The following is a 72,089-nucleotide window of genomic DNA, read 5'->3' on the forward strand; positions in this document are numbered from 1 at the left end:
GGGGCGTGTTGAGTCATTAATGTGCAATCCAACTATCAGCTTATGCTTTTAGTTGAGATGGAGCACGTGCTTCAATTGTGAGTACCGAGGTGAGTATATTAGCTTTGAATTGGACCATAACTTTCTAGTCATAATCTTAGGTAGGCGTCTATTTTAATGTTGGGTTCAAACAAAGTCATCAAATCACCTCTTTTATAGGTAATTTTCATTCCGTGCATTACATGGGTGCAATACTAGTTTGGTACAAAATACAAGTGAAGTTGTGTTTGATGCCAAAAAGTGAAAATTCCACAAAAAATTGAAAATTCCACTGCTTGCAAAATATCGCAAAACCGAGAGAATATCTCTAATTTTGCGCGTTTGCCACGAGCCCGCGAGGCGAACCTGGGCCAATTGAGGCATTTCAACTTTTTAGTACAATAATGTTAATTAATATATATTCACATACACATTTTCAAAGTTAATACTTTTGTTAAAACAAGACTTGTAATATTACAAATGTAGAAAATACTTCTAATCATTTGAACTTGACTTTTTATATTACTAAATTATGTGAGATTAATTAATTTATTAACACATTATAAAAATTGATAACTTATAAATATTATAAAGTTTATTTGATTTTTAGTTACTAAAAAAATTTATAAAAGATTTAATATTTATAAAAGACATTTTGGAGCAGTGCCCGTCCCCACAAGCCAATGTTATATATTTTTATTGCATACAAATTTAGCCACACAATCTCACTTTTCCTTTGCCTTAATAAATCAAACTCTATGTGTTCCCTTCTTTTCTTAGCCGTTTACATAATCTCTTATCAAATTGCTATTCTTAATGCCATAAATTATGCAGTTAATTGAGTGCAGAATATTAAAGAGTGTTCTTGGATAACAAATATACTCCACAAGTATGACTGAACTCACAATGGTGGGATACCATCAGTATTATACACGAACCCAGAAAAAAGTATAGTTATGGCTAGCCAGAAGGAAAAGAAAAAGTTGAAATTGAACTCACAATATTTGTTTCACAATAAATACATTTATATTTTTTAAATATTTATATTTTATTTGGATAATGCACTGTTTGCATTTCACAAGAACATACTAATCAAGAAAGAAAATCAAGGAGGTTCGCCCACATACTAAATACTTTACAATCATTTAATATTTCAACCACTTTCAGATTTTTACAAGATTGTAAGATTTTAGAATTTGCACATAATGATGATGTTTTTGAGAACTAGTTTTATGTGTTCACAAAAGAATAAAATCATGCTTATCATTTATTGGCACATTTGGTTTTAAAAAAATTTAGTTGACTAATGAGTAGATTATCAATTTGATCAAAAAAGTTCTTTCAGAGATAATAATTTGTGAAAATGTGATCTTTATTTTTCCATAAATTATGTAGTTAATTGAGTGCAGCATATTAAAGAGTCTTCTTGGATATGAGATATACTCTACAAGTATGATTGAACTCACAACGGTGGGATACCAAGTATTTATGCATGAACCATGAAAAAAAAAATTCAAGAATAGCTAGCCAGAAGTAATAAAAGAAAAAGTTCAAATTAAATTGAATTGAATCAACATCCATATATGCATGAAACAATATTTGTTTCATGATAATACATTAGTGTAGTTTTTAGATATTTATATTCTTTTTATATAATGCATTGTCTGCATTTCACAAGATCATAATAATCATGAAAGAAAATTGCCTTTAATTATATGGTTTTTCGCCCATATAGTTACCCGGAGGGTAATAGTTGCAGGAGACAAACATCCAACCAGTTTTGCACGTAACCCTAGCACAGCCAATACTCGTGCTACCGCCCCAAACCGCCTGCGTATAATGGTGGCACTCCATGCCGCCGACGCAAGCATTAATTTTGTGGTCATAGTCCTTCTTCTCATCCATCCACGACTTCACGGCATCCGCCGGAGACAATTCGGCAGAGGCCAACGCAATGTTTTCCCCATACGCCTGGTTAAAAGAGTGCTGCGGCGCACAGTCAGCAGCCCTCTTGGCGGCATAGGATTCGGCGAAGTCTGCTACGGTGGAGTTCCAGTGAACAGGTGGAGAGCCAACAATTTCTCGGGCCGCGTTATGTGCAGCAACAAATCCTTTAACGCAATCAGAGTCACAGGCGGATTGTACGAAAGATGTTTGGGCAATGGCGGCAAAGGTAATTATGGCGATGGTGAGCTGCAGAAAAGAAAACTCCATTTCCTTTTTATTGTGTCTCTATCTGTAGAGATGCAATGACCATTGGCATTGTATTATAGGGTATTTATAGGATTGTTTGTATCCTAAAAGAATGGATTGCTTTTAATAATTTGTATGGCTTAGAAATACAAGAATAATGGTCACCTCAGAAATATAATATTGATCAGCGCATGGAATGCATTTAATAAGGAAACACAAATATTTTATATTATATATATTTATTTATAGGTAGAGTATCTATATATAGGATAGGAAGAAATTAAAGTTAGATACGTATAGTAGGTTGAAAAAAATTGGTTCTGGTAGTTTAGGAGGAGTGAATAAAATTTTAAATAATTTTTTATTTTACTATATATACACACACATATAGAGAGCAGACTGCAGAGGAGAAGGAGAAGAGTCCTTGACCAAGTTGGACTTTATCTTGTCCTTTACTTTGTAAGGTTCCCATTATCATGCCAAACAATTCTGCATGTCACTATGATGTTACACTTGTATGCTTTGCAAGTTTTCTGTTGTCATGCACTTCTTTTTGGATAAGGTGATATATACAAATTAAAGTGTTCATTTTATAATATTGGGTCAAAGGTGTAAACACGTATGTAAGAATAGGTCAACACCAGATATGGGAATGCCTCATCACACAGGGAGTAACCCACATAGAGAAATCATATTGAAAATGTACTAAAAAAACAGTTCTGCTAGTTATCTATGAAGTTTTTTTTTTTTTCTTTTTTACCTAGAATAACATTTGTTTTTCTCAACTTATTGGAAGGTAAAGATTCACAACCGCCTGACTTGGGAGTAATTTTCTTAAAGACTAGAAGCAAAATTGAAAAATTAAATGGGACAAAAGAAGAAGAAAATGTGTAAGCTAAGTGTCATTATTTAGCCTTTCTGCATTAATCTTTTTATCTTGATATACTTCTGCATTAATCTTGTTTACTTGTAAACTTTTTATAGAATGAAATTTTGAAGATTATTAGGTCTAACCCATCACTTTCAAACCTTGAAATTGTTTAAAAACATTTTGGACAACAACGTCATGGTCATGTATATGGTTATGGGGGTGGAGTGAAGCGAAAAAACTTTAATGACACAAAATCTATTTACATCAAAGAGCTAGAGGCTAAACTCCATGAGAATGATGAAGAAAACCGTGACCTTAAGAAGCGCATGGATATATTTGAAAGTAGGTCGATCCGAATAGAGAATAGAGATCCACCGTTAGTTACAACTATAACTAGTGATGACATCCAATAGGTACATAAAGTTAATGGAGAGAAACCTTTAATGTTGTTTATTATATAAGGAAATAACTAACTGATATTATTTTTTGAGTAGTTCCTTATACAAAATGACAAAAATTTTATTATTGCAGGGTGCTTAGAACTCAAGATATGAACATTAAATAGCGAAATTTCACAGAAATGTTGCACAAATTCAAACCCTAATTCCCCAACCCTAGCTTAAATCCAAAATTGTTTAGCATAAACACACACATTGATACAATCAGATAATTTTTGAATGAATTTGACAGCATATTACATTACAATAGAAAAGCTAAACCTCAGTTCTTCACGGCGGCGGCAGTTGGACCGACGGCGACAGAGGATGGAGGCGGCGATGGCGGCAGAGATTGGACACGGCGACGGCGTCGAAGCTTGGACGCGGCGGCGGTAGGCGGCGACCACTCTGACTGCGGAGATGGCTAGTGGCGGTCGGCGGAGAGCACTCTGACTGCGGAGATGGTTAGTGGCGGTCGGCGGAGAACACTCTCACTGACGAGAATGGCGGTCGGCGGAGATGTCTGAACGAAGGAAATTTTGTCTGAGGGAAATTTGTGCGCAATTTTGTCTTAGAGGGAAGACAAAATTAAAATTTCATTCCCAATTTTGTCTTAGAGGGAAATTTTGTATTAGCTTAGAGGGAAATTTAGTAACAAAATATTAGTTTAATTACTCGGGTCGCTACATCCGGCCAATTAAAATAGTACCGAGTATATAGGTACAGAACACGAGATTCATAGATTTCTATTATGTAGATTCATAATTTCTATACAATATATTTCTAATTTAAATACAGTTGTATAGATTAATAATTTCTATACAGTAAATTCATAGTCTACTGCAGATTCATAATTTCTGTATTATGAATGTAATTATCTTAGTTATTATTCATATTGTGAAAATTATAATATAGATGAAATACAATTAAGAATAAAAAATCAATGTAATTATGTAAATTCTCTCTATAAGTTTATTTGAATATGTACATAATTAGAGATTATATTAACCATACAAAATTTTAATTTTAATTTTAATTTTAATTGTAATTTTTTATTCTATAAAAATAATAAATACTTGAACGATGGAAGTTCAATAATATTATTATACTAAACAATTTAAAATATTTTTATTTTTTCTATTTTCTATTTATATTTATCGTGCCCACAACAACAAATCACGGATACTCCAGCAGTGCACACCATTACCGACAATTGGTACAACCCCACTTTTCAAAAAAAAAAAAAAAAACACACACACACACACACACCACACACCATGGGTTTAAATAATAATAAAAATTCGCACATTTAATGCATTTGTTCTCTTATCTTTGCTCAGAAATCCATACATCGTTAATTAAAAACCATAATACTTATGAACTTATTAACCATTTTGCCTTGGGGTTTAGTGATGTGAGCCTAATTGTGCACATTTTTAGTGTTAATTTATTTAGGGCATTTTTAGTATTAATTTACTTAGGTCATTTTTGTTTAGCCATAGCCTTCAAACCTATCCCTACATATGTTTTATCCTTTGTGTCCCGACTGTGCCTTTCGTTTGTTTAAATAAGTGCTAAGCACATATCCCCTCATTGTGATTGTTTTTTTTCTTTGATTTACCCCCGTTATTATAACCCTTAGCCCTTGGCCAAATATTTCCCTTCCACCATTTGAGAGAATTAAACTTTTATCTTTATTATTTCTGTAAGAAGAGTTTTATGGAGTTGTGCACAAAAGCAGCTGATATTACAAATGTTCAAGTGTGGGGAGTTGAAAGATTGGATTAAAATTGCCTTGTTGTATTCCAAAGAGATCAAAAGAAAAGAATCAAAGAAAAGATGAGAAAAGAAAATAAAAGAATGAAAGAAAGAAAGATTGGAAATTTTGAGTTTGGACCCCCACTTTCTAAAAAGTTGCTGAGTTCTTAAAAGAAATTTGCTCCTTGAAATTGTGATTTATCTCATCTCTTCCAAATTTTGAAAAGTGAAAAAGCACATGAGTCTTGAATGCAAGATTTAGCTTAAGAATTCAATTTTATTTCAATTATAAAGCTGGACTAGATGCAATCCTACTCTAGATATAATAAAGAACATAAAATAGATAGCCGTAAAAGAAAACATGCACCAGGAAATGTTCACGCAATTCGCAGCCTCACTCCTACGTCTGCGGGGCCACTCACATCAACCCAAATCCACTACGATAAAAAGGAGTACAAGAGGAGAGTTAATTACACACTAAAGTATAACTTATAACTACTCCAGAGCCTACTCCAGTGGATCCGATGTGCAGGCGATCTTCATTGCTTCATAATCTGATTACAGGTCTTTCTTCACACTCAACAGTACAGTATATATTTGGAATAGATGAATCAAGAATTTCAGAGTAAAACCATGTGAAAGAGTGTGTGAAAAATGCTAACCAAAGTAGCATTTTATATAGGTAGAAAAAGGATCCTCCGATCCACAAATCAAACACTCTTTCCATCCTTGATTTCGGCTGCTCCAATAGATTTAGATTTCCTCCTTGATAGGGTCTTGACTGAAATAAAAGATTTGAAGAAGTTTCATACCTCCTGGATTACTTTCTTACGCTGATCCAGTCTACTACTCCAGACGTTATAACTAATCCAGCAACTAATCCAGAACTATTTTGACAACTAATCTAAGCCAATATTAAGAGGTTTAAATGTGCAACATTTTTACACTTACAATCTCCCCCTTTGGCTATTAGTTGACATAACTACCAAAAGAATCTCAACGGCTTGTTAAAAACAAAAACAATTGCCAGATGAGTAAAAAGATACATTTTTGACAAGCGGATTAGTCACTAGTCAGGAGTAGCTAGATACATGCCCTTCTTAGACTTAACCAATGATGTGCCAGAGAATTCAATCACATTTAAAGCATACAAGCACATAGAGAAATAAAACACATATATTCCACATAGGGTAACAGCTTAGCATTTATCACAGAGTCAAGGCAAAAAACGCAAAAACTTATCAAATAACTACACATTGCTAGAAGCAGATAGCAGATAGCACACCACATTTATTCACTGGAACTCATGGTAAGTTCACAAAAAGAGCACTCCCCCTTACTACGTGCACTCCCCCTTTTTGGCAAGCTAATGGACAAAGAGCAGCATCAGGACTGGGTTGAGGAGGAGGAGGTCTCCAAGGCTTCATCATCACCAGCAAGAGCAGTAGAAGAGACATTCTCAAGAGAGGCAATGTGACGATTGGTGCAGAGCAGCTGAGCCTCGGCAGTAGATATGGAGGATTGAAGGGCAAGAGAGGCATCCTTCATGGTAGCAATATGCGAGGTGAGAAAGGTGACCTACTGTCTAAGCACAGCCAGTGTCGAAGCAGAGCTAGTAGCAGAAGCAGTCGGTGTAAAGTTTATGCCTATCGTTGGTGGATCAGCTGGAGTAAGGACATGTGGAATCGATGAGAGAGTGGCCCGATCATCATAATGCGATCTTTGGAAGATGCGAGAGTCCATAGATGTCTTGTGAGTGATATGGCAGAGCTCTTCGTTTGAATAGAGTTGTAGACCTTGTTGTTGTAAAATCCCGGTGATCAGACACGGAAACGGGAGATGAATCTTGGCTTCCTTCTTTTTGGCAAAGCTCATAGTATGATGATAAATAAGATGACCAAGATTAATGGGCAATTGATGCCTGACTTTGTACAACAGAGAAGCCATCTTCTTATTGACAGTATGCACAGAGACATTTGGAGTCTAGTTACTTGATGCTAAACGGAACAGAACAGAGTAAACAGCCATAATAACATTCGAAGGAAGACAATTTTTGGGCCAGACAGTAACTTCATTGTGGGTAAGGTGCGATGCAAGAAAATCCCCAGCAGGCTCAAACAAATCATCACAAGCATCACGCTGAAAGTAAGCATTTATAATAGAGGGACTGAAGTCATACCAAACATCCCTCAAGAAAACATCATGATAGTGCGGAGAAGCTAGGAGGAGAGAATCAGATTGAAGATTTGCATAGAATTCCAGAATTAGCCAAGCAGAGTAAGAACAACATTCTGTATAGTCTGAAGAAGATTCTGGGCACGAAGAAGAGGAATGATGTTGCAAGTGCGAATAAGATACTCAATGCTAAACTTCTTCTCAACAAGGATGTCTCGACTGGAATGTTGTTGCCATAATGCTTCCAAGGCAGGAGAGAGCAAGATTGGTCTGAATAGTGTCTCCTTGGAAACCTTAGAGGCCCTGGTCTTAGATGAAGTGGCTGGCTTTGGAGCAGGAGCAGAAGCTGGAGTAGTAGCTGGTATAGACGTGTCAGTCCTAGATCTAGTACACAGAGCAAGGCCAGTCAGACGATGTTCAGAGCATTCGCTTGGGCGAGTTTCAGACACAAATTCAATATCTTCGGTCAAATTTAATTCTCTTAACCGCTAGAGCTGGGACAGGAGCAACTGGAGGTTCATCTGGATCAGTGATTTTGGCCTTCCCTTTGGCCTTAGATGATGCAAACGGCACAGTGATCACTGGGACCGCCTTTTGTGCACGGGCAGTGTTGGGCATATTGGCAATAAGATCTGACATAATGGCTGCTTGAACGGAGGGATCCTCAGGCTCAGAGACTATGTCATGAATGGAAACCCCAACATCCTCTGGAACAGAGCCAAGAGCAGAGGCTGGATCAGCAGCTGGAGTAGCGGCTGGAGCAGAGGTTGGATTAGACGAATGCTCAGGCATTGTGGGGATGACCTCTTCAAAGAGGTGTGGTAGAGAAGCTGTGAATGCAATTGTAGACAAAGGCACAAGAGATAGACCGGCAGAGGGATCCTAAGAAAAAAATGGATAGCAACAACACATAGCAACCAAACACAGCCAAAGAGATAAAACCAAATTAGAACAAAAAAGATGGATGCATGCCTAGAAAAAAGCAACAAGTGATTGCTTCCTAAGAGGATAAAGAAATCAAACCGTAGATTGAGCCCTTAGCTGTCGAGCCCGAAGCTCTGCTTGAAGATCCCCTTCGTTGAACACCTCATCAAGAGGCCAGGGATCATCTGTGATGCCCGAAGCCCTAGTAAAGATCTCCTTTGAGTCTCTCACGGACAATTCTTCCATTAGAGATGGATGGCGAAGTAGAGTCGCAAGAACACAGTGAGAGGAGAGATCATAAATAGGAGCTGTGCCTCGAATGATTTGGCGATAAAGATCCAATCGCTCATCCTCAGTCAGGTAAAGAAGGAAAGGATTGAGATTAGAATGACCAGCCATGTGAGAGAGTAAGAGATAACAAGTAGATTTGATGGAAGATTTTGTCAAGGATTAGAATTTTAGAAGGCAAATTTGAGAAGAATTAAAGGAAGATGGGAGAGATCTTAGGGATTTGATTCTAAACAATGGGGAAGGAGACGGTGGTGTATAACAGCCAGGAGAGAGGGAAAAAATAGAATAAAAAAAAGGGCGAGACTTTTAGTGCGGTCGGATGACTCGTTAGACGGTCTGGAGAACTGACTGGAGCAGAGAGCAGATCTTGACGATTTTCTAGATTATATCTGCAAGGAAAAAAACAACACAAAACACACAAAAAAAAAAAAAACAAAAGCTTTATTTTAAAAAAAAAAAAAAATTAGATGGAAAACCTGCACACTCCAAGAGCAGCCCGGAGTAACTCAAATCTTGTGTTATCAAGAGGTTTTGTGAATAGGTTAGCTAGATTTTTCTTCGTTGAAATGTATTCCAGGTTGATCTCTTTGTCTTCTACCAATTCTCTTATGAAGTGATGTCTTATTTCAATATGTTTAGTACGTGAATGCTGAACTGGGTTCTTGGAGATATTGATAGCACTGGTATTGTCGCAATAGAGTGTCATGCACTCTTGATGTAAACCATAATCTAGAAGCATTTGTCTCATTCATAGGAGCTGCGTACAGCAGCTACCAGCTGCTATATATTCGGCTTCAGCTGTGCTGAGAGATATCGAATTTTGTTTCTTACTTAGCCAGGCAACTAAGTTTTTTCCAAAGAAGAAACACCCACCAGAGGTACTTTTGCGATCATCTGCATTTCCAGACCAGTCGGCATCACTGTATCCTACAAGATTCTGGTTAGTATCATTTGAAAACCAAATGCCGTAATTGAGAGTACCTTTGACATATTTAGTTATTCTTTTCACGGCTTTGAGATGTGATTCTTTAATTTAAGGGCAGTTTGAAATCTGGCACAAATTCCAACGACTTGCTGTTAGGTATAGTAGACTTCCGATCATGCTCCTTTATAGAGTATGATCAATTGGCTTTCCTGATTCATCTTTGTTTAATTTTGTAGTTGTAGATATTGGCGTTCGTGCTTCTTTAGCTGACTCGAGTCTAAACTTCGTTAGAAGGCCATTTGCATATTTTTCTTGAGATATAAAGATACCTTCATTTGTTTGTTGAACTTGTAAACCTAGGAAATAGGTCAGTTCACCGATCATACTCATTTTGAATTCTTGTTTCATGACTTGAACCAGTTGATCTGTAGCACCTGTTTGAGTGGAACCAAAGATAATATCGTCAACATAAACCTGGGCAATTGTAATATGTTTACCTGACCTTTTGATAAAAAAAGGTTTTGTCGACTCCCCCTCGGTTATAGCGACGTGCTGGAGAAGATACTGGGACAGTCTTTCATACCAGGCCCTTGGAGCTTGTTTTAGACCGTAGAGAGCCTTGTCCAATTTGTATACATGGTCAAGATGATGAGGGTCTTCAAAGCCTTTAGGCTGAGCGACATATATATCTTCCGATAGATATCCATTTATTAAAGCCGTTTTGACATCCATCTGAAACAATTTTATCCCTAGAGCACAAGCTATACACAACAGGATGCGAATAGATTCTAGGCGTGCTACAGGTGCAAACGTCTCTTCATAGTCAATACCTTCAATTTGAGAGTAGCTTTGTGCTACCAGTCTTGCTTTGTTGCGAGCAATGTTTCCAGCTGATTCAGTCTTGTTACGAAAGATCCACTTTGTCCCTACAACATTTACACCGTCAGGTTTAGGGACTAGGTTCCATACCTTGTTTCGTTCAAATTGTCAGAGTTCTTCCTGCATGGCTTTAATCCAGTGTTTATCAGATAGGGCTTCTTTTACCGTTTTGGGTTTGATCTTTGACGTGTAACACGTTTACCCTGCAAGCTCAAGATAATTTCGCTTAATCCCTCTAGTCCGTACTCCAGAGGATGGATCTCCTATGATGTTTTGTATAGGATGATCTTTGTGAGTTCGGAAAGCCACTTCGAGTGCTCCAGCATCTGGTTCTGGACCAGGTTCTGGACTAGTAGATGGTGGAGTCGGAGTAGGATCTGATGACGTAGTTTCAGGAGGTTCTGGATTATTTGTGTCAGATTCTGGAGTAACTTCAGAGTCAGGGACTCCTATAACCTCAATCATTTCATCCGGTTGATCATCAACAACCACATTTGACGATTCCATGATGGATTTTGTGACTTTGTTGTAGACACGGTAGGCACGACTATTCGTTGAGTAACCAAGAAAGTACCCTTCATTACTTTTAGGTTCAAATTTTCCAGTTGGGCTTCGGTCCTTCAAGATAAAACACCGTGAGCCAAAAATATGGAAGTAGTTGATATTAGGCTTCTTACCTTACCATATTTCATATGGAGTGTGATGCGTTCCAGGTCGCAGATATACTCGGTTTATTGTGTGACAGGTAGTACTTACTGCGTCAGCCCAAAATCTCTGAGGCAGGTCTTTAACATTGAGTAGTACCCGAGCCATCTCTTGAATCCCCCGATTCTTCCTTTCAACAACGCAATTTTATTGTGGCGTTTTAGGTGCAGAAAATTCATGAGAGATACCAACCGATGCACACCAATCATCAAACACTTGATTGTCAAATTCACGTCCATGATCACTTCTAATGCGTATGATTGGCTCATCTTTCTCTTTTTGGAGTTTTAGGGCGAGGGCTTTGAAGGCTTCGAAAGTTTCTGACTTTTCCCTGAGAAAACTGACCCACAAAAACCGAGAAAATTGTCAACACAAACTAAAATGTACCTATTAACTCCAATGCTTTCAGTTCTGGTAGGTCCGATAAGGTCCATGTGAATGAGTTCTAATCAGTGTGTGGTATTGATCATATTTTGAGGGGTATGAGCTGCTCTAGTTTGTTTTCCAGCTTGACAGGCACTGCATACTCTAACTGTTTCTATCTTGATGTTAGGTAGACCTCGTACACCTTCAATTTTGATTAGTTTTTCCAGGGAACGATAATTTAAGTGACCCATTTTTTGATGCCATAGTTTTGATTCTTTTATGCTGGACCTGTAACAAAAGGACTCGTTAGTAAGTATATAGCAATTATAAGAAGAGCGTTTACCTTCCATGACGCAGTTCTTTTGATAGTCTGTGACATTGCAACTGTCCTTGGTGAAGCCGACTTTCCATTCTTGGTCACATAATTGGCTTATGCTTATAAGATTTGCATGAAGGCCCTCCACCAGGAAAACTTGTTTTAGTTTGGGTAGACCTGTGACATTCAATGTACCAATTCCAGTGATCTTTCCCTTAACTCCGTCGCCGAAAGTTAATTCTCTTGTACTTCCTTTTATATTGTTTAAGAACGTAGCATCTCCCGTCATATGACGTGAACACCCACTGTCAAAGTACCATCTCTCTTTTCTGTTAGTACTTGTAGAGTGGAAGGAGACATGGCAGACAAAATCACTTTTCCTCACCCAAATTTGCTTAACAAACGGGGTGATAGACTTTTTGGTGTATTTCTCAACACGTTGGTCTTTGTAGAAGTAGAAGCACTCTGGTTGCGTATGTCCACGTACCCTGCAGTAACGACATATAGGATTATAAAATCTAATCTTGGTTGTCTTTCTACTTGGAGCAAATTTGACTTGACGTTGAACTGTACTAGCTTCTGGACTATCTTTATCTGCTTCAGTGACTGAGTTAGGGCATGAAGCTTTGACGAAAACTGTTATAGCTTTGTCCTTTCCTCCAGAATATCCTAACCCATACTTCGTGGATGTCTTTCGACCAGAATCCAAAATTTGGTCTAAAGTGGATGTGCTATCCATCATTTTTATCTTGCGTTTGAGTTGCTCCAGCTCATTTTTGAGTTTTTCCAGCTCATGTTTGAGAGTTTCTTCTTGCTTGTGGCTGTCTTCAATGATACTGTCCCTGTCAGATATTTTAGATAGATACACATTTTTGGCATTTTCTAGAATGCTAACCTGACTAGACAGAGATCTATTCACTTTTACAAGTATTTCCCATTTTGCATACAATTATCTATATTCTACTTCGAATGAAGGAGCAGGTAAATCTCGATCTTCTGACGACACATACTCTTCAATTTCAGATCCTTCACCAGTTGTTGAGTCAGGTATTGTAGTTGTGAAGGCCGTGAAGGCAACAAAGTTCCCTGAGATCTCGTCTGGATCAGATCCTGGATCAGTTTCTGGTTCATCATCATCACTCCAGGTAAGAGCGACTTTCATCGACTTCTTCCGTCTTAGGTAGGTTGGGCATTCGGCTTGCACATGACCATACCCTTCACATTCATAACACTTAATTCCTTTGCCCCCGATTTTTTCTTTGAGCTGAGAGTTTCTTGATGTACCTGATCGTTGATTGGAAGAATTTGGTTTTTGATTGTCTCGAGCACTACATGTCCCTGATCCTTTTTGACTTTGAAACTTGCCAAATTTTCCGTTTTGACGTTGTTTTACCTGTTGCAACAATTTAGAAAAACCTTTAGATAAGAAAACTATTGGATCATCACTTACCTCATCTGGATCAGATCCCGCACTAGCGTCTTCAGCAGTAAAAGCTACGGTTTTTCCTTTTGTTTCAGGGCCGCCTAAAATTTCCATCTCATAGTTTTGTAGGCTTCCCATCAATTGTTGTACTGTTTTCTTTTCCCATCCATCATGCTCCTAAATAGCAGTAACTTTCATGCAAAATCTCGGAGGGAGTGAACGAAGAATCTTTTTGACAAGTCTTTCTTGAGTGATTGGCTCGCCTAAGATGTTTGCCCTATTGGCTAGTTCTTGTACCCGAGCACGAAAATCAACTATAGTTCCATCATCTTTCATCTTTAGATCTTTAAAATCTAATTGAACCATTTGTAACTTGGATTGTTTAACCGATGCGGTTCCTTCATAGGTGGTTTCCAAGGCATCCCAAGCTTATTTAGCCGAATCACACCCTGCAACAATGGTAAACTGACTCTCATGCATTAAAGAAAAAATAGTATCTAATGCTTTATGATTGTAGCTGGCAGTGATCATCTCAGTCTCTGTCCATTCTGCCTCTGGTTTGAGGACTGGAGGATCTCCTGTATTGTCTCCATCTTTGGTAGGATGAGACTTACCAGTAAGAATAGCCCTCCAAACCCTCTCTCCTTGAGCTCGTAGATGCATTTTGGTGCGGACCTTCCAGTACGCATAGTTGTCACCTGTTAGTTCAGGAGGTGCTCTATGTCGTTCCACGCTTTAAGACTCAATGCACAGTGAGCAACAAATAAACCAGACAAACAAAATAATAGGCCGATACTGAGATCTTGAGTTCAATAAACACGTGATAGCCAGATCGGTTAGACTAGTAACTTAAGTCCCCGGGCTCTGATTCCAATTGAAAAAGCACGTGAGTCTTGAATGCAAGATTTAGCTTAAGAATTCAATTTTATTTCAATTATAAAGTTGGACTAGATGCAATCCTACTCCAGATATAATAAAGAACATAAAATAGATAGCCGTAAATGAAAGCATGCACCAGGAAATGTTCACGCACTTCGGAGCCTCACTCCTGCGCCTGCGGGACCACTCACATCAACCCAAATCCACTATGATAAAAAGGAGTACAAGAGGAGAGTTAATTACACACTAAAGTATAACCTATAACTACTCTAGAGCCTACTCCAGTGGATCCGATGTGCAGGCGATCTTCATTGCGTTTTTTTTTAAAACCATAAACTGTAACCTTTTATTAGACCAAACCAAACCATACAGTGTCTAATGAACAACAAAACTCACAACAATCAAAATCTATTGCTAAACTCGTAGTGACCGCGACTCCTCGCCCGACCTCTACCTGTCTGGCCACTCTTGCACCCCCAAGCGCCATGAATATTTCCCTCATACTCATCAACCTCATCCTCATAACCACCATCCTCCGACCACTCCTCATAATTTGAGTCCGAACCCGCACCATGAAGCTGTGAAGAAATCCTCGGACTCAATAATCCTTCCAACTCCCTCGATCCTAAAAGAGTGGTCGAGGTAGACTTCAACAATTGGATTTGATCCAATGTTCTGTCTTCCTTAGTGAAACAAAACTCCAACTCCTTGTTGGATGGGATAGAATCTGCCTTACCATTCAAGAACTGAAAGACATTCGCATTTTGATGGACAATTTTAATATAATGTCCTCGCAAGTGCAAGAATCACCGTAGCAATAGCGTGCAAAGGCAAGGGTCGATCCCACAGGGAATTGATACGATGCAATTTAATAAATTGAACTTAAATATAATTGGAAGGAATAAACTTAAAGAATTTAACATAGAAGTCTGAATTGCAAAATACTTAAATCAAAAGTATGTAGAGAACTCAATACCAAAGACCGATGAACAAAAGAAATTCGTAGACAACATTAAAATCAAACTATTTCAAACTATTCATAATGTTCCTAGAATTACAACATTAGGAAAAGCATTTTATAATCAAATATATTGATAGCAAATGTAGTAAAGCTTAGAAATTTGGCATAAAAAAACTAACAGTTAACACTACCAGCATCATTATCAATGCTAATCTCAATTAACAATCATACTTAAGCCTTCACCATTATAATTAGCAAAATACTTTGTATTAAGCACTGTGATCAAGATTTTTCATTAAATATGCAATTAAGCTCTACTGAAGCAATATTTTCACAGGTAACAAATTGGAATTGAAATTGAGGAATTAACAATTAAATAAAGTGAATTGATGAATAAAAGAATTAAACAAAGTGCATGAAGGAATAAAATAACTAAACAAAGTGCATTGAAGAATTAAAGAAGAAAAAGAACCAAAAAGCTGCCGAATGGAATTAAGGAAATTGGAGCTGCTGACGCCGAACAATCGTACAGCTAAGAACAAAAGTTTCGCCGAATCAGGTTTGCCGCTGGAATTCCTCTGCCGCGCCGCCGATGAGAACACGCCGACGCCGACCCCAAATTGGTCCGGGAAGATTTCGATGATTCCTCCTCCAATCAAACATGAACTTATAGTGCTTTAACGCAACGGCTTCTCCGAGCTCCCTGATCAACCTCGTCTCCAAGGTGTTCGGATCTCCAAGATGACCGAGTTTGTACGGGAGTTCCGGTTCTCTCGTTCGTTCGTCGAAGATGTTTAGGGAATGAGTGAATGACTAACTTATTTTATTAACCAAACTAATAATAATAATAATAATAATAATAATAATAATAATAATAATAATAATAATAATAATAATAATAAAAAACTTATTAGAGACCATATATAACTAATCTACACTAATTAAACTCCTACTGATCATGTACTACTAAAACTAATTAATAATAATAATAATAATAATAATAATAATAATAATAATAATAATATTATTATTATTATTATTATTATTATTATTATTAAATTAAGATCAATGAATTATTGGACTGACAGAATTCAAATAATAAAACAAATTTAATAATTAAAACAACCTAAAATTGAATAATATTAATAAAGCTACTAATAACAATAATAAATAAAAATAAATATAAAATTAATTAATTATTTCAAATTAACTATAAAAAGATTATTAAAAATAACACTAAAAATAATGTTTATCACATTTGGATTTAAAGCTTTAGGGTTGTTCCCTTTGTCTTGGTCCAATTCCTTTAATCCCAAACTAGCGCCCTTAGGAATTTCCAGTCTAGAGTCCACGAAATGCACATGTGCCGAACTATTTCCTTCACCCATAACCTCATCTGCTATTCTATTTAAATGCTCATCTACTGCCATGTTAATAATTGAGTCAGCTTCACGGGCTAGCTGCTCTTCAGATGGCCAAGACGCAATTCTAGCAGCCCCTTGGGCTGTTGCACTAGACGGCAGTCCAGCTTGCAATGCTATTGGCCCATCAGAAATAAATGTTGGGATGTTACCTCCTTTATTCCCTTGGGCTTTGCCTTGTGATACCAAAAAATTCCATGCATTATCCGCTATTAGCCCTTTCTTTCTCATTGATCTTGTTTGCATTCGAACGCCTTTAATAGCCCTTGTGTAATTTTTCTTTCGTCTACCTATTTTGCCGACACCCACCAGAGTGTTCCTTGGAGACGTACTGCACTATTGAATTCTTCTTGCCCAATTTCTTCATTCCTAATAATAGGCCCAATTTCAACCTCTACATGTATTGCCTCTAGCAGGCCCAATTCACCTTCCTCAAGATTTCCATCCAAATTAAGAGGATCACAGTCAAGCCTCCCTTCCTCAATTAACCCATGCATCTCTTCAACTAGGTTATGTCCATCTTCTTGGGCATCAAGCCCAATATTTCCAATTGTTCCTCCTTCCTTATTCAGCCGAGATGATCCATAGCCCACACCTCCAGCCCCATCACACCCTAACCCGGTATCCAAGCCCCCCTGACCCGACCCATCTAGCCTTCTAGATCCTTCTTCCTCCTCCACGACTGCATTCAGCCCCGCCCCAGCCACCGGAGATGTGCTCCGGCGATCCTCCACCACTACCGTGCCTCCTCCACTCTTCTCTCTCTCTGTTAGAAGCAAGCAGTATAACAGAGAAAGATATATTGGAAGAATATTATACTGCATTATTATTGAATAGCTTTTATATAAGCATTACATCAACGTAAATAAGTCCTACAATCAAGGAGAGCCTTTGCAATGTGCTACAACTGTAAATAAATGCCATAAAACTAGGACAAAAGCTGACTAATTTATTCAACATTCCCTTTGGTAAACTGAAGAACATTCAGTTTAATTATACTCACAAACTCCCAGCATCTTCCTTAGGTTCTGAAACGCAGTCACTTCAATGGCTTCGTCATTATATCAGCAAGTTGATCTTCACTCTTGCAATAGATTAGTTCAATTGTTCCATCTCTTGAAAGATCTCTAAGGAAGTGAAACCTCACATCTATGTGCTTGCTTTTCCCATGTAAAACTGGATTCTTGGATAACTTGATGGCAGACTATTATCACAATAAATTGGAGTAGCTCCTCCTTGCTTGAAATTCAATACTCCAAGAATGTTCCTTAACCAAACTGCTTGGCAAACACAACCAGCCGCAGCTACAAACTCCGCTTCTGTGGTTGACAATGTAACGATGGGTTGCTTTTTTGAAGACCACGAGATAGCTCCGGAACCAATCGTAAAAACGTATCCTGAAGTACTCTTCCTGTCATTTATGTCTCCTGCATAATCACTATCAGTAAAACCAAATAAATTTGGTTCTTCATCTTTCTTGTAGAATAAACCATAATTTTTCGTTCCTTTCAAGTAACGAAGAATCCGTTTCGCAGCCAAAAGATGAACATCCTTTGGATTTTCCATGTACCTACTTATCAGACTTACAGCATGCATAACATCTGGCCTTGTAGCTGTCAAATACATCAAACTCCCTACTAACTGCTTGTAAAGAGTGTTGTCAACCCCCTTCCCTTCTGGATTTTGAACAAGCTTAAGACCCACTTCAGTAGGTGTACTAACCGAGTTGCAATTCTCCATATGAAACCTACTCAAAATTTCTTGCACATACTTCTTCTGAGAAACAAAAATGCCATTGGTGGATTGCACTACTTCCATACCAAGATAATAATGCATCAATCCAAGATCAGTCATATCAAATTCAAGTTTCATACACTGCTTAAAGTTCTCAAATAAAGCAGGATCATTACCCGTAAAAATAAGATCATCACCATATAGGCATATGATTAACATCTTTCCATTTTCTCCAACTTTAACAAAGAGTGTATGTTCATATGGACATTTTTGAAAACCTTCTCTCAGAAAGTAAGCTTCAATACGGCTGTACCAAGCACGAGGGGCTTGCTTAAGTCCGTATAAGGCCTTTTTAAGTTTATAAACTTTATTTTCTGTACCATGTTTCACATACCCAGGAGGTTGATCAATATATACCTGTTCTTGAAGTTCACCATGCAAAAAAGCTGATTTCACGTCCAACTGATAGATAGGCCATGAGTGTTGCGCTGCTAACGCGATAACCATTCTGATTGTATCATGTCTAGCAACAGGGGCGAAGACTTCTTTATAATCAATTCCATATTCTTGCTTATAGCCTTTAGCTACTAAGCGAGCCTTATATTTGTCGATTTCCCCATTTGCCTTCACTTTAGTCTTATAGACCCACTTGACACCAACTGTTTTTTGCCCTTCCGGAAGATCAACGAGCTCCCATGTATCATTTCGTTCAATGGATGAAATCTCTTCGTCCATCGCTTTTTTCCATTTTAATTCTTTAGCTGCTTCTTTAAACGTTGTAGGATCACAATCTGAAAATAATGCAAAATGCGTCAATGGGTCTTCACCCTCATCAACATCATGTACCTCATAATCGGCCATCCATGCAGGCCTTCTTCGAACTCGTTGAGGACGCCCCATTGGGGGTGGAGTATTTGTAGAGTCACTTGGTATTTGTTGAGAATTTTCTACAGTAGTAGAGTCACTTGGTATATTTTGATCGTTTTCTTCAGGTTGATGTTGTTCCACCTCATTACTTCCATCAAGATTGATAGAAACTTTTTGTTGAGCTTGGGTATCATTCCATGACCAGAACCTGCTCTCATCAAAAACAACATCACGGCTAATAATTAATTTTTTTGGTGATAGGATTGTAAAGCTTGTATGCTTTTGATTTAACACTAACACCAAGAAATACACATTTTTCTCCTTTGTCATCAAGCTTAACTCTCCTCTGGGTTGGAATTTGGGCATAAGCAATACAACCGAAAATCCGAAAATAATCCACGTTGGGTCTTTGTTTGCCCCATGCTTCTTCAGGAGTCATATTTTGAACAGCAAATGTGGGACTTCTGTTCAAAATATGAACACTCCAGTGTACTGCTTCAGGCCAGAAAACCTTTGGAATCCCACTCCTTCTTAAGAGACATCGTACCATATTTAGAATAGTACGATTTTTCCGCTCACTAACACCATTTTGTTGTGGTGAGTAAGCTGTTGTCAATTGTCTCTTAATTCCATTATGCTCACAGTATTCCATAAACTCATGTGACACATATTCTCCACCACGATCTGTTCGCAAAACTTTGATCGGAGTTTCCTTCTCCTTCTCAACAAAGACTTTAAAATTCTTAAATGCAGCAAATGCATCTGATTTTGCTTTCAAAAAATAAACTCATATCTTTCGACTAAAATCATCAATGAACGTAATCAAATATCTATTACCTCCATTAGAAGTGGGATTAATCGGACCGCAAATATCAGAATGCACTAGTTCTAATGGCTTCTTTGCTCTCCATGATGCCTTTTGAGGAAAAACATTGCGGTGTTGTTTGCCAACAACACATTCTTCACAAACTTGAGAAGGAACAGAGAATTGAGGAATACCTGTCACCATATTCTTTTGTTGCAGAGTCTTCAAACCTCCAAAGTTTAAATGCCCATAGCGGAAGTGCCACAGCCATGCAACCTCACTTAATTGTACAGAAAAACATTCATGGGTTGTATGGTGAAGATAGAGTGGAAACATGCGATTTGCCGTCATTTTGACTTGGGCAATCAAGCCAAGGTTTGCTTCTTGAATCCGACATTCTCCATTTTTTATAGTGATCCCATACCCCTTTTCTTGTAGTTGACCAACACTGAGCAAATTGGTCTTCAATTCTGGAACTAAGAGAACGTTTGAAATGGTGAATGTAGAGTTCTCCTTGGTTTGGATTGCAACCTTTCCTTTTCCCATCACAGGTACTATAGAATTATTGTCGAGCTTAACAGTGTCTCGATAAGAAGTGTTTAATTCAGAGAACACCTTCTCATCTCCACACATATGATTGCTACAACCAGAATCTAAGTACCATAAGTTTTGATGGGTTGCTTCATCTACATGGCATGCCATCAGAAGAGAAATCTCTTCAGAAACTTCTTCCTTCTTTTCGAAAAAATTTGTTGCTTCTCCATTCTGTTTATTCAAATTCGTACGGCATTCATTTTGATAATGGCCATACTTGTGACAGCGATAACATTCAATGTTGGACTTGTCTGCTGACTTGCCCCTCCCGCTCCTTCGTCCATGAGACATATTATTCTGATATTGATTGCCACGGGCATGGCCTCCTCTTCCTCTCCCACGGCCTCTTCCTCGATTAGCACCATTAAATGATGAAGGTTGGCTTTGAGTTGAAGCTTTCAATGCTTGCTCACCCTCACTATCCTGCGAACACAACTTTCTTTCATGAACTAGAATGGAACTTTCAAGTTCATCTAGTGTCATCTTATCCATGTCATTTGCCTCTTCTATTGCACAGACAACAAAATTATATTTTGTTGTCATAGAGCGAAGTATCTTCTCGACAACAACACTATCTTCAGTCGTGTCACCGTGGATTCGCAACTTGTTGACTATTGCCATAGTCCTTGAATAGAAATCTGCGAAACTCTCGCCTTCTTTCATTCGAAGTGTTTCGAACTCCGATCGAAAGTTCTGAAGCTGCAGCCTCTTCGTCTTTTTGTTTCCATGGCATTTCTTCTTCAAAGAATCCCAAATGTCCTTAGAGGTATCCTTTTTAAGGATAGTGTCAAAACAGTCCGGTCAATTGCTTGGAAGAGATAGTTCTTAGCTTTGAGATCTTTCAATTTCAACGCCGCCTTCTGAGTTTCAGACATCGCAGCGGATGATTCTGCTACTGCAGGTTCGATCACCTCCCACAACTCTTTCGACCTCAAAAAGTTTTCCATCAACATACTCCAATGATCATAATGACCATCAAAGCGTGGAATTGCAGGCTGAACGAAGCTATCCGACATCACAGGCAACTGCTAACTCTCGGGTTTAACCTCACTTTCTCTCGTGTTTAAACTCACTTTCTCTCGTGTTTAAACTCAACTCACATGCACTCGTGTTTCTTATGCAGGATTTAACTTGGCTTTGATACCACTGTTAGAAGCAAGCAGTATAACAGAGAAAGATATATTGGAAGAATATTATACTGCATTATTATTGAATAGCTTTTATATAAGCATTACATCAACGTAAATAAGTCCTACAATCAAGGAGAGCCTTTGCATGTGCTACAACTGTAAATAAATGCCATAAAACTAGGACAAAAGCTGACTAATTTATTCAACACTCTCCGCCGCGGCATCCGCCACCACCGCCGGCCTTCCACCGCCTTTTCTCCTCCTACATTCAGCAATGGCCAAATCGCCGACAATCAGAACAGAACTTCGGCACAAATTCATAATTGATTTGTTGCCAGAATCCATCAATCTCCCCTCCTTCAATCTCAATCCATATCTTATCAATCCTTGGCTTCAACAGCTCAATCTCAATTCTCGCTCTCGCAACGCTCGGCCTCGATCTTTTGCTTGTCGCCGAATCAATCGCTAATAACTTTCCAATCAGAGCACAAATTCGTCTCAGCAACTGTGGAGCAAACAAATGGTAAGGCAGGCGAGGTAATTGAATCCAAACTGCCGCATATGGCAGGTCTCTCTTCGCAGTCCACTCCGACGCCCATCTGGAAAATTTCAACAATTTTCCGTCGATCATCACCTGACCTCTAGCTAGAATCCGATCGCATTCCTTCTCCTCCACAAATCTGATCAAGATATTTTTAGCATTCAGCAATCCGATTTGAACCTCAGAGGAAATCTCCAATTCTCCACGAAATTTTGACCTGATTAGGTCAATCGGCAACCGATCTTGTACAAATCGTCCAATCAAGGTTAATTTTCCATCATTTTCTGCTAATTTCCTCCGTTCTCCACGGTTAAATTTCACAACTGGCCTACCTTGCTTGGTTGCGATCAGTTGCTCTGTTTGTGCCTCCGTTTCACACTCTGTGTTTTGGTTTTGGTTCCCCTGATCTGGAGCTGCTGTTGTTTGCTCTTGAATCGGTTGATTTGCAATCGTATTCGATGATTGATTACCTCTATTTCCCCTCACTACATCCGCGAACGATCTCTTCTGATTAGTTTCTGGCTGATTTCCGTCACTAATCCGAACAGTTTGTGCAAATTCCCGAAACTCCTGAATTTCTGGAAAAAAAAGGTGTTGCCGGCGACCGAACGGTCTCCGGAGCACCGCCGGTCGCCGGTAACCACGCCGCCGCCGTCCCTCCACCAGAGTCAGGTCCCATGTCCAGCCGGAAACCTCATGTAAAATTAAGATTATCAGCTAAAAATTCAAAAATTGAGTGAAAATCTGAAAATAGAGTCAGATCCCATGTCTGCGTCTATAATCTGATTACGGGCCTTTCTTCACACTCAACAGTACAGTATATATTTGGAATAGATGAACCAAGAATTTTAGAGTAAAACCATGTGAAAGAGTGTGTGAAAATGCTAACCAAAGTAGCATTTTATATAGGTAGAAAAAGGATCATTCGATCCACAAATCAAGCACTCTTTCCATCCTTGATTTCGGCCAATAGATTTAGATTTCCTCCTTGATAGGGTCTTGACTGAAATAAAAGATTTGAAGAAGTTTCATACCTCTTGGATTACTTTCTTGCGCTTATCTAGTCTACTACTCCAGACGTTATGACTAATCCAGCAACTAATCCAGAACTATTTTGATAACTAATCTATGTCAATATTAAGAGGTTTAAATGTGCAACAATTTTACACTTACAAAAAGTTTAGATAATTGAGACATTCTCTCTTTTTGATTAATTTTTCCATACCACTTCTTTGTTAGCCATCACCCGTAGCTCCATTACAAGCTTAATAAAGTCCTATTTGATCTTAGCATTCATTCTTAGATTTGATCTAGGTGAGTATGAAGGGCAAGCCTATGGGATTTCATTCATGAGCCGTGTTTTGCATAATCTCAACTGAGTGTTTGTGCACATTTGATCCTCACATACTTTAAATTCTTGGTGCTTGGTTATTAGCTTGAGAATGAGTCTTATGTGCCAAGCTAATTTGATTCTTGAAACTGGTTGTCTTGTAGCAAGTTGGTTGGTGGTTTGAAAGGTTGTGCAAGAGAGAGCATGGGTAATTTGTATGTTTTGATTTGTGATTTATTCATTGGTTTTGCTTGAGGACAAACAAATGCTTAAGTGTGGGGGAATTGATTTGAGCCTAATTGTGCACATTTTTAGTATTAATTTATTTATATTTATTAAGCTTGAGTTCATGATTGTGGTAATTTAATTGCATAATTCTTTATTTTATTATTTACTTATGGTTCACACTCGTTTTGAATGTTTTACGGTGTTTGTTAGTGTTTTTGAACCCTTGTAGGTCAAAGTTATGAGCAAGGAAGTACTAAGACAAATTTGGAGTCAAATGGACCGAATGGCATGTACATAGCACTTTCGACGCGTCCAAGATTTCCCGTGGGCAATCTGTGAAATCAGCACAAGGCTCGACGCGTCGAGAAGGCTGCAGTGCCCAGGGGCGCTAATTTGCAAAACAAAAGGCGCTGCACTAAATCTTCAATTTCAAAGTGGGTGTATCATTCTCCAAATCATAAAAAGGCTGTTTTTCACTTTCCAAATAAAGAGTTAGAAATTTCCAAATCATTAGAGGCGGCAGTTTATATAATAAGAGAAGAATTCGAATTTCAGCCCATATACAATTTCAGTCTAATTTTGCACAGAATTCCTATTTCAATCAGGATTTGTTCTAGGCTTTCAACTATAAAATCTTACCTTCCTCAACCCTAATATTCATTTAGAGATTTTTGGAGACAAACAGGGAGAAATCAAGAGGCATAAGTTGTCTTGGGAAGCAAGAAGAAGACTAGTGAGATTCGAGAGAATCGTCTAGTTCATTCTTGTACTCTTTTTACTTTTATTATTATTTTCTATGTATAATTTAGCCATGCTTGGCTAAATTCTTTAGAGATTCTTGAGTAAAAGTGTTTACAAACCTATGTGTCTAAGCTCTTAGATTCTTTAATATGTTATTATTTGGGTTTAATGCTTGTGTTGCAATTGTGATTTTATTGTTTGATGCTTGTAATTAGTGGCCACAGTTACTTGTTTCGTTCGCTATCTCTGTGTCACAACGAGAGTTGGGCATAATTTAGGGCACACACAATTGCACCTAACTGCTGCACCTAGAGATAGGGCAATTTGTTAGGGAGTTTAATTATTGATTATTGCGCATCGAGAGATGGTAGTAGTTAGGAATGTATGATGTTTGATCTTGTTTTATTGGGTGTTTAAGCCATGAGAGTGGAAATTCACTAGTGTTAGTGACTACGAGAGTAGCTCTATACCACCTTGCATCCTCACACTTGTTAAACCCAGATTTTAATATTGTCCTTAAGATTTGACACTAGGTGATTAAAAATACTTGAATCCCAAGAATCTCATCTTCTCTCTAATTGTTTTCAATCATCTAAGCAATTGTTAGGATTAGCTCTAATGAATAAATTAGTAACTAGTATTTGATACAACCACTTCCCTGTGGATCAATAACTCATACTCTGAGTTTTATTTGTTTGCAAATATACTACGCATCATTTAGCCTCGTGCATTCTGATTTTATTTCTTGTGCAACACTACTCTTAGTGTTGAGCATCTTTGGAGGATAACAATATCAGTGTGCATTTCCCAAATTCACTTGGTGCATTTAATAGAACTTTGTTTGCACCATAACTGTGTTTGCTGTTACATTCTTTTAAGAACATCCTCATTTGTTTGGATTTTAGCATTGGTCTTTGTAGGCCATGTACAAAAGTGAAGGAAAGAAGAGAAGAAAAAAGAGGGGAAAAAATAGGGAAAAGTAAAATTTGACGTAAAAAGGAAAAAAATGGGAAAAGCGCTAGATGTGCCCCAAATACACAGGACTGCAGCTCTCTTTTGTCATTTCTCTCTCTTTCGGGACCCACAAAAAACTTTATTCTTGCAGGGCAACCTCAACCTTTGCACCACATAGGGACCTTCATAACAGAGGACACTACACTATCATATGCACAATATACCAATACTCATTGCACATAGGAACTTTCAACAGTGTACCGCAATAAATTTTACTGTGGTCCATGGTCTATGTAGCATCATGGACTACAAGTATGTATGATTTTAATTACACTTCAGTTTCATTTGACGTTATTGTTATGTATTTTAGTTTCATTATAGCAATACTAAAGTATCATTTTAAATTTACTATAGTTTCATTTGATGACATACATTATTGCTTGAGCTCTATTTTTTAGTTTCATTTTCCACACATACTAGTTTAACTATAGTAATGTTGAAGTAATATTTTATTTTCACTTCAGATCATTTGACAATATATGTTATTATATGCATGGCTCTGTATTTTAGTTTTATTTTCCATGCACACTAGTTTCATTATAGTCATACTAAAGTATCATTTTAATTATACTACAGTTTCATTTGACAATAATGTGCCCTATTTTGTAGTTTCATTTTCCACACACACTAGTTTCATTATAGTAACACTAAAGTATCATTTTAATTCTACTACGGTTTCATTGGACGATCATGGTCTATACAACGATGTGTGGACCATGGTCCACGGTATAACAATTGTTTACCACACACCAGGGAAAATTATACTGTGGACCGCAGCCCACAATGCATTATGGTCCAGGCATAAAAACGGTGTCGTTTCTTTTAATAAAAAGAAATGGCACCTGTTCCGCACCGTCCGCAAAAAATAACTCTGTTTGTATAACATATTCAGTTTCATTTTGTATACACAACAGTTTCATTTCAACGCAACTATAATTTCATTTCGATATAACTACAGTTTCATTCGACATTATACACTCAAATATGTGAAATTGTTATTCAGTTTCATTTTATATATACTATAGTTTCATTACAACACAACTACATTATCATTTCGATATAACTACAGATACACTCAAATATTTGAAATGTTATTCAGTTTCATTTTGATATAGATGCAGTTTCATTCGACATTATACACACAGATATGTGAAACTGTTATTCAGTTTCATTTTATATACACTATAGTTTTATTACAACACAACTACAGTATCGTTTTGATATAACTACAGGTTCGTTGGATAATATACACTCAAATATGTGAATTTATTATTCAGTTTCATTTTGTATACACTGTAGTTTCATTTCAACACTACTATAGTTTCGTTTCAATTCAATTGCAGTTTCATTTGATAATATAAAAACAATATGTGTGGCAGTTTCAGTTTATATACACTGTAGTTTCATTTTGTAATTAACACACCAAAAATACGCGCTCCGTTAAGCTGTAACGGCTGCCATTTCTTTACTTAAAGAAATTGCGTCGTTTTTGGATCATGGTCTACAAAGCTTTGTGAACCATGGTCCATGATATAATTGCTAACAAACCAGGCTACCCACAAGTATATTGATAAGTACGATTTATATATTTAATTTAGATAGTTTATTATAATAAATTAGTTTTATTTATTTAATACTATATTTATTTTAAACTTTATTTTATATTTTGTATTAACATAATAGTTATTTGAATAATTTAAGCTTAAATGTCATTTTTGGGTCATTGGGAATACATTTGTTAATTAATAAGAGTTGGGCTAGGTGGAATTAAAGTAGGTTAATTCTTTTTTTCTTTTTTTGTATCATTTGGCTCAACTTACATGTTTTATTTGTTTTTTGATTTCAGCAGCCCAAACTACACATGCATGGTGCACACGGTTGCAAAAACGACGTCGTTTTGACATCCGACTTTAAAAAAAAAAAAATCATAATTGCATAACTACACATCCATAACTTCATAACTATACATCCAGAATTGCATAACAACACAGCAATAACTTCATAACTATAAATCCAGAATTGCATAACTACACATCCATAACTTCATAACTATACATCCAGAATTGCATAACTACACATCCATAACTTCATAACTATAAATCCAGAATTGTATAACTACACATCCATAACTTCATAACTATACATTCAGAATTGCATAACTACACATCCATAACTGCATAACTATACATTAAGAATCGCATGCATAACTACACATCCATAACTTCATAACTATACATTCAAAATTGCATAATTACACATCCATAACTTCATAATTATACATTCAGAATGTGAAATTATAACTTCATAACTATACATTCAGAATTGCATGCATAATTACACATCCATAACTTCATAACTATAAAGCCAGAATTGCATAATTACACATCCATAATTTCATAACTATAAATATAGAATGTGAAATTATAAAATTATGAACATATGTTTATGTAACTAACGGCAATCGAAAATGATTTTTTTTTTTAAAGTAAAATGATGCCGTTTTTGCATCCGTGTACACCCTGCATGGTGCACACAGATGCACAACATAATTTGCCCCGTTTAATATATTTGTCCTTTCTTTATATTTTTTCCCTTATAAGCTTTTTACGTACGTAGATACCAGCGAAACTTCTTCCGAGCGTCTTCTGTGAACGCGGCGACGGCATCGGCAATGGGAACTCCGTTCGCGGTCTGCTGCGATGAATGACTCCATGGGCGAACGATTTATGCGGTTGCTTCGAACTGCTAGTCTGCTACCACAAACGGACGAAATCAGCTGGATCCTATTTTCTTTGGTGCGTAGGATTTAGAAAATAAATATTATTTATTTTCTAGGTTTTATGTGGTTGAAGAAATTGATTCAATTTGAGGATGTTAGGGAAATTAGGATTATTTTTAGCTGATTAGGGTGCTGAAATTAGTATAAATAGGCCTGAATTATTCAATAGAGGACAGTCAGTACATTTTATTATGATGTGTTGTTAAGTTTATTTTCCAACTCAAGAATAATTGAAGTTTTGGTTCTTTTAGAATTGTGAGATCTACTTTGATTTTCTTTTATGCTACATTATTTATATGCCTTCTATTATCTTGACATTACTACTTTGATTAATTGTACAAAAAGGATCCGTTGTTCAATTTTCAATCCAGTAAATTGTCATTTCGAATTCTTAAATCCGTAATTGTTTAAGTGTTCTAAACCTTAGTCGTAAAATAACATAGTTGATTATTTCAATCTTATGTTATGGAGATGTATAGTCTAGTTTAAATGGACTGAGCTTGCGAGTCTGTTGGCTAGAATTGGTAGTCTTTCTAATTCTTAATGCTGATAGTTAATTAAATCCTAAGGGCTTGTTTAGGGTTGTTAATTATCTAGGGAAGTAATTGAAGTGCCTGTTTTGATTACCGATAAAGTAAGGAGAGATATGTTGTTAGATCGAGCTTGTCAATAGCAATAACCAATTTGGTGTAATTTGGTGTAGGATAAAATAATTTACACTTGGCTAAAGTGTCATCTAGCACCATGAACCATATTTGATTATTCATCCCGCACCATGAACTTTCATATCGTATATATCAAGCCGCAAATCAAGAAAAAAAAATCACCTAGAACTTTTAGCAGGTTATCATATCTTCCTGCTGACATGGCGCCTGATGTGGCATTTCTCGTTACCTTATGTTGTCCATGTAAGCATTTACATATTTAAAATTTAAAAAATAAAAATTATTATATTAAAAAAACCATAATTTTCTTCTTTTTATTTTCATAATTTATACTTTTTCAAATTTTCAATTCTAATATTTCAATTTTCTTTTTTTTTTTCGAGAATTTATATTTTTTGGCTAATTTTTTGTTTAGTATTTTTCTAGTTTTCCTAATTTATAGAAATGCTAACTTTTTTTGTTTAATTAGTATTTTCCAACATAAATATATCCATCAGCGCTTTAAATGTATATTGCTTACTCATCCATATAAAACCATTTAGATGGTCAACAACTAAACCAAGTGAAATTAAAAAAAAAAAATGAAATGAAGTTACTAATAATATAAAATATAACATATATATATATATATATATATATATATATATATATATATATATATATATATATATATATTGTTAATAAATGTTATATTATATAGTCTTTGTATTATGTAATTATGTGGTGTAGGATTAGTTTGACTGAAGCTCTCTATTAGTTAAGAGAGTTTCTAGTCAGTTACCTTTCATCTGCTGTAATCTCTTTCTGTTACATCTGATCAATCAATTTCAAACTCTCATTTATATATATATATATATATATATATATATATATATATATATATATATATATATATATAATGCGAAGAACAAAACAAAATAAACTCCCAATTCATAATCTACTAGCTAGTTAAAAAACAAAATCATACATATATAGTAGCTATAAACACCAGCTAGTTAACAAAAATAAATAAATAAATAAATAAAGAGAAAAAAAAAAGTGACTCCATCAATCTTCATTTGCCTTCATGGTCCCATTGAGCTTCACTCTGCGCAAGCTACAGAAAAGAAGAAAGCATTGTCAATTAATCATAAACGGCTAAGAGCCATCTACATGATTTATTTAAATCCGCATTATGTTCAATTAATTTACCTGACATTCTAACAAAGCTTTCCTTAGACAAGTCTGTCCCTCTTCCACTTCCTCTCCCTCATCCTCTCACTCTCCCTCTCACAGCAGTCAATGGTCTTCCTCTTCCTCCAACAGCATAAGAACCATCACTCTTCCTCTAACAGTAGAAGAACCAACAGATTCTGCTTGTTGGGTTGACAATGTAGGACAAAATCGTTTGTTATGTCCATTTCTCTTGCATAATTGACATGTCATAATTCTTCCTTAGACAACTTTCTAACTCTTCACTCATTTTTTGCTTGGTTTTTTCATTTTCTTCAAGCTTTTTTTTTTCTTTGGTCTACCAGTCATCTTCCTTGGAACAGGAGCAAGTATTTCATCGCCTTCAATCCTTGGTCAAAAGATTTCCCCATTCAATGGCTAGTAAAACTTAATTAGAAGAAAACATTATATTCCATTTTTGTATTAATTAATTAATGAACTAATGGTCTAATAGCTAATTTCATATATGAATGCAGAACTGTAAACACTTTTAATTTATGTATTCTTTTCCACTTTTATAACACTATGTCCTTATCTTTTCAAATCAAAGAAACTTAGTAGGACCTATTGTATCAAAAGCATACACATTTGTATTCACAGCAACCGTACATCAACATTATATTATTCACAGCTTTGCGCATAATATATGTGATGTGTATAAATTTTTCTCTTTTCTGTAGTATAAAAAAAAAAGAAGAAAATAATTACGCATCATATATATTATGCACAGCAATAGTACAATATATATAATTCACAGAAAAGAGAAAAATTTACACATTATATATGTGCAGCAACAGTACACACACAGACACGCACACACATATATATATGATGCGTAAATTTTTTTCTTTTCTTTGAATTTTATATATATATATATATATATATATATATATATATATATATATATATATATATATATATATAATATATATATATATATATATTTGTATATTACTCCATGAAATTGAAGGAAGTATTTATACTACAATTATATGCACTAGTACAAAATAGAGCAAAAAAATATGACTTTAGGTTACCCATTCTTTAAACAAGGGTAGTGTATTATTTTAAAAAAAGAGGGCAGTGTTTTAAACAAGGGACACGGAAACATCAAGGCTTTCCACGTCCCCCAGATCCGCTACCCTTGTACAAGGGTAGCAGAAAGCACTGTACAAGGGTAGCGGATGTTCATATCTGTACTAGTGATTGTTTATATAATTATATTTGCCATGCCTGATGTACAAGCGCAGATACGGACTATAAGCAATAAATCACATGCTATAAAATTAATGTTATAATATTTCCCTACCATACCTATATCATGGTTAAATCTCATCAATACTATTAAACGTACACATTACAATTCAAGTGAAATATGATTCATGGTGTATACTTGAGTTTGCACTATTTTGTTTTTTATCAACCCGAATTCATGATGCAGCATGGACCCTAGACCATGATATAATTTTTCAGTTGATTGATATTGGTTCTATAAGGCCACTTTAATTTTATTTTTTGACTTTTCGGTTTTTATAACTTTCCAACCAATCATAATTAGGGAGAATGAAAATCAAATTAAACTTATTTTTAGGATATGTATTATTTTTCATTAATTAGTGTAATGTTACATCTCCTAAATTCCCTTTCTATTAATATTCACCTCTTCGTGTGACAGTGTTGGATTTTAGATGATTCTCATGTGAGACTATCTCGTGGATGTTTATCCATGAAACGGGCTAGGTCTTGATGAAAATGCAATACTTATGATAGAAATTAAAAAAAAAATGTAATACTAATCTTGCATTAATTGACTGTTATTAATTTGAAAAAATGTCATAGTATGATGAGCCCTACCTGTCTGGCTGTCTCAGATCATAGACGAGGATCTGTGAGAAAAGGCATCCTAAGAATATAAAGAGTTTTAATATTAAAAGAGTAAGAAATTTAAAAAAAAAAAAAATAGAATGAGATAATAACATTGCAGTACTAAAAAAAAGTATATAATCCTCAAGAAAATAGTTTCTTAAAGGTTTCTCTAGGAGCAACATTAGTAGTGCTATATCCACCATCAATCACAACATTAATCCCACTTATGTATTTTGATTCATCACTGCCGAGAAACACCGCCGCCTCCGCCACGTCCTTAGCCTCCATCACCACCCCTTTCAAGTTGCCTAATTCACACGCCAACTCTTCCGCCTTTCCCTTATCCTCCATTCCAAGCCCACTCATAAGCAACGGCGTCGCCACCATGAACGGAGAAATGCAGTTCACTCTGATCCCATACTTCCCCATCTCCACCCCCAAGTTCCTCGCCATGCCCGCCACCGCATGCTTCGACGCCAAGTACGCGTACGGCAAGTCTCCGCTCGTGACCGTGGCGGCGCTGGCCGTGAATATGACGCTGCCCCTCTTGGCCGGGGTCATCACTCGGGCGGCGTGCTTGGCGCACGCGAACGCGCCGTAGACGTTGACGTCGAAGACGCGGCGGAAGTTGTCGTAGTCAGAGTCTTGGATGCGCGTGTCTTGCTTTCCCCCGACGCCGGCGTTGCTGAACATGATGTCGAGCTTGCCGTGCTTGGAGACGGCGGCGTTCACCGCGTTCTCGACGTCCTTTTCGAGCTTCACGTCGCAGTGGACGTAGCTCAAGGCGTCTGTGTCGCCTATTTCGTCGCAGATTGATTGGCCTAAATTGTCCTGGATGTCGGCGATGATCACTTTTGCGCCATGCTTAAGGAATAACCTCGCCGTGCATTCACCGATTCCGCTCGCACCACCAGTTATCACGGCTACTTTGCCTCCAAGCCTGCAAATTATATCGATCAAACATGGCAAATTATACAAATGGATCAGGGTAGGTCTGCCTAACATGTATTTATGCACATGTAAATATATTGAAGTTAACATGACATAGAAAAATAATTTCAAACACATAGTATATTAACTACACACATATAATACGTTATTAAAATATTATGTATTTGCATTTAACATATTATGCCGAATCCAGGAATTTTCTCCAGTGGGGCCAAACATTAAAATAAAAGAGATAGCTTGAAAAAAAAATGAAACACTTAGAAGTATAGCTATAAATATTGTTAGATATGAACGAAAAATAAAACACATCAAAACTTTATAAAAATATTCATAACAAAATATGAAACATAATTAACTTGATAAAATAATTTGAATAAAAATAACATTATAAATCACACATCTCATTATTAATATTAAAAAAAGTTTTATATAATAGACTCATTATTAATATTTTATACTATTAAGTATTAATAATATTGAAAAAAAAAAAAGATGTGTTGAAAGTTGAAACCACATTAATATTTTGCCAACTAATCTAGCACCTCTTTTGTTAACCATTTTCTATTTTACTACACTTATAATAAATTCTACACTACGTATACATATATACATACAAGGATTATATATGGGATGAGGGTGGGGATGGAGTGGGGTGAGTGGGGGTAGTTGCCTCCACTGCCCCCATACGGGATCCGCCTCTGATATTATGGATGTGCAGTTAGCATATTATTTGTCTGTAGTTAACATGTTATGTGTTGTAGTTAATATCTTATGTGCTTTCAATTTATAAGTATATAAACTAAAAGTATACTACAACATATCAACTACATATACATAATTTTTGAACAAAGATTAATATATATAATACAACATAAACCGTGATTCATTCATAGTATAACAATTGATCAAACATGGCCAGTGTTACTGTTTGGTAAATGGCAAATTTCAGGATATGTCCAGGTCACTGCTCTTGTCCTCAAAAATTGAGGGCCCATTAAAACTAATAATTACTATATATGGCCATCCAATTTTGGGGTCCCCATATCTTTTTAAAACAATATATATAGTCAGACAAAATAAAAACATGGTATTCCTATAAAAATTGAACAACAATTTCAGTCGTTCATAATACTTCATCAATTTTATAATTATTAAAAATTAAAAAATATAGTATTAGCAAGATCTTACATTTTAATTTATTAAGATGGATGGTGTAGTTTGTCTATACTTTTTACTTTTTATATATGTAGTTTGTCTGAACCCTCCTCTCTCTCTATATATATATATATATATATATATATATATATAAAAGGATGAGTTCGGGTGCGGGGATGTTCCCAACAGCTCAAATCAATGAAAATAAAAAATAAAAAAATACGTGTCTGGAAGAAAGAAGCATAAGCTAAAAATGTCGCACCTTAACCGATAGAAACACGCACTTTAAGTGTTAGAACAACGCATTTTAAGTGTTAAAATGGTGTACCTTAAGTATTAATATCGCGTACCTTCAGTTTATAACAATGGCGCACTTAAGTGATACAAAGACGCACCTTAAGTGTTAGAACAATGCACCTTAAGTGTTAAAATGACGCACTTAAGTTTTGTTCAAAAGTTTTGTTCTTGAGGGTCTGAGCTAGGGGTCTGGCAGACCCCTAAGTTCAAAAGTTTTGTTCTTGAGGTTCTGACTAGGAGTCTAACAACCCCTCAGTTCAAAAGTTTTGTTCTTGAGGGTCAGAGCTAGGGGTCTGGGATACTCGTGACTCAGACCCCTTAGTTCAAATGGGAGAAGGGTGGCGGGCAAGGAGTGCTCGTTACCCTCTTCCACCTTCTGTTCTGTTCCAGACTTGAAAAGAAGAAACATGACACTTAAGCACAAAATACACGCACCTTAAACACAAAATCATGCACTTTAAGAAAAAAAAATCACGCACCTTAAGTATCAACAAATACTCACATTAAGCACATAACCCTCGTCCCTTAAGCACGAAACTCACGCACCTTAAACAAAAAAAATCCACACACTTTAAAAGGAAAAACCACGCAACTTAACTTTGACCTAAATACAAAAATTATCAAATTGTCACAATATTTTTTTAAAAATTTTTTTGATAATCCTAAACATTGATTTAAGTCAGATCAAACCTAATTATATATATATATATATATATATATATATATATATATATATATATTATTTACATAATCTTTATGTAAAAAGTGAGGATGTATCTCATCCATCCATCAAGATTAAAAAGTAATGTATATATTTTCTTGAAGTCAACAAAAGCAGCCTGCCAATTTCGAACTTCAAATACTGTTTTTCATCGTTTCAATAATTACACGTGAAAGAAATTTCGTGATTTGACGATTGACTGCCTGGACAGTACGTGTGAAAGTATTAGGGCCGGTGGTTGTTGGAAATAAATATTGTGTGGAACATGATCCAAATAGTGGTAAATTATGCTGTGTAAGTGTGTAATCATGTGTACCATGTTCTATGTTCATAATTTGTCAGTTGTTGGTAGATAAATCAATTCAAACAACCAACACCATACTACATGTTTGTTATGACTGATGACCCTTTTTTTGATGTTTTATTTCAAATAATCAAATTTTATTAACACTGTAAAATTTTGAGTGATGAGAGTAATGTGCAACCAATACATAAGGATTACAAGGAGAGGTAAACTAGTTGTAATTTTTTTTAAAATAGTTTTTGGTTGTGATTTAAATACTATATTAGTTTTTGTACAATTAAATTAGTCAACTTAAATTTTTAAATAGATTTAATTTCAGAAATGGTCTTTGACTATTGGCATTTCAATATTTATTATCGACTTTCAATTTAAACATAATGTGTACGTGACTATTCATTTTGTTTCAGATTTGATCCACTGGCAAATAGTCATTTTACAGGTGTTAAATTTAAAGAGAAGAATATAAAAATTCGATAGCAAAATCGTCTTTCTAAATGTGCTTATTTAAAGGTGTTGAAACAAAGGACATAATCGCCTCAAATTTGTGACAGAAACTGTTGTAGTCTGGTCTAAATTGGATTATGCATCAACTTGTTCTTCACATTCTCACTAATGATAAACCTAATATATGAAGGTTATGAAACTATTTTGTTCTTTACAGTTCAAGTCAATTTTTATATTCTTACCTTTAAATTTAACACTTATTAATAGATATTTAATTGAAAGAAAAAATATGAAACAAAATCAATAGTTAAGAAACCATATATAGTCAAATTGAAAATCAAAGATAAAAATTGTTAAATACTAATAGTCAATGGATTAGACTATTTTTGAAATTAACTCTTTTTAATATTTGAGATTTTATACTTGAATCATCGTTGCAAATCCCCTGATTTTTATCCATTTGGTGAACAAACATCGGGGTATGTAGACAGAAATCATGTTTCCAACCACTTGATTTAAACTTTGAAGGGTTCATAAAACGAGTCACTAATTTAACCTTAATGCCTTGTAATATATAGAAAAATCGCTAGTCTACTTCATGGCAAACCTTAAATCTATACATAAGTCTAATTAATAAAATCCACATGACTTATGGTTCTATTACCAACAAGAAAAAAAAAAACGAAGATTTTGAGTGCTTATTGCTTAATAACGTCATTTTTAATGTCATTAAAACATATTTACTGACGGATGCTCAAAAATAGTCATGCCACAATAACGTCCGGATCAACAGAGATGTTTAAAAAAATGACTAAAAACAAAATTATACATATAAATCTTTGACAAAAAAATAAAATAAAAAAGACTTAACACTTAGAATTGAATAGACCAAATTGTCCTTATATTTAACGCTATTTAATCGATTCTGTTGACGGAAAGCCCAAAATGGTTATTCCATAATAATACTCGGACCAAATGTGGATGTTTTGAAGAAGACTTAATGTGGAGTGACAATTATAAATCAAGGGTAAAAAATGGAATTATATATATATATATATATATATATATATATATATATATATATATACACCAATAATCGTATATCACATCACATCAATGGAACTTAAATTCTAATAATTAAATATGTGATTACCTCTTGGCGAGTGGTGCAACCAAAGAAGAATGGGTAGCCATGAACTTCAAAACTCCTTTGTGGCTTACTCGGCTTTGTTGGTAATTGAAATGCTATATGTGCCCTCATTTATATTAATTGATGAGCAGAGAAGGTAAGTGTATTCCAACTTGTTAACATGACTTTTATCTCAAAGTAATGTATATATTTACTTGAAGTCAACAAAAGCAGCCTGTCAATTTTGAACTTCAAATACTGTTTTTCATCGTTTCAATTACACATGAAAGAAATTTCGTGATTTGACTATTGAGTGCCTGGACAGTGTGAAAGTATTAGGGTGCACACAGTTGTGTTGATCATAGTCTAAAAATGATGTGTTTTTTTTTTTTTTTTTTTTTTTTTTTTTTTTTTTTTTTGCGTAAATTCTTTTCACGTGATACACTGCAATATATATTTTAATATTACATAATGTATATCTAAAACATAATGTACATTATTTTAACTCATAAAGTACATTATCTTACATCACAAATTTCATTATTCTAACACTGTACCTAATGTACTTTATTCTAACATATAATATACATTATTTGAACTCATAAAATACATTATTATAACTCATAATGTACATTATTTTAACTTATAAAATTCAACGATCTCGTTTTGTACCGTAGTCCACACAGTTGTGTGGACCACAGTCCACATACATAATTTGTCAGTCGTTGGTAGTTCTATGTGGACCACGGTCCACATAATTTGTCAGTCGTTGGTAGTTAAACCAATTCAAACAATCAACATCCATACCACATATATGTTAGGAAAATGCTACATGTACTCTCATTTTGTACTCCCAACTTGTACTCTCGCACACAAAACTTTGATGTAGACACTTGTATTGGGATCCACATGAAAAAACTAACTTACCAGAATCTGCAACATCAGAGAGTAAAATTTAGCCAAGACAAGAGCTAATCCTAGCCACAGATTATATGTTTTGTGTATATGTACAAGGAAGAACAGAGCTATTTATACAAGACAAGAGTTAATCCTAGCCACAGATTTCAAACATCCAAACTTAGGGCTAAGAGTGATTATCTCAACTAATACCCTATTTGTAACACCCCCGATTTTTACGTACTAAACAAAGGTAATTAAAGCTTAGAGATAAAGATTAAACTAGCATTAAGTAGTAAAAAGGTCGCAGAAGCTAAACAGTCAATCGAGAATGCTATGCCACATCTAACTAAGAGGTTAGATGCACAGGCTAACTTCAAGTACTTAATCCCAAAAATCCAACATAAAGTTCACAAGTCTAGCGTTAAAGGCACATAGGCCACAAAGTCTAGGCTAAGAGCAAAAAGGGAAGCTACGCTAAACAACATCCTCTTCTAGCGCGCTCAAGACCGAACTACTCTGTACCTGTTAAACATAAGGGGTAGCACCCGTTAGCGAATAATGCTAAGTAACCCACTACTACGCGTTTAGTACTTATAATATAGATATAAGAAATCATTTTGAGACTTGGGATACATAGATATAATGTTAGCAACACTAGCTTTAAAACAAGGAGTAGAGACAACATATAACTCATCATAGAACTCTCTCAATCAACTGACCATCATACGATAAATCAAGAGATCAATACCATGATAAGGACAACATGATAATCAACAAGATACGATAATCAACATCAATCAATAGATAACATCAATACATGCTCATAAGCAAATGAAAGTCAAGGATCACAATCAATGACAAGTTCCAACCTTATGTCCGGTTCCAACCTTATAACACCGCTCCATCCTTATTTCAGTTCCAACCTGTACCTCCAAGTGCCACCCTATACTCCAATCCGACCTTGTCCCTCCGTGGAGACTTAGCTCCCCGCCAATCAATACCACCGATCTCATAGACATACGCAATGTCCTTAATAATATAGTACTTATCACGTGATAGTATACCACCAATCAATTGAGCAAAGCTCATTACCGCCAATCATTTCAATCTTTTAACATAGTCATCGACATATATTATTAAGGCTCAATAATAGCCTAATCAAGGAACAATCAATAGAGTACAACATTTGTGCAACCTTACAACAAGAGATTCAATCGAAAGACTTCAAGGAGAGGCATGAAAGGAACACTCAATACAATGACACAATTACGATAGACTTCAATCCAAAAATTACAATGATTGGTGAACACAAATTACCAATTTTCATAGAGAACGAATGAACAAGCACATACTAGTACCAACAACATCGTAACTAGCATGAAAATCAATAGGATAAATATAACGGTTCAAACGAACATCAAAGATTTCACATTGATCCAACGAATCACAAAGTTGGACCTTAATCATGATTCAAGACTCATAAATCCTATCATGGTTACTTAGGACATCGTTCTAGACATACAAAACATCAAAGGAGACACACAATTGCACAACGGTTCAACAAAACGGAGGCCAAAACATCACGTACCAGTGGGTGGAACGGTGGGAGTCAACCACCCGCCACGCCCCCCGCTAGTACCAGCGGGTGGAACCACGGGTGGCCAACCACCCGTGACTCTCCCCGCTGCCCACAACCTGTACTCAGCGGGTAGACCGGCGGGTGGCACACCACCCGCCTGTGTACCCGCTGGTATACCTGCACAAGAAGGGTTTTCCCTTCGGGGAAAATTGCAATGAAGTCCAAGTTCAAGTCCAAAACACCCAAAATCTCACATCAATCAACAAAGGAACTTGAACACATGAAATAGCTCTAAGAATAGCATTTATGAACCCTAATCACAAGCTCTAACATGCATAAACACAAGATTATGCACAAATTTACTCAAGAATCATCAAGAACATCAATAGATCTTCAAGAAATCATCAATAACAAGTATAAAATAGGTTTTGTAGAACATGAGTTACCTCTTAAGTCTAAGAACACTTTCACCAACTCCTATTCTTCCTCTTGGAGGTCTTCTTCTTCAAGATCTTCCCAAACACAACCAAAAACCCAAACAAGACAACAAAACATAGATAAAGATAAGAAAAGACTAAGTAAAAACACTAGCCAAGTTTAGGACTTACCCTTCCTAAGGTTTTGGTGGATGAAAGTTTGAATCTTGGTGGATTCCTTGCAAGATTGGGGGGAAGGGTTTTAGTCTAGCTTGGGGAAGAAGCTAAGGTTTAGAGAGAAGATAGAGAGAAATGGATTTCTTGCCTAATGTGGGAAATACAAGGGTGGTGGTGCTAGGGAAATATCTTGGATGCTAAGTAAAAGTTGGAAAAAGACTAGAATAGCCTCCCTTGTCTACAAAATGGTTAGGAAGACATCAAAGGCTAGGTACAAGGCATAAAGCATAATGTATTTTCCATTGACTAATTCAATTGACTAAGGAATTTAGTCAATTTAGGTTCTTCAACTATTTTAGCAAGGAAATTGGAAAGGGAATTGTAGGGAAACTCAGAATTAATTGGATGATTAATTCCGTTTAATGATAATTTTTTGGGGTGTCACACTGTTCCTCTAACACTCCCCCTCAAGTTGGAGTATCCAACTTGTTACATATGTATCACATGAACCATAGGACTCCACACCTAGACTCATAACTTCCAAGGCTAATGCCCAAGTCTTGAACCACTCGAACAATCTTCGAACCACGTTGTGCCAAATCAGTCCACAATACACCTTGTCGCACCAACAAAGCTTCTACGGAGCCAAAACCAAGTCAAACACCACAGCGCACCTGCCTCTCACACCCCACACCCTTACCCAGGCTGCCTAACACCACAACATACCTATCTCTTGCTCCACAAACCACTTGCGCTGCCACACCAAAGTGCACATGTCAGTCTCACCACGAACCACCTTCGCTGCCTCACACCACAGCGTTTCCTTGGTGCATGCACACAAACTGATTCACCCTATATCATTCTTCAGCCGTCGGGCTTCCCTGCGGCGTATGCTAGGTCTGCCCCACTCCTAGCACCTTGTGCTGCCCACCCCTGCAGCACCCATGTTTACTCATACTGAACAGGCTGCACTAACTCAACTCAGGCCCTAGCATTGCTCCCATACCAAATTAATTTAAAACAAGCGACAAACTATGATAAACCAAACACAAAGCTCAAGACTTATTAATATGTTAAACCAACCATACTTTGACTAAATGGGCTCACCAAAACGAGACGAATAAGACAATATTTTGCCAGAAAAGTCACCGGAAATGGCCTCAAGCGCCTCCATCACCATCCCAGGCCTCTTGAACTCACAGAGACGAGCCCGCTAGTACTCGCCCTAACCGGAGAGGACACCGGAATAGAACACATGTGCCTGCACGTGGTGTCGAACCCTCTGGACTGCGGTGGCGCGTGGAGGCGCCATTCGCCGCAAACCTCCTGCCGGTGAAGTCGCCTCCCTGCCCAATCAATGCCCACTAGGCTCTGATACCATGTTAAACAACGAACTCAACTTGTATTACTATATGTTATGTATATGTACAAGGAAGAGCAGAGCTATTTATACAAGACAAGAGCTAATCTTAGCCACAGATTTCAAACATCCAAACCTAGTGCTAAGAGTGATTCTCTCAACAAATACCCTATTCCTCTAACAAAAACCATATGTATAATTATTTTCATTTTATTTTTATAGCCTTTTCATTAGGTGAAAGGTTCACACAACTCTTTTTCTTTCTATCAGAGAATAAGTGTCTCCAATCCAGTACTGCTGCTAGATGAGATTGACAAAACAGGTTCTGAAGTTCGGGGTGATCCTGCTTCAGCACTACTGGAGGTCCTTGATCCTGAACAGAATAGGACCTTCAATGTCCAGTATCCTTTCATTTACGTCAGTTTTTTTTTTAATTTTTTTGAAAGGCCTTTCATTTACTTATTTGAATTACTTTTCATAATTATCCTGATAATTATGCAACACTAGTCTTCCATTTCTAGTGTTTTGAGTGTTCTTTTTAAATTTTGATGTGATTTTAAGTTGGCCTTTAGATATGGATTGAATTTTAAATTACTTTCATATTGCTTGTCATATTTCTCTTTTCGGTACATTCTGAGGAGGATGAATATTAAACTCCAATCCCAAATCCAAAAAAAAAAAATGTCAACTATTGGCAATGTGATTTTGAGTTCCGTTTATGTCAAAAGTTCAGTTAATGCATACATATATAGGAAAAAGATTGTTTAATTGGTGCCAATAATTTATCATATCATGCATCTTTCTCTTGATTCTTTAATTCAAAATATAGCTACCTAAATGCACCATTTGACCTTTCAAAGGTCACATTTATGGCAACTATTCACCCTGCACTCTTGGACAGAATGGAAATCATTGAATTGCCTGGGTATACACCTGAAGAAAAGCTGAAAATAGCCATGCTGTACTTAATTCCAAGAGTTGTTGATCAGAATGGCTTAAGTTCTGATTAGCTTCAAATTCCTGAGGTATTGCAGTCATTACTTGTTATCAATCATCATAGTATGATTAGTATCAGAATTGTAAAAAGGTTGCACACTGCTTCAACAAGTATCAAGCGGTCAAGTACTCAATTAGATAATCATCATTTTTTTCAAACTGTTGAATGACAAATTAAATGTACATGTTTTTTTTAACAAAGGGTGTGGTAAGACTCATTATCCAAAAATACACTAGGGAAGCCGGTGTTTAACTTTTTGTGTAGCCTGCAAGATATGGTGATAGAGAGACATCAGAGAGAGTTAATACTCCTCGAGTATTGGACTGATCTGGACAGCATTTGGAGGGGAGGTGTAATTTGTTGAGGCCACTTCCATGGTTGGATTAACTAGTTAATAATGAATCATGATCATGTTGCTTTTAATGCAAGGCTTATTAGGCTATGATATTTCATTGTTGTCTTAATTCTTTAGAACAGAATTGAAGTTACTGGAAGTGCTGAAAGAGGCCTTCTTTCACTCTTTTTTGACTCACAGATAAGGGGAATGATATTTATTCTGTTTGGGTGACACTAAAATTTTAGCCCCTGCTTTGGTATATATCATTTGAAAACTTTACATGTATGAATTTATTTGAAATATCATTGCTACTCTGATCTATAGGATAGGAAAAAATTTCAGTACTCCCTCCCTCTTAATTGCTTCATTTAGCTTGATTTCTACATTGTTGTCAATTTTTACTCATCTGATGTTCCATGATCTTTGAGCTTATTGTTTATTTCTTTGGTCACAGATACGTGCCAGAGCAACTAACTCAACTCAAGTTATCCATGGCCGAAGAACATGATCTGCTAGGGGGCAGAGATATTCATATCCATTTTCCGGCTGGTGTCATACCCAAAGATGGACCCTCAGCCGAGGTAACCTTGGTGACCTCATTGGTTTCTTTTTTCAACCAATGACTTAGTTGAAGTCCCAGCAAGCATATTTTCGAGTCTCGAGGTAAGATATCTCTGCCCCCCAGCAAGCATATTTTCGAGTCTCGAGGTAAGATACTGCCTATACAGAACAAAAATTTGTGTTTGTTGTATCCTTGTATAAACAAATTATACCGGCAAAGAGAGTGGAAGATGTGGTGGAACAAGCCTTGGAAGGTGGTTGCCCGTGGAGAATATATAGCTTCTAAATTGTGACAACCCATATTTCTTCTTCATCGCATGAATCAAACTGGTATAGTGTTGGAATGCTTCAAAGCTAGAAGAGAAACAGAATGTATGCCATTGAAGGAGCTGGAAAAAGCTCTTGATATTACACTGTGAAAGGGAGGAAAAAATCGTATGATGAACAACTAACACACATAGCTATATAGGCAGTTATAAATGCCAGGGAAAAGAAGAGAAAGACCATTAAGCCTCTGACTACTTATTAAGCTAAGAAAGGGGAAAAACATGCAACAGCAAAGCAGCAGCAAGATGAGCACAGCTTTGAGATGATTTATGCTACTAGGGAATCCTTTATTTCATCACCCCCCCCCCCCCCCCCCTTAAGCTGGAGCATGAAGGTCTTGAAGGCCCAACTTATCATGGAATTTGTCAAACAAAGGTTTAGCCAATGCTTTTGTGAAACCATCAGCAGTCTGATTTTATGAAGAAACAGCAAGAAGCTTGATGACTCCTTCATTGATCTTTTGCCTAACCACATGACAATCAATCTCAATATGTTTAGTGCGTTCATGAAAAACAAAATTCTCACCAATAGCAATGGCAGAATTGTTATCACAATACAAAGTCACTGGAGTGGTGAATTCTGCCTTCAAGTCTGCTAACAGGAACAACAACCATTGTATTTCACAAGTTGTTGAGGCCAAAGCCCTATACTCTGCCTCAGAAGATGATCTAGAGACTGTTGCTTGCTTCTTGGTTTTCCATGAAATCAATGAATTCCCAAGATAGATGCGATATCCAGTCACAGATTTCCTGCTATCCACACAAGTTGCCCAGTCTGAATTTGAAAAGCCCTGCAGCTTCATAGATGTATTAGAAGAGTATAATAGTCCTTTTCCAGGTGCCCCTTTTAAGTACCTTAACACCCTATGAGCTGCCATCAAATGAACATCCCTAAGCTTCTCCACAAACTGACTCAACTGCTGCACAGCATATGATATATCAAGTCTAGTATTGGTTAAGTAAAAGAGTTTTCCAATTAACCTTCTAAAGATCTCAGGTTGTTCAAGGGGAACCCCATCACAGTTGTTTAATTTTTGACCCGTGACAGCAGGAGTCTTGGCTGGCTTGGCTTCCAAAAAGCCATATTCTTTTAAGATCTCCATAGCATACTTCCTCTGGCAAATGTTGATTCCAGCATCAGTTCTAAAGGCCTCAATGCCTAAGAAATAGTTCAAATGACCCAAGTCTTTGATTTTAAACTCTCTATCCAATAACTGCTTTAATTCATCAATTTGAGCAGAATCAGTTCCTGCCAACAGGATATCATCCACATACACCAACAAGGCAATGAAAGAGGTTCCTGTCTGTCTAGTAAACAAAGAAGGATCTGCAGATGATTGCTGAAAGCCATGCACCTGTAAAGCTCTAGTCAACTTGGCATTCCATTGCCTACTTGCCTGTTTAAGGCCATACAATGATCTCATGAGTCTACAAACCTGATTTGACTTACCATTCTGAAAACCAGGAGGCAATACCATATAGACTTCCTCCTCCAAGTCTCCATGCAGAAAGGCATTATTGATGTCAAGTTGCTGAATGTTCCAAGCCTTGATAGCAGCCACAGCTAAAAAGGTTTTGATTGTGGTCATTCTAGCCACAGGAGAAAAGGTCTCAATGTAGTCAACACCTAGCTTTTGAGTGTAGCCTTTTGCAACCAACCTGGCCTTATACCTTTCTATGGAGCCATCTGCTCTATGCTTCACTTTATACACCCATCTACAACCAATGGGAGATTTGCCAATTGGTAAGTCTGTTCAGATCCAAGTTTTATTCTAATTCAAGGTTTCTATTTCAGCTTCCATGGCCTGTCTCCATTCCAAATGCAGCGCAGCTTCTTGATAGGACTGTGGCTCTTCAGAAGAGGAAATAGAAGCTGCACAGATTCTATGAGTAAGAGGTAGATTTTGATAAGAAATGAACTTCCCTATAGAATGAGGGGATGTTCTGGCATTGGTGTTGTTGGATGTGACAGTCTGACAGACATAATCTTGTAGCTTTGAAGGAAGATTCCTTGCTCTCATAGACCTCCTAGGTTGCTGCTGATCAACCTGGTCATCAGTGTTTCTGAGATCACTCACAGAATGTGACTGTGTGTCATGAACATGATCATGATCAGTGGAGTAATTCCTGGATTGTGAAAGCTCAACACGGATGTCTGGTGTTTGTTGTTGCTCAGGCTGGATTTCTGTGGAATGGTCATTCAAAAAAGTATCTCTGATCACTTCACTGTCATTATGTCTGCCAATTTGATCTAACATAGTAGAATCTGCTTCAATATATGTTGGAATCAAGGGAAGAGGAGGACCAAGGCTACCTGATGCAGCAATGTCAAAAACAGTCCCTGAGTGTTGTCCCTTGGAGGGAAAGATATGCTCATGAAAAGTCACATTCCTAGAAACAAAAACAATTTTGTCAATGATATCAAACACCATATATCCTTTCACATTAGCAGGAAATCCCAAAAAAAATGCATTTCTTGGCTCTTGTTTGCATCTTGTTCCTCCCTTGTGAAATAGTAGCTGCAAAGCATAGGCATCCAAAGGATCTTAAATGATTGTAGTCAACATCTTTTCCATACAATATCTGGAAGGGAGTCTGACCATCTAAAACTTCAGTGGGCAACCTGTTTATGAGATAAGAAGCAAGCACGCAAAACACAATGACCCAAAAAATTGTCAACAAGACCAGATTGAAATTTCAGGGCCCTAGCTACATTCAGAACATGTTGGTGCTTCCTTTCTACCACTCCATTATGCTGAGGGGTATGTACACATGATCTTTGATGGACAATCCCATTTTCATTGAAGAATGCTCCCATCAGAAACTCATTCCCATTATCAGTTCTGACAGTTTTAATCTTGACATTAAAATGAGTGAGAACATAATTATAGAAGTTATGAAATATTGATCTGACTTATGACTTATGCTTCATTAAGTGCAGCCAAGTATATCTACTATGATCATCAACAATGGTTAGAAAATAATGTTCTCCATTAAGAGAAACCACAGAGAAGGGACCCCAAATATCCATGTGTATCAAGTCAAAACACTTCTCAGATTTGTTATTGCTAAGTAGAAAAGGAAACTTCTTATGTTTGGCAAAATGACATGTATCACAAGTAGATCCGAAAGTAGTACAAGGGGGGATTTTCACTCCTTTCAACATTTGTATTTTATTCATTGGGTAGTGACCCAGCCTATTGTGCCATATCTCAGCAGATAAGCTATTACAAGCCATTTCAGTGATGTTACTTGCAGATTGAACAAGAAGAGCTTCCTGCCTGACTGGAGGATTGGAGATCAGGTATAATCCTCCGTTCTCTTTAGCAAAACCATCCACCATCCCAAGATGGCCCTGGATATTACAGTAGTCAGCCCCAATAATAATCTCATAGCCTAATTCTCTTACCAGTTTGCTAGCAGAAACAATATTGAATGAGAAGGATGGAATAAACAGCACATTTTTCAGCAGTATATCCATATGAAGCCTAATGTCCCCCATATGTGTAACATTAACTGTTTCCCCTTTAAGTAGCTTCACTAACACCCCATGAACACCATAATAAGATTCAAAATAGTCCAAGGAACAAGTAATATGGTCTGTTGCACCAGAATCTAAGATCCAAACATCAGGAGAATTTAAGACTGTATTAATATGGGGGTTAAGAATAAACTTGCCTTCAGTGTGCCTTTCTGCAGTCTTTCTGCAATCTGAATTGGTTCCAGTGTTATACAGGGTCACAGCTGCATTGTTGGATGAATAACTCCCTTGACCTTGATTTTGCAACAAGGTTACAAGACTTTGAAACTGTTCAGCAGTGAGGCCTACATCTCCAACTTGATTCACAGAGGCAGTTGAGATCTGCTGAGAATCTTGGGCCTGTTTATCCTTGGATTTGTAACCTGGAATCCATCCTGGGGGAAATCCATGCTTTTTGTAACACTTTTCAATTGTGTGTCCTAGCTTCCCACAGAACGTACACTTAGGAACATTTTTTCCAGAATTATTGTTGAACTTCCTTTTGTTGAAGGAAGTTGCAGCAGCCACAACAGTTTGATCATCTGAGTTCTGCACAGTTGTGTTTTGTACAGCATTGGATTGAATCAAATCAGGGTTCTTCATAATGCCAGAGTTTCTAAGCTTTCTCTCCATCTTCAGTGCCATGTTGAGAACCTTCTCCATGACAGGGATAGGATCCATGACCAAAACTCCGGACTTAATGTTTTCATACTCTTCATTCAGTCCTTCTAGGAAACGAATAATCTGATCTTCCTGTTTTTCCTTCTGAATTTTACTGATGAGAGCACAAGAGCATCTCGGTACGCACTCACACTTAGGGATTGGCCTCATAGCATTCACTTGCACCCATAGAGCATTAGATTTCGTGAAATACTCATTAATTGAAAGATTACCTTGAGTGCACCTGTAAATCTCATTCTGCAACTTTGCAATTCTGTGAGCATCGACCTGAGAATATCTTCTCTTAAGAACACTCCAGATCTTAGCTGCAACTTCGAAATACAACACTCCTTCTGCAATCGTAGGACTGAGTGATTTAAAAAGCCAGGAACATACAATATTATTGCATCTTCTCCAGATCGGAAACCTAGGATCAGATTCTCCAGGGCTCACTATGCTTCCATCAACAAATCCATACTTATTTTTAACTTCGAGTGCAATTCTCATTGACCTGCTCCAAGTCGCATAGTTAACTTCTGATAGAGGAGGGGAGACGAGCACAAGATTAGGATTCTCCGTTACATGCAAGTACATAGGATCGTGGAACTCTTCCACACGCTGAACAGGGCTAGGGTTCATCGGAATTTGATCTGACGACATAGCTTGTTCGCCACCATTCTCATCACCGATTTCAGTTTCCGCCGTGACTACTGCGGCGTAAATCCGATGGTGCTCTGATACCATGTTGGAAAGCTTCAAAGCTAGAAGAGAAACAGAATGTATGCCATTGAAGGAGCTGGAAAAAGCTCTTGATATTACACTGTGAAAGAGAGGAAAAAATCGTATGATGAACAACTAACACAAATAGCTATATAGGCAGTTATAACTGCCAGGGAAAAGAAGAAAAAGACCATTAAGGCCCTGACTACTTATTAAGCTAAGAAAGGGGAAAAACATGCAGCAGCAAGATGAGCACAGCTTTGAGATGATTTATGCTGCTAGGGAATCCTTTATTTCATCATATAGAGTTTAGCACATACAATGCTCTTATTTTCCGAGTTTTTAACATTCAACGTGTAAATCTTTGATTTATGGTAGAGATCTGCAACCGTTATTCAAAGGTGCGTTCTCATTGATGAGGATGCTCTGGTTACTTATGGTTTAGGCTGAAGTTGTATAGTACGTTCTATGTACATCAGCAGTTCACTGCAAGTTGAAGCCATGGTTTGTGTAATCTTAGTTTAGGGTTTATGATCTAAAATAAACATTACAATCATAATGCTAAAAAATTTTATCGAATAACTTATCACGTATTATAATTTATATCTAATTATTTGAAATTTATTATGTACTATACACATTATTAAATAACTAGTATTTCACCCGTACGATGTACGGATCAAAAGTTAAATAACATTATTTATAGTTGATAAAGTTTAAAAAATAAGTTGCAACTTATAGTGTATCAATTTGAGTATACAAATATGAGTAAAGATTCTAAAAAAAAAAAAAAATCAAAGACCAAATTGATAATTTTGTTATAGTCAATGGATCATTTCAGTAATTAACTCCCAAAATTTTAAGTTCTTGTGGACTACAACTCTAGACACAACTACATATATAGTTGACCATGATTAAACATTTGTTGATAGCTATTGCATATGAGAGCTCACAGGAAAATGTTTCTTTGAAACTTAAATAGTAGTTTTGGATCTAATGTCGTTAAGGACATTATAGGAATTAAGACCTTTGTGGAAATGTGAGTGATGGAATTAATTAATCCGGGGTCCGGATCAATTAACTCGAATAAATGAATAAATGTGACATGTCTAGGATTAAACGATAATAGGGGTTGGAATTATGATACGAATATAGTCACGGAGACTAGTATTGCATTAATTGTGTATAAAACGTTATTACAAAGCTAATGAGAATGTAATAACGAGACAAGTGTGTGATTAGGATATGAGATGTCTAAATAAGACACAAGTGAAGGTTTTTATACCCAATGTCGCCTCAACAACCCCGGAGGACGCGATGGAGCCACCCAGACCGCAACCGCCGCCGCAAGACCCGGTCAACACGAGGACCACGTCCCTTGGCCGAGCCTGGAGCTCGGCCAAGTGAAGAGCACGAGGTGGCCGACCTCTAGTCAGTCGATACTGGGCCGACCTTGGGCCAACTCGGGGTAGTAGCCGAGGTCCCTTGGGAGGCAGACCCCTCCTTGGTCTGCCCGGACACGTGCGTAGTCAAGTCAAGTCTCGGGTCTGATTTTCTCCATATTACGTCGCCCCGGATCCGCTGCGTAATTATTCAATCATCAATCCCCCACTCTCATTGCTGCGAAAATTTGTCAGCACAACAGAGTACTATAGCAGACCAATAATTACAAACCAAAAATTCACGCCCGAAATCGCAAGCCTGGCTCGGATAGAATTTTTTCCGCAATAGGAGTCTGATGTCATCCAAAATCCGAAATTAGCTCCTTCTCGTCACTTTTAGGAGTCTCCTACTACAACTCTTCCACTTACTCCATAAATAACCTTGAAAATCCCCCACAATCATCTTGCACTCTAAAGTCGCATCACATCCTTTCTCCATAAAGACTTTCTTTTCGCAAGGGGAATTTGAATTTTGAACTCCCAAATGGCCCCTAGGTTTCCCCCTTTCTTCTCTCCTCCTCCTCCTATATAAACAAGCATTCACCTCCCATACCTACACTCATTCTCAGCTGAAACCACACGCACACCACCAAAAAATAAATTCTTGCTCTCCTCGTAGGATTACCGGCGACACAGTAGCGCCATTGCCGACCACTACCGCCGACCACTGTGCTGCCGCCGACCACGCTACCGAGCCCCACAGCCAAATCCGCCCAGCCGAGCCGCCGTCGAACCTGCGCAGCCGAGTCCTCAGTCGCCGTCGCCTGCTCCGCCCAGCCAAGCTGCCGTCGCCTGCTGAGTCCTAGCGCCGGCGAGTTGACCAGCCGCCGAGTCCAGTCCCGCCAAGTCAGTCCGGCCTCCTTCTCTCTTCCATCCTCGCCAACTCCCCTTTTATCTAGTCGGGTGAGTAGTTCTACACCCTTCTTTTAGAGTTTCTTATGAACTTCGTACATTCTGGACTTGCTGTATGCATTTGGTACCTTTCATTTGCAACGAACAATAATTGATTTTTGCCGAACCCTTTGATTATGATAATATATGGCACTCCATTGACTATTCGGACCTCACGTCAAGTGATGACTGGTCCATAGACTTAGACCAGTTTCCCTTTCCTCCTCCTTATATTGATAACCCCTTTGTAGCTCTTTGTGACCCATTTATAGTCCCATTGGCAATGCATCCTCCCTTCACAATAGTTTCGTCGTCTCTTTCGGAACCTTGGTCCACGAGCCGCTACACCGCCCTCGATGTCACCATCCTGAACGGTATCGGGGCCGATCTAGATGACTATGAGATTGCCCACGCGCGGTCTTTGGTGGGATCGACCGCCGAGGTTCGTGCACCCCCTTCGAAGTGAGCGTATTAGAACCTCTCAGACCTAACTTCATTGGTGTTCACCTTACATCCCTCGAGATGGGTCTCGCTTTTCCCCTCCATGATTTCACGGTGGAAGTCTTGGACTTTCACCACATTGATCCAGGTCAGCTAGTTCCAAATTCCCATAGGATATTGACAGCTTTTATTATTAGGTGTCATCAAGTAAATATACCTCCCACTCTTGCTCTTTTCCACTTCCACTTCGTAGTGGGCAACTCGTCATCTTCCCAAAGTTAGGGCTTCACGGCATTTTTGGCTCGGTCTGGCCTGAAGATGTTGGAGAAGATAAAAGACTTTCACAAGCAGTGGAAACCCAAGTTCGTATTTGTGTCCACCGGTTCTTCCCTACATTTTAAAGTACCTTGGGAAGGGTACTTTCGTAAGCACACGTGCCCTAAAGGCATGGATGAGCTTACTCGCCACCTACAGTTGTTTACGGGTGTAGAAGGGGGCGTCTTGTTTCGAACCTTTTGGTCACCGAGGCCTCGGTCGGCTTCTATAGGGGACCCCTTCCCACTCCTCCTCCCCCTCCCCCTCGGGCTATCGCGATGGAGATTTCTTCGGTGGAGAATAGATTTGAGGACGACCTTGTCGAGCTGCGCGGGACATCCTTGCCGTCCTCTACTACTGGCTTCGAGTACCTGGGTTCGTGTACTATCCATCCTTCTTTCTTAGTTGCAGACCTTCTTTGGGTGCTTACATACGGTTTGCTACACGTATGGCCGATTAGCCTCATGAGTCATTTAAAAATGTTGTCCAGCGTTTGAGGAGCCTCGGCACTGCCAAGCGCCCGAGGACGAGCGAGACTAGCCGCGCCCCTCCGGGTGCCTGAGTCTAGCGCAGCCGCGAGACGAGGCTGAGCCCGGCCTCTACTGCCACGGGCCCATCAGTGACTCGGCCGGCCGACCCTGTGAAATCATACCTGTATTGTCTATAATTGCTTCACAATTTTGTTCTACAACATCTATGATAGACAGACTGTTAAGAGCTCTTTCATTTATTACTACCATTCTGTTTCCTTGCAGTACCAAAATATCTTTGCGCCTTTGATCAAGCTTGAAGCAGACTATGATAAGGTATTTTGTTCCTTTTCTTGCTATGATGGGTGGAGATTGGAGAAGTTTTCATTTTTTCTTTTGTTACTCTTTCCCTTTTTCTTGGTCCTCTGGTTTTTTTATTTAATTTTTTTAATCTTGTTTTATTTCCTGGACGCATCAAATGTGTGCCTAAATTCAATGATTATTTCTATGTAGTGGAAAATCCGTTCCTTTAAAAATGTATAAATCTGCTTTCATTGTTCTTCAATGTTTGTTCACTTGCGCCCATTGAATACTAAATTAAAGTTATACAACTTATTGATTGTTATATATATATATATATATATATATATATATATATATATATATATTGTAGATTGATGTTGCGGTATTGAGTGGGGTGGAAAGTGTAAACGGAGATATGGAATCCCCGAGTGTGAAACTCAAGGATGGCAAGTCGGAGTAAATAGAGTGCAAGATAATCACGTGTCACTGTCCATTACAAGAGAAAACAGGTGCAAGGAGTGTATATTGTAAGTCTGGGAATGTAGGTGAGAGCATGTGTGCAAGAGAGTGTAAGGGAAAAACATAACAAAGGAAATAAGAAAATAAAATAAAAGAAACTATAAAGTAGAAAACGGAGTGGATTGGAATTCCCATTTCTTTGTGTGCGTGAGGTGAGTCTGGGCTAGTGTTGAACTAGTCAAGTGAGGTGACTTCCTATGCCATTCACCGCTCGGTTACTAGGTCTTTCATAGGTGTGGAACCACCGTTCCTTAACCACGTTCCTTATGAGCATTTCAACAAACACTTTGTCTACACCTCATTCCCATCTCCGTCCTCTCGGATCTTAGAGACGGGAAATGCGAAGAAGACAAGTCTAGGATTAAGCCACAATCTCTTGTCGACCTAATCCTACTCAAACCTCAAGCATATGTTGTACATACACACCAGTCCATACAAAGTCTCTTCACAACAAGACATCAACACATAGCCAAACAAATGAATCAATACATATTACACACAAATAAATGAGATTCAATCCACTACTAGAATTTTAGCCAATCATTATCAAGATCATCAATCTAAGCATTTGCAAAGAGGAATCAATAAATAAAGCAATGGAAGTTAGATATCCAGATATACCCAATTGCAAGCTAGATTATCCACAATTGGAAAAGAAAGATGAAGATCCGATTACAAGAATCCTTGAATCTCCTTTTCTCCGTGCTAGATTGAAAGTGTTCTTGGCTAAAAACCTAGAGAGACAGGAGAGATTTCTAATATAAACTAACCCTAAAATTCTAGAGAGAGGAATATTACAAAGTGAATGATGAATAGTTCCTTTTCAGATCTGATTTCTAGCCTAAAATACACGCCATCACCCCTTTAATTCCCATTGGGCGTGACAGTGGGCGTGACTGGGAATTCTGACGCGTTCATCTCTGATTTTAACTGTCGAGATGTCCGTATTAACCTTCGTCGTCTTCACAAAAGTTGTATATCTTTTCGATGCTGATCCATGGCCACCTGAATCACCTCGATCGGACACTCCTAACTCCAGATATGAATTTTCTTCCAAACTATCACTGAAATGAGCTAAAACTGGTAGTATTTTGCTATTTACATCAAATGTAATCAAAGTTAGTCCTTGTGCCTAACTTTAATGAAGCCATTTTAAGAACATAATAGGCCTAAAGGATTCTAATTAAGCAAAATATGACTTTCAAATAACCCATAAAAGTAACACATTTTAGCACTTATCATAGATGATGAAAGAGTCGCAAAGTAAAGACAATGTCACTGTTCACTAGGACATTGGTCTCAACAAGAAACGTGTTGCATATTTTGTTTTCCCAAAGGTACTTTTTTTTTAGCCCTTGTCTGTTTTGCAGGAAGATAATGAGGTGCGACTGGTACCTGGTGATGAGTTGAGGTTGCGTTATTCAGGAGATGCAGCTTATCCAGCTTGGCAATTTGTAGGCCATGTGGTATGGTTTTTTCCTTCATTTCTAATGTTCTCTTTTGAAAAAAAAAAAAAAAAAAAAAAGAGAAGGAAAAAGAAATGAATTCTGAGGTTACTTTACTGTTGAAACTAGAAAAATGGGAGATGCCTGAGAATATTTGATTTCAATTTCTTTTGCACTTTCTGCAAGGGCTAATGAATGCTTCTTTTTTTTTTTTTTTTAGAAGGCTTAGGAATGTTTTTATGTACTTGAACTTCGTGCTAGTAAAGTATGTTGCATTATAATCTATTGCTTTGGTTTTAATTGGTATTTTTCTTCTAGTATGCATTTTTAACTATTTTTGGTTTGCTCTATTCCCATTTTTGCAGGGTGCACCAGCTGATGTTTGTCATGGATTTAGTGTTGACTTTGTTTGGAAGAGTACCAGCTTTGATCGGATGCAAGGTGCAATGAAAACGTTTGCGGTGGATGAGACAAGTGTCAGTGGGTAAGTCACAACGTCAAATTTATTGAGTTTCATTAGACAGATCATTATTGTTCATTGATAGCATTTGGTGGATGCATGGAAAATCTACTGTGAGAAGGTTGATTGATTAATGAACCATATATGTGCCTAATCTCCATGGTGTTTTTTTGTTATAATGGTGCTATGATTATTTATTTATTTTTTTTTTTCTTGTTTTCAAAATTTTATGTTACCTGCCTTACCTCATTTGTTTTAGTGCTGTTATCAATGCTTATAATGCATGTAGTAGTATATGAAACTTAGGTGCTGTTAAATTTCAAAGATTAAAAGGCCTAGAGGGGGAGAATAACAACTATCTGTCAGTTAGGCGAGAGCAGAGATAAAGAATTAAGGAATGGGAAAATGTATATAAGACTGAAAGATTATAATATTAGTATGATTCTATGTTTCTAATGAAGAAACATAGTAACATACACATAACTGTTAGGGGGCGTTTGGTTCATGGAATCTTGGATTACCCCAGGTAATGAGATTACCACCAGGAAGGTAATGTGAGATTGTGGGAATGTAAGATTACTTTATGTGTTTGGTTTGGATTGTGGAATATAATATTACCTTATTTGGTTAAGGGTTAAATTTTAGGTTATATGAATCAATTTACAATAATGTCCTCAATATATATATTATGTGTGTTTATTTATTTTATTTATTTATATGTATGAATGTATATCAATACTTAAATATTAAAAAAAAAAACTAAATATATAAATATGCACACAGACATGTATATTTGATTGTATTTAACATATATTTATTATTATTATTATTATTATTATTATTGTTATTATTATTATTATTATTATAAGGATTAGTTAACAAGGGCAATGATGGAATAAATCAAGGTAATCTAAGATTACCTACAAAAAATGGGGGTAATCACAATACCGCCACATAAGCTTTCAGGTAATATAACATTACCTGGTAATCTCATAACTTGAACCAAACAAGGTAATATAACATTACCAGACTCAGATTACCTAGGTAATCTCATATGATCCAAACCAAACGCCCCCTTAATTTAAAATTTAAATACATATTCATAAACAGACACCTATTTATGAATTAATAACCAAAATGGTCCCTCGACTATGCCGTAATTACCAATTTAGTCCTCGACTATCATTCTTACACGATTTAGTCCCCAACTATGTAAAATTTACCTAATTTAGTCCTTGGTTAAATTTTTGTTTATTGAACGTTAAAATTGAGGGCAAAATTGTCATTCTATGAGCTTTCTTCCTCTTCCCTGTTAAACAACGCCAACCATGCAATATTGCAACCGTAGTTCAGAATCATCCACTCCATCAGACCATGCGAATTCATTGCATCATCCCTGCGCCCCATGGTTAGCACGACGCCTGAAAGGCTCTTAGGGACGAACGCAACAGCCTGTTCTTCAGCTTTGGCTTTCAAATATACAATATACAATTTGCTTTGGCTTTCAAATATACAATATACAATTTGCAGGGAGATTTTTGAAACGGAATGGAGGAACGGGCAAAGGGCGTTTGCAGGGAGCGGCCAAGATCAACCATGGTCCATGGGGCGTTTACAACATCAACCAGATATCTCCAAATACCAAGACAACATCAACCAGATATCCCCACCAACTTTAACTCTCATCTCAGTCGATTTAAACGACCAAGATCAAATTTTTATGTAAAGGGCATCAGGGAAAAACCTGAATGAGATTGGTGATCAAATTTTTATGTAAAGGGCATCAAGGAAAAACCTGAATGAGATTGGTAATGAGACCAAAGATGAAGAACATGAGGCCAAGAGGGACAATAATCGCAGCCGCAAACGCCATGATCGAACCCCTTTCCAGTCACGACCAATACAAATGTATAGATAGATACAGAGAGATAAATATACAGAATGAGATCAGGGATCGAGGTGAATGAAGAGACTGAAGAGCAGAGTAATCTGTGCAATGCTTCGTATAATCGATTCAGATTAATATAAACAAATAAAAGCAATAACAAGCCGATAATCTAGCAAAGCATTCTTTTGGTGACGAACATTTATATTTATATATACTGTATATATGTGTTTCAGTGAATCCGATGGGAACTTGGAAGGTTGTTGAACAGTCCACGGAAGAACCTAGGGTGGCACTGCAATCTGCTTTTAAACGCCCTTTTCCCGTTTCAAGAATTTCCCTGTAAATTGTATATTGTATATTGATCGATTATATTCTGACTGGGATGCCTTTTTCTCGCTGACCATCTGGGGGCTCTGGAGATTGAGGAACGCTTCCATCTTCTCCTGTGAATCCTGGGATGTTGCTAGGAAAGTGGCATTATGAAAGCCAAAGCTGAAATATTATTTTGGGCCATTAGGAATAGACATATTACATTTGTAGGGATGAACCATGGTTGGCGTTGTGGGATGAGGCAATGAATTCGCAGGGATGAACCATGGTTGGCGTTGTTTAATAGGGAGGAGTAGAATGACAATTTTCCCTCAATTTTAACGTTTAACAAACAGAAAATTTAACCAAGGACTAAATTAGGTAAATTCTACATAATTGAGGACTAAATCATGTAAGAATGTTAGTCGAGGACCAAATTGGTAATTACGGCATAGTCGAGGGACCATTTTGGTTATTAACTCCCTATTTATAAACAAACACAACCTATAGACAGACATAAGTACATAACCCTTTGGTTTTCAGCACTCCCCCTCAGGCTGGAACATCTGGAAGTTCCAAGCTTAGATTAACACATACAGTCTACCTACTTTAAATTACAAATGAAGATTAAAAGCAACTAGAGGATAACAGAGTACTGTTGGATGGTTTTGAAGGGACGATGCTATACACAACCCTTGGGAATGAAGGCACATACCAAGGGCGAAACTTAACAGGAACAACCTTGGGAATAAATGCACCAAGGGTGAAGCTTAACACGAACACCCTCACATCAACAATTCAACATAAGCACTCTAGGATTTGCCAACAACAATCTTCATCAAGTGCGGCAGAGCAAGCAAAGCATGAGCAGCAAAGGGGATGTAGTAGAGCACATAGTAATGACAAATACACCCAATAATAATATTCTACATCATCAATAGTAAATGTATATTTTAATAAATAGTAAAGGTAAATTAAAAATGAAACGGAAATATTTTAATAATAATATTCTACATCATCAAATAAAAATGGAACAAAAATTAGGTAAAAATATCACTACATCTATATTCTAATTGACTAATTGTCTGAAAATAAAAAAAAAAATAACTGAAAATGAATCTAATATTACTAATTGACTATAAATATAAAAGGAAATGAATATTAATAATTGACTTCAAATAAAAAATGATTCATAATTGACTAAAATTTTTTTTTTAAAAAAAGTTATGGTCAGATCATTGCATTTTAATTAAAAATGGAACAGAAATTAAAAATTGGACGAAAATATTTCAATAATAATATTCTACCTCAGCTCATCAATAGTAAATGCATATTTTAAACAATAGTAAAGGTAAATTAAAATGAAAAAGAAATATTTCAATAATAATATCTACATCATCAATTAAAAATGAAACGAAAATTATGTAAAAAATATCACTACATTTGATATTCTAATTGACTGGAAAAAAAAAGAATAATTAACTGAAAATGAATCTGATATTACTAATTGACTTAAAAATAAAAGGATCACTAATTGAGTGATATTCTACCATTATATATTTTCACCTGAGTAACCTGTCCTGATAGACTCAAGGTGTTAGCTCTAGACGAGGATGGACAAGATTGTGTTGCCACTATCAATGCTGTCTACAACGAGGTTTCAATAATGTGTAAATATAATCGGTGATATTATGTTTTTTTTAATGGAAAAATTACTATATATCTACAAAAAATATATCTTCCATACAAATGAATTAGGATAGCAATTTATTCCTATAACTGAGTTGTTAGAGAACGAGCACATTTGCCTAATTTATGAAAATACTAAACAATGATAAATAAAATCTTCAAAGTTATAGCACTACATACGTAAATCTAGACATTAGCTATTAATTTGAGCAATTATTTGCACAAATTCAAGCGGTGATAACATCAAAATACATAAACGATCCAAATCATATCTTTAATTGCACTATATAATATTTAATGTTCTAATTTAAATAATTATATATCGATTCAAATATTCTTAATATATTACAATAAATTCACTCCGTACATCGGGTGAAAATACTAGTTATGGGAAAAAAATTATATTGATATATTGTATAACTTTGTGATTATGTAAAACTAGTTCATTGGTATTTTGGAGCACTCATAGCGTAATCAAATCAACTCGTTGAACGCCAACAACAAAGAGCCTAATACTGAAAAATTCAAATCGTTATGTTGTGGACATGGTTCTATGTTCATAATTATTGAATTATATGTTAATAATTATAAAGTTATATATTCATAATTTTTTTAACTTTATATTCATAATTATTGAATTCTATATTTACAATTACAGAACTTTATGTTCATAATTATAAAGTTATATATTAATAATTTTTTAACTTCATATTTACAATGATTGAATCTCTATATTCATAATTACAGAACTATATGTTCATAATTATGTTTACAACTCTATGTTCATAATTATAGAACTATATGTTTATAATTTTTGAACTACATATTTATAATTATGAACAGTTTTGGAAAGATGGACACGATTCCACAGCATAATTTGCCTGAAAAACTGAAAATTTAATAACAATATCTATGAGCGTTTCAGCCCACACTTTAGTCCAATTGTTATATCATGGACCGGGATCCACATTACATTTGTAAATCTTGATCCAAAACGACATTCAAATTATGTACATTCAGTTAATAAATTGTGTCTACCACAATTAACAATCTTTCACCAATCTTTCTTCTTTCTTTCTTTTTTTTTTTTTAATTAACAGCGCGACTTTTCTTCTTCATATTCACATTTTGCGGTTTCACTTCCTCTTCGCGCAAGTTTCTTCAACACTCATAAATTATGAATGTGCAGGCATGGATTTATGAAATTATGAATTTTCTTTTATTAGATTATGAATTTTCTGTTATGAAATTATGAATTTTCTATTATGAGATTATGAATTTTCTGTTATGAGATTATGAATATACAGAAAATTCATAATTACATAACTATAAATTCATAATCTCATAACAGAAAATTCATAATTTAATAAATGTTTTTCTTTTATGAGATTATGAATTTTCTGTTATGAGATTATGAATGTACAGAAAATTCATAATTATATAACTATAATTTCATAATCTCATAACAGAAAATTCATAATTTATTACTATTATTATTATTATTATTATTATTATTATTATTATTATTATTATTATTATTATTATTATTATTATTACTATTATTATTATTATTATTATTATTATTATTATTACTACTACTACTACTAGGACAATGTCTCCCAACACCATATTAATTCCTATAGTATTATTTTAAAAAATAAAATGTAAACTACTAAAGTCAGTCTGTTTGTCCTTAAATGTGGTGTGCGTTAATTGACTAAAAAAAACTAATAAAATCTCAATTTCTTTTCTTTTAGTTAAATAAGCATATATGATTAGAGTACACTAATTATTATCCTCTTGAATCTAACCTTATAATTGTTATTTGCTTCCCAGAGTTGGAATATCCATTACGACATCATATGATGTATTCTAAGATTTCTCCCATTTTTAATTTGCTTAATGTAGTCTTTGTTCTTGGAAATGATTTTCACAAAACATTCTTTAGGTTAATCTCGATCAATCCACTATCAAGATGTCTTCTCTTTATTTTTATTTTCTTTTTGGTGAAGAGAAAATTTCGCAATTATTATTTTATATGTGCCCAAAACTCGAGAGTGTGCTGAAAAAAATCAAACTCTATAATGATCTTCAAAATTATGCTTCATTCACTTGACCACTCTTTAGTCCTTCGGAACATAATGATATCTTTTGATGATTTGATTTGGTTAATGGTTAATTCGGTTCGAAATTGTCGATTAACCAAAATTTTAAATATATAAATAAATAATCTAATTTTTTCAAAAAAAAATAAATAATCTAATATGTAAAATCCCTATAAATTTGTAATGTTGTTATGGTATTGTTTTTGTATATTTCTTATGCATTTATTATTATATGTATTATGTATTATTTGAATTAGATTTATTATTATATGTATTATTTTTAGGATTTAGCCGACCGATTAACCGAAAAAGTTTTAGTTCGGTTAATTCGGTAATACGAAGTTCGGTTCGGTTAACGATTAAAATTTTAAAAACTTCAGTTAAAATGGTTCGGTTAACCGATTACACACCCGTAGTCTTGATATACAAAACTAAACTAAGAGCAACAACATCTATGATTTTTTTGTGGGATCCAATATAAGTTGGAGGATGGAGAAGAAGGAGAGAGAGTCTGTGTATTTTGAACTCCTGAGAGATAGTAGTTTTTTGTACATCCCAGGAGAGAAAAAAAATGGAGAAAGACCACGCATGATTTTTTGTGGTACATTTTAGTTTTTAAAATAATAAGAAGTAATATGGTCTCAGGAGACATTGTCCCAATATCAAATATAATAATAATAATAATAATAATAATAATAATAATAATAATAATAATAATAATAATAATAATAATAATAATAATAATAATAATAATAATAATAATAATAATAATAATAATAATAATAATAATAATAATAATAATACCCATTTTGGTCCCTCGACTATTAGATAATAATAGTTAACACTCATTTTGGTCCCTCGACTATTAGATAAAAGGACGTTTTTGCCCCTCTCTATAACGGTGGATGGATGACAATTGTAACGGAAGACTAAATTGGATATAATTTACAAGTTAGAGGACTAAATTGAATACTTTTAACAGTATGAGATTAAATTATGAAATTGCACCGTGAATCTTGAATGCAAGATTTAACTTATATTTCTACTTGATTTTATGTTATGCAACAATCGCGTTCATTAATTAGATTTGTTAATCAAATGTAAATAACGAAAATTGAAAGCATAAAATAAAACAATAACACAAGAGAATTGTTACGCAGTTCGGAGCGCTTCTCCTATATCTGCGGGGCAACCCACGTCTGCCCAATCCACTATAGATGTTCACCAAGGAGTATAACAAGAGGTAAGTACAAATGGCTTTCAGCCTTTACCAATATAACCCTTCCTAACACGAACCGTGCATGCCATAGCAATCTTCAAGCGAAGCTTCAGCTGTACCAGGTACTGACTGTGTAGCTCAGGCAGAATTTCTCAAGAAATAATAAAATAACAATAGATATTTATGCAGTAGCTTTCTAGAAGTTCCTTTACTCAATATATCAATTCTCAAAAATGTCAACTTTCCACTTTGGCGAGGCCTCCTTTTATAGCATTAGATATGTATTACATTGATCCTCATAATCAGCATCTCAACCTCTACATTAAATCAAAGCCACATGTTTTATTTGAATGCCTCCAAATACTCACTGCATTGCTGACTTCTCTTTTTCCAATCAACCAATTAAAATATAGCCATGCAAATGTTAGATGATACGAAGTGGTCCAAAACAGGAGTTTTAAACTAAATAAAACTAATTAATTCTAATTCAGGTGAGACTAAATAAATTAGCCAACAAAGGTTTAATGTGTACTAAAATTTTACACTTCCAATCTCCCCCTTTGGCAATTTATTTGGTAAAAACTACAGTATCTTATACCTTGGGCAAATAAGATAAACAATTTTATTCAAGGCCCTTAGTGTAACTCCCCCTAATTCAACGCTCAGCTCACCGCGCATCCTAAGAATCCTAAGCCTAACACTTAGATTCTTATGGTCACCTTAAGGTCTCAAACCATACTTAGCCACTTAGAAGTCTAGACTCTACCTTCCTAGGCTCAAACCTAGGCTCTGATACCAACTGTAACACCCCCTAATTTTCATGCTAAATTAAGCCTTAGACATGCAGATAACTAGTCATAACATCATACACAGCGGAAGACTAAACAGGGAATATATGAATAGGAAATAAAGGGTGCTATGCCACGCCCACCCAAAGGTGAACGCACAGGCGAAACATCTGCATAATCCACAATCTAAATTCATTCAGAAACAGGAGTACTAATGTCTAACTTTGGCACACAGGCCACAACGTCTCAAAATAAAGGGATCTAAGCTAACAGGTTCTAGACCACGCTCTCGTCTACTCATCACCTGAAAGAAACACATAAAAAATATGGGACGACGGCCGGTCAGAGAATAATGCTGGTAACCCACCAATACATGTGAAATATCATACACAGATAGGATATATGTATGTAAAATCATTTGCGAAACGGAATATATATATATATATATATATATATATATATATATATATATATATATATATATATATATATATATATATATATATATATATATATATATATATATATATATAAGTTCAAAACCAAGAGCAGAAGTCAAACACGAGACTCTTTGCACTCACAATAAAGATAAGGGAACACAACCCAAGACAATAAGAGGTACTACGACACACAAGAACGGCTCAAGGCATAATCTACCATCACACAGTAGATTAACACCCGACATGCATAACACAAGAGAATAAGGACACAACCATCGGCAACACATTGCCTTTGTGACAACACATGCCACAAATAGAGAATTACACAACAACGGCTACACAAGCCTTTGTGACATCACCCATCACGAATTGAGATGCCTTCCTTATGCCCGGTTCCAACCTTATGGCTACCCCCAACCTTATGTCTAGTTCCAACCATTACCTCCAGGACCCCTGTACATCCAAGTCAAACCTTTTCCCTCCTGGGACCGTCGTCCCCCACCAACGACCACCAACGATTCCACCGATTCATAGTACACGAGGTACCGAACACACACACGGCAACACATGCCTCCCAAGAAATACGTGAACCCATCACTCAGGTCACGAACTCCATAATCACGTCATGGCCACCACGAGGACCACTGCCGTACCTTGGTGACTAATGTCCCATACCATTAATCGTGCAATCCAGGTACAGCTACACACACCACACCACAACAGGAATCAATCAACGGATCGCAACGAAGATATGAAACCATACTAAATCAAGGAATGGATCACAGTCCGACAACAACGATGATTAACACAAGCCATCATCAACAATAGGAAAGTACAAACAACACACATGCTAGCATTTAAACACCGAACTAGCATGCTTATCAAACGGGTAAACCGAAAGTAGTTCCGAAGAACACACAAGACTCATCAGGGTTCAACGAATCACAATGTTGAACACTTAGCACGATTCAAGACACCAAAACCTACATGGAATCCTACCATATAGTTCTAGACATACGAAACATCAAGAAAACGCTCAAATAGTTCCACAAAAGAACATCGGGAAGTCAAAAGACCAAATACCGAGTCAAAAGAATCACGGGGAACAAATCCCCAAACAAGTCAACATTGTTCCCCGCGAGTGGACCCACGGGTAGACCCCCACCCGTGGTTCCGCCCGCGGGTACAACACCCACCGGCCATGTACCCCGCGGGTGGGGCGGCGGGTGGACTCCTACCCGCCGTTCCGCCCGCGGGTACACTACCCTGTACCAAAACATCCCTTCGGGGATTTTCAACACCAAGCTCAAATTCAAGTCCAAAACATGCCAAATCTCACCAAATACAACAAAATGACTTGAATCAAAGGAATAGCCAAGCAATGGCATACAAGAACCCTAAACACAAGCTCTAGATATGCATTTTCACAAGACAATGCATAAACACTCACATTTCATAGCAAAACACATGTAGAATCCAAGAAATCATCATATAGGTAAGCAAACTAGATTTTGTAGAGCATGGGTTACCTCTTGAAGACCCAACTTTCACTTTCAACACTTCACAAAGCTCTCAACAAGGTTCCCTTTCCACACCCACTTCAAGAACACAGCAAAACAATATAAAGATTTCACCTTTATAAAAAGATACCTTAGAAAACACTAAAAACACAAGAAGAGCTTAGATCTTACCCTCTTAGATGCTCAAAAGTATTAAAGGTAGAATCTTGAAGGCAAGCTTGAAAGATCTTGGTAGCCCTAGGTGTGGTTTGGAGAGAAAGCTAACTAGCTTTTAGAGAGAAGAGAGAGAGCTTATGATTTTTCTCTGGAGAGTGTTTGAAGAAATGAAATGTGTCTTCCTAGGTTAGCTTGAAAGACTATTGCCAAGGAAATGCCCTTATTTACCCTTACTAAGATGAAATGTGTAAGGGAACAAGGGAACAACTCTCAAAGCTTTAGGTACAACTTTGACTTTGGGTTGACTAGTCAATTACTAGTCCCCGACTATTGAATTTTCAGGAATTTAAGTAATTAAATTACCAATTGAATTAGGATTAATTACTTAATTAATCCCTTAATCGAATTTGGATTACGGGGTGTCACATCCTTTCCCCCTTCAAAGAAGCTTCGTCCCCGAAGCTTGGGTACGACGAATTAAAAACAAACGGTGGAATGGAACAACAATGTGCCAAGAGCATCAAGAACATCCTCTTTTGATCAAAATTCAAAGGATTCGAAAGGCATCAAAACAAGTAAGAAGTAGTATCGTTGTAAGTATTGAAGGATATAACCAACGGAGATAATGAGCATATCAAACTCTATACCAAACACAACAAACCAACTTCTAACCAACCGCCAAAGGTCTAACCCTCTAGATCCTAACACAAACCCCTAAACCAACAAACCAACCAAGCAAACAAGCAAAGCAAACACACGAAGCAAACCACAACAACTAGCAACGGTAACAACAACCAGAAAGGTAACACAAGCTAAGGGACAAAGGGTGAACGGGGTTACCACAACACCAAGCTAGAACAACTCGCTCTCAGATTCGTCGGTGCTCTCCTCGGACTCCTCTTTGTCTCCTCGTCTTCGGCTTGAGCTGGCCTCAATCTGGTCTAACCTCTGGTGAACGGCAACAAACTGCGTCTTCATAAAAGCGAAGCCTTCTTCGATCATCTGATTCTGTTGATGTAGCAAGGTGACCACACGTTCCTCGTGTGTCATAGCATCGTGCTCCCTCTTAGTTCGGGCTTCCCTCCTCCTTCGGTTCTCCTCGCTTTCCGGATCGCTTTCCTCCACTTCGGCAACTTCTGGCGCTTCCACTTCCTCTTCATGGTCTGCTTCATCCTCGTCTTCTACATCACCTCCCAAGCTCTGGACAGCAAGGTTCAACTTACCAATAGGGATCTCGAGTTCAACTACCAATTCTGCTCTTTCCTCGGGAGCCTTCCTTGCAACCTCTTCAAGAGTGATATAATCACCATCGTCCAACTGAAACAAGTTGCAGCTTCGCAGGTTGATGGCATCCAATACCATTTTTCCGACGGGCTTCGAGATACAACCATCAACGCTCACACCCTTCTTGTCGAGAATCCAGCTCAACACCATACCATACGGTAGACTCTTTCGGTTGTGATTACGGCAGAAGATCATATGTTGCAACATCAAAGCCGGCAGATTGAACTTTACCATGTTCTTAAGGCAAAAAGCAAAGGTGCATTTCAACTTTCCCAACAACCGACTTTTGTTGTTATTGGGCAACAAGCAATCAGACACAAGCATTACCAAAATCCTCTGTTTGGCAGACAACCACTTCTTCTCCGGTCTTGAAGCTTGAGTGAAACCACTCGTGCGACCCAACAAATAACTCAAATAGTCCCAGTACCCCATGGTATCCATACTAATCCACGAGTTACCGCTGTACTAAGCAACTCCCGAAGCAGATAAACTCAAAAGCTGAGCTAGCCTCTTTTCAGCCATAACTACTTTCACACCTCTCACCTTAGAGGTGATTTCAAGCTTACCACCATCCTTTGTCACAACCATGTGACGATAGAATTCCTTAACCAAACTTGGGTATGTCTCGGCCCTTATGGCGAGAAACCCATTAAGCAACCCTTGAAATCTAAGCATATCCAACAAGGAACTAGAAAAGGATTCCGGGTCAAAAGCTTTACCTTCAAGAACGAGATAATGGGTATCCACCCATTCCGCTTTTCTTGCCAAACTTGACCTCCTAGGCATGATTGAAGATGACCCAAAGCTCAACAAAAAGGACCCAAGGTTTCTCCTCTTTTTCTTCTTCACTCTCGCTGCCTCTCACTCTCTCGCTGCTCTCTCGGCGTCGCGGCAACGCAGCAAGTCGACGGCGAAGCTCCGGTGGCGGCGGCAGCTGGCGACGGTGGCGTGGTCTCGGCGGCGTCGGGGACCGGGCGGGTGGCAGAGGCGACGGGTTGGGGATGCTTCTCGGCGGTCTCACGGGTAGGGGAGAGGGAGGAAAGAAGAAGTAAGGGTTTTGTGATTTGGGGGAAAAATTGGGGAAAATATGATTTAATTTGGGGATTTTGGGTAAAGTGAGAATTTATGGTTTAGATGGAATTAAAATTGGATAAGTTCCAAGAAGTATAATTAGCTCAAGTGGTTAAAGGGTTGGGTTGGTAAACGGGTTCACTTGTCTTTTAGGTTTCACAAGAAAGGATTTTTTTATGGATTTTCTATTCCAAACTCAAAGAATGCTTGGAGAAATTTAGGTGACTCACAAGAAGGAAAGGTTGCAAATTATCCATGTACAAGGATTATGGAATTAACCCAAGCATAACTCATTTCAGGAATAAGCAACTATCTCTATGAAAGGTTTGCACTTACAATTAAAAGAATCACTCATCAAAAAGGGTTTACACTTAAGTCCAAAAGAATCATTCACCAAAGAGGAAAACATAACAGGGATAACGAGATGACTCCAACAGACAATCAAAGAAAACAAGGCAACACATGAAGGCACAAAGAACAAGATGCGTTTGAAAAACAAAGGTAGGCTAGAAAAAGGGTTACCTGCTAGCTCCTCCTCTACTAAGCCCTCGGTCTCCGCCTGCGATCGTCCCATCACGAAGACTCTACTTGACGGCCTGGCCCCGGCCGCTCCACGGCTCGAGCTACCTCCTGCTGCTCCTCCGGCTCCTGGGGGTGGCGGCAACGCCCTTTGATTGGCTTGCTGAGGGCACTCGGCGACCTTGTGACCCCTATCTCCGCAACGAAAACACCGGAATGCTTGACCATGACAGTCCTGACCAGCATGAACTTTCCCACATCTACGACACTGGAACGTCTTGGCTTGGTTTCCATGCTCCGCCCGGTTGGGTCCCGGGTTTGGAGATGATGCATTCTTAGCTTGAAAACTCGGCTTGGGCTTCTTGTAGTTGGAAGAGCCTCCACTCTCGGTATTTCCTTGCAAGCTCATAAGATCCTCGCTGCAGCTGCTGAACACGGTACAAATCCGCGGCACTCAGGTATGCTTCCTTCAAAGAACTCGGCCTACTCACGGTTAGAGCCTTCCGTGCCTCGTAGTTCAAGCCAGCTACGAACTTCTCAACTTTGGCGAGCTCCGTTGGAACGAGCATCCGGGCGAAACGCGCAAGATCAAGAAACTTCTTGTGGTACTCAACCACTGATAGAGATCCTTGCTGGAGATGGAGGAATTCCTCGTACATCGCAACTCGCACATGCGCCGGATAAAACCTCTCGCGCATCCGATCCCTTAGAGCGATCCAACCAAACTCAGGCTCCTCAAGGCAAGCTGGGCCCTCATGTATCCACCATAAATCGGCCTCATGACAAAAGTAGAACGTCGCAAGCTCTACCCTTCGCTCTTCCGACAATCGACAACCGAGAAGATCTTATCAAACGTTCTCATCCACTCTTCAAAAACAACCGGGTCTTCCACACCCGTGAAGGTCGGTGGCCTGTGACCCGACACGAGACGCCCCATGTCCCTATGCCCGGCAGGCTGAGGAGGTGGCACGGGATGGTTGTTGTTCAGCAACGCCTCACTAAGAGTCTGCATAGTCTGCGTCAACTGCTGTAGGTTCTAGGCGAGCTGCTCATTCGTCGGGGTCTCCGGGGTACGCGCACGTGGACGAGGAGGCATCGCAAGCTTCTACAACAACAGCACGATTACCAACAAGACAACAAACAGGCAAACAACTGTAAACAACGCTCAGCTCACCGCGCATCCTAAGAATCCGAAGCCTAACACTTAGATTCTTATGGTCACCTTAAGGTCTCAAACCATACTTAGCCACTTAGAAGTCTAGACTCTACCTTCCTAGGCTCAAACCTAGGCTCTGATACCAACTGTAACACCCCCTAATTTCCATGCTAAATTAAGCCTTAGACAGGCAGATAACTAGTCATAACATCATACACAACGGAAGACTAAATAGGGAATATATGAATAGGAAATAAAGGGTGCTATGCCACGCCCACCCAAAGGTGAACGCACAGGCGAAACATCTGCATAATCTACAATCTAAATTCATTCAGAAACAGGAGTACTAATGTCTAACTTTGGCACACAGGCCACAACGTCTCAAAATAAAGGGATCTAAGCTAACAGGTTCTAGACCGCGCTCTCGTCTACTCATCACCTGTCTACTCATCACCTGAAAGAAACAGATAAAATATGGGACAAAGCCCGGTCGGCGAATAATGCTGGAAACCCACCAATACATGTGAAATATCATACATAGATTGGATATATGTAAATAAAATCATTTGCGAAACGGAATATATATATATATATATATATATAAAAGTTCAAAACCAAGAGCAGAAGTCATACACGAGACTCTTTGCACTCACAATAAAGATAAGGGAACACATCCCAAGACAATAAGAGGTACTACGACACACAAGAACGGCTCAAGACATAATCTACCATCACACAGTAGATTAACACCAGACATGCATAACACAAGAGAATAAGGACACAACCATCGGCAACACATTGCCTTTGTGACAACACATGTCACAAATAGAGAATTACACAACAACGGCTACACAAGCCTTCGTGACATCACCCATCACGAATTGAGATGCCTTCCTTATGCCCGATTCCAACCTTATGGCTACCCCCAACCTTATGTCTAGTTCCAACCATTACCTCCAGGACCCCTATACATCCAAGTCCAACATTTTCTCTCCTGGTACCGTCATCCCCCACCAACGACCACCAACGATTCCACCGATTCATAGTACACGAGGTACCGAACACACACACGGCAACACATGCCTCCCAAGAAATACGTGAACCCATCACTCAGGTCACAAACTCCATAATCACGTCATGGCCTCCACGAGGACCACTGCCGTACCTTGGTGACTAATGTCCCATACCATTAATCGTGCAATCCAGGTACAGCTACACACACCACACCACAACAGGAATCAATCAACGGATCACAACGAAGATATGAAACCATACTAAATCAAGGAATGGATCACAGTCCGACAACAACGATGATTAACACAAGTCATCATCAACAATAAGAAAGTACAAACAACACACATGCTAGCATTTAAACACCGAACTAACATGCTTATCAAACGGGTAAACCGAAAGTAGTTCCGAAGAACACACAAGACTCATCACGGTTCAACGAATCACAATGTTGAACACTTCGCACGATTCAAGACACCAAAACCTACATGGAATCCTACCATATAGTTCTAGACATACGAAACATCAAGAAGACGCTCAAATAGTTCCACAAAAGAACATCGGGAAGTCAAAAGACCAAATACCGAGTCAAAAGAATCACGGGGAACAAATCCCCAAATAAGTCAACATTGTTCCCCGCGGGTGGAACCACGGGTAGACCCCCACCCGTGGTTCCGCCCGCGGGTACAACACCCACCGGCCATGTACCCCGCGGGTGGGGCGGCGGGTGGACGCCTACCCGCCGTTCCGCCCGCGGGTACACTACCCTGTACCAAAACATCCCTTCGGGGATTTTCAACACCAAGCTCAAATTCAAGTCCAAAACATGTCAAATCTCACCAAATACAACAAAATGACTTGAATCAAAGGAATAGCCAAACAATGGCATACAAGAACGCTAAACACAAGCACTAGGTATGCATTTTCACAAGACAATGCATAAACACTCACATTTCATAGCAAAACACATGTAGAATCCAAGAAAGCATCATATAGGTAAGCAAAATAGATTTTGTAGAGCATGGGTTACCTCTTGAAGACTCAACTTTCACTTTCAACACTTCACAAAGCTCTCAACAAGGTTCCCTTTCCACACCCACTTCAAGAACACACCAAAACAACATAAAGATTTCACCTTTATAAAAAGATACCTTAGAAAACACTAAAAACACAAGAAGAGCTTAGATCTTACCCTCTTAGATGCTCAAAAGTATTAAAGGTAGAATCTTGAAGGCAAACTTGAAAGATCTTGGTAGCCCTAGGTGTGGCTTAGAGAGAAAGCTAACTAGCTTTTAGAGAGAAGAGAGAGGGCTTATGATTTTTCTCTTTGAGAGTGTTTGAAGAAATGAAATGTGTCTTCCTAGGTTAGCTTGAAAGACTATTGCCAAGGAAATGCCTTATTTACCCTTACTAAGATGAAATGTGTAAGGGAACAAGGGAACAACTCTCAAAGCTTTAGGTACAACTTTGACTTTGGGTTGACTAGCCAATTACTAGTCCCCGACTATTGAATTTTCAGGAATTTAAGAATTAAATTACCAATTGAATTAGGATTAATTACTTAATTAATCCCTTAATCGAATTTGGATTACGGGGTGTCACACTTAGTATATGTACTGAACAATATCCTAAGGTGATAATTAAATAGGCAATTACCAAAAACTCTTTTGGACCATGTTCCATCCATGAATCCGCTATATTAAATATCACATAACCTGTATTGTCGAAGAATCCATGAGGCTTCACACTTCAGAAAATAAGCATTGACCCACCACAATACACCGTAGATGAATTAGCCAAATAAAGGCTTTATACTTGGCGAGAAGAGTGATATATTAATCAGAGATTACCAAAAAAAAGTACCATAGAGTAGCCATAGAGTAGTAGTACCAAAAAGAATTACCATATGCAGCAGTCATAGTCCAGCCAATACATCAACCATTCAACTACTACTCCCCCTCTCTTACTTCCCCCTCAATCCAACAATTTTACCAAAATTTCACAAAACCAAACATCCAATAGTTTTACCAAAACTCCCCCTTATTC

At 37.3% G+C, this 72,089-nt stretch overlaps 2 protein-coding genes and 2 long non-coding RNA genes across 4 annotated transcripts; 1 reads left to right on the plus strand and 3 right to left on the minus strand.

Annotated features, from left to right (window-relative positions):
• Nucleotides 1-1,552: 1,552 nt before the first annotated feature.
• On the minus strand, nucleotides 1,553-2,253 carry LOC109189575 (basic form of pathogenesis-related protein 1-like). Its single transcript, XM_019340185.1, has one exon. It carries the CDS (start codon nucleotides 2,230-2,232, stop codon nucleotides 1,726-1,728), a length of 507 nt encoding a protein of 168 aa, XP_019195730.1. The 5' UTR covers nucleotides 2,233-2,253; the 3' UTR covers nucleotides 1,553-1,725.
• A 26,766-nt stretch (nucleotides 2,254-29,019) lies between these two features.
• Nucleotides 29,020-51,123, minus strand: LOC109189515. The gene is made up of 3 exons (XR_002055574.1): nucleotides 51,113-51,123; nucleotides 41,802-41,806; nucleotides 29,020-29,177 (listed from the first exon to the last, which is right to left on the minus strand). It is a non-coding gene; the product is annotated as an uncharacterized LOC109189515 (long non-coding RNA).
• On the minus strand, nucleotides 32,177-37,185 carry LOC109189512 (secoisolariciresinol dehydrogenase-like). The gene is made up of 2 exons (XM_019340126.1): nucleotides 37,074-37,185; nucleotides 32,177-32,988 (listed from the first exon to the last, which is right to left on the minus strand). The coding sequence occupies exons 1-2, from the start codon at nucleotides 37,112-37,114 to the stop codon at nucleotides 32,190-32,192; spliced, it is 840 nt and encodes a 279-aa protein (XP_019195671.1). The 5' UTR covers nucleotides 37,115-37,185; the 3' UTR covers nucleotides 32,177-32,189.
• Nucleotides 50,925-54,508, plus strand: LOC109189514. The gene is made up of 4 exons (XR_002055573.1): nucleotides 50,925-50,947; nucleotides 52,447-52,497; nucleotides 54,228-54,320; nucleotides 54,354-54,508. It is a non-coding gene; the product is annotated as an uncharacterized LOC109189514 (long non-coding RNA).
• Nucleotides 54,509-72,089: the final 17,581 nt, after the last annotated feature.

Source organism: Ipomoea nil, unplaced genomic scaffold (genome assembly GCF_001879475.1).
Source record: "Ipomoea nil cultivar Tokyo-kokei standard unplaced genomic scaffold, Asagao_1.1 scaffold1558, whole genome shotgun sequence".
Taxonomy (NCBI): domain Eukaryota; kingdom Viridiplantae; phylum Streptophyta; class Magnoliopsida; order Solanales; family Convolvulaceae; genus Ipomoea; species Ipomoea nil.

Coding starts and splice junctions, on each gene's coding strand:
- LOC109189575 (XM_019340185.1), bottom strand. CDS start 2,232: ATGGAGTTTTCTTTTCTGCAGCTCACCATCGCCATAATTACCTTTGCC.
- LOC109189512 (XM_019340126.1), bottom strand. CDS start 37,114: ATGGCTACCCATTCTTCTTTGGTTGCACCACTCGCCAAGAG. Junction 32,989..37,073: donor GTTGCACCACTCGCCAAGAG/GTAATCACATAT, acceptor TATAATTTGCAG/GCTTGGAGGCAAAGTAGCCG.